The 72,089-nt window shown below is 36.1% G+C and overlaps 1 protein-coding gene and 1 pseudogene across 2 annotated transcripts; one reads left to right on the forward strand and one right to left on the reverse strand.

The window, feature by feature from the left end:
- Window positions 12,023-12,895, forward strand: Vmn2r-ps74 (vomeronasal 2, receptor, pseudogene 74; annotated as a pseudogene).
- Window positions 37,543-54,740, reverse strand: Vmn2r72 (vomeronasal 2, receptor 72). Of its 2 annotated transcripts, none has more exons than NM_001105185.1 (6): window positions 54,563-54,740; window positions 51,477-51,790; window positions 50,300-51,106; window positions 49,376-49,603; window positions 48,879-49,002; window positions 37,543-38,462 (listed from the first exon to the last, which is right to left on the reverse strand). In NM_001105185.1, the coding sequence occupies exons 1-6, from the start codon at window positions 54,738-54,740 to the stop codon at window positions 37,543-37,545; spliced, it is 2,571 nt and encodes an 856-aa protein (NP_001098655.1). The 2 variants fall into 2 exon arrangements, with proteins under 2 accessions (NP_001098655.1, XP_006507878.1); XM_006507815.1 differs by having other exon boundaries at window positions 51,477-51,756; window positions 54,544-54,740.
- Window positions 54,741-72,089: the final 17,349 nt, after the last annotated feature.

Here is a 72,089-nt window from a genome sequence, read left to right on the forward strand (position 1 = left end):
TGATTGGGGCAACTTCTGAGTATATTACCAGGAGGGATATAGCTTGGTAATAAAATAGCCACATTCCTAGTTTTCTGAGAAAATATCAAATTGATTACCAAAATGTTTGTACAATTGTGCACTGCCACCAAAATGGAGGAGCTTTTTCTCTTTCTACATGGTCTTGACATCATGTGCCAGAACCTGAGATAAATTTTTATTATACCCATTTTCTCAGGTGTAAAATGGTATCCCAGGATTCTTTGATTTGCATTTCACTGATGGCAGGTTAGCGTTAACATGAGATCTAAGTATGTCATAACCTGAAGAATACATGATCATGGCAAAGAGACTATAATATGGGTGAGTGCTATATTCTACTCCACAGCAGTTAAACCTCCTCACGTTCAATAACCTAACAGGAAACTGTCCTCAGCAATAGGGTGGCAGGGGACACTCTCAAATTTCAAATGATGAAATTCTGTTCTACCATCAGTCTGCCTTGTTTATGTGTGTTCATGGGAACAACTCCACCAAAACGACAGCCAAAATTTATATATTCATACCAATTGCCTAGTTTCCAAAGATGGTCAGTTCAGTCTCTATATTCTTTGCTAAGTGTAGTCCTCAATAGGATCATCCTTATATATCCAGGAAAGTTCCACTGAACTATATTTCCACACTGCCCAACAAATACTTTCCAAACCCAGCCCTTTTTCTCCATCCACTGTCTCTACATAACCTATCAAAGACCACTTCCTATCCTGTCTTTTTTGATCTCCAATAACAATAATGACTTATTTCCTCTTCCCAGAGAGATGCATCTTTCTCTGTTCAGACTTCTTTACATAGCTCACTGGGCTTGTGCATTTTAGCGTCTTACCATTTATTGAACAGTGATTATCCAATTTTTGAGGCAATATATACTATATTTGCTTTCTGAAAATGGGTTATTTTATTCAGGTTGATATCTTTCTTGTTCCATTCATTAGACAATAAATTTCATGATGTCATTTATATTAAGCAAGTGAGTCATCCTGTGTTGTGTAGATGTAGTATATTTTCTTTATCCTTTCTTGAGTTGAAGTACATCTAAGTTGTCTTCATTTTCTGGTTCTTTTAAATAAAACTAAAAAGAACTTAATAAAACAAATGTCATTGTGGTAATTAGAATATATTTTTGGTGCATATGTAAAAGTGTTAAAGCTGGGTTTGATGTTAAATCTAATCCCAATTTTCTTATTAATTTCCATATTGATTTCCATAGTTTTTCTATAAGTTCACACTCACATCATTAAAAGGAGGTATATATCTCTTGGCCCAAATTGTTACCAATATGAGTAATGGCTATTAATATAAATTGTTATTATGTTTATTATTAATTATTTTTGATATTATTATTAAAATAGAAATTTATATTTAAATGTTGTTATAACATGTTTTAATTTTCATTATATATTTTCTTTATTTACATTTTAATGTTAGCCCCTTTCCTGTTTTCCCCCAGAAAGCCTCTATTTCATCTCCCACACCTGCTTCTATACGGATGTTTACCTTTTCACCCACCCACACCCAACTTCCTACCCTGGCATTTCTCTACACTGAGAAAATGAGCCTTCACAGGATTAAGGGCCTTTCCTCCCATTGATGCCCAATAAGGCCATCCTCTGCTACATGTACTGCTGGAACCATGGGTCCCTCCATGTTTACTCAAGCTCTGTGTGGTATGATTGGTTGGTAATATTGCTCTTCCTATGGTTTTGAAAACCCCTCCAGATCCTTCAGTCCTTTCTCTAACTCCTCCACCGGGGAGCCTGTGCTAAGTCCAATGGTTGCCTGTGAACCTCTCTGTCTCTGTATTTGTCACATTCTGGCAGAGCTTCTCACTAGATAGGTATATCAGACTCCTGTCAGCACACACTCTCAGCATCCAAGATAGCCTCTGGGTTTTGTGTCTGTATATGAGATGGGTCCCCACAGGGGGTAGTCTCTGTTTGGCCTTTCCTTCAGTTTCTGTTTCACACCTTGCCTCTGTATTTGATCCCAAGTATATTATGTTCTGCTTTCTAAGAAGGACTGAGGGATCCACACTTGGCTGCCTACAACCTTGCTATAAATTGTCTATAGAAACTTTAGGTGTTTTTCATATATTAGGAATGATGCCAATATTTATCTTGGCTTTAAACTTGCTGTAAATTGCCTTTAGAATCTTTAGGTATGATTATTGCATTAAGAATTATGCAAGTAATTATCATGATGAGCTGGATAATATTTCTGATGTGTTCTTGAGTTTGGTTTGCAAGTATTTTATTGAATAATTTTTTTGATTTCTATGTTTTGTTTTATTCAATTTTAGGTTTTTTTTCTTTTTTAATTAGGTATTTTCCTCGTTTACATTTTCAATGCTATCCCAAAAGTCCCCCATACCCACCCCCCACAATCCCCTACCCACCCACTTCACCTTTTTGGCCCTAACGTTCCCCTGTACTGGGGCATATAAAGTTTGCAAGTCCAATGGGCCTCTCTTTGCAGTGATGGCTGACTAGGCCATCTTTTGATACATATGCAGCTAGAGACAAGAGCTCTGGGGTACTGGTTAGTTCATATTGTTGTTCCACCTATAGGGTTGCAGTTCCCTTTATCTCCTTGGGTAATTTCTCTAGCTCCTCCATTGGGGGCCATGTGACCCATCCAATAGCTGACTGTGATCATCTACTTCTGTGTTTGCTAGGCCCTGGCATAGTCTCACAAGAGACAGCTATATCTGGGTCCTTTCAGCAAAATCTTGCTAGTGTATGCAATGGTATCAGCGTTTGGAAGCTGATTATGGGATGGATCCCTAATAATTTAACATTTATTTTTTAGAGAAATTAATCTATAATTCCCTCTCTCCAATGGAATTCTGTGTAGCTTGTGTGTTAAGGTAACTATAGATTCAAAAATTGAGCTGGGAAATAATCCTTCTGTATCTATTTTGTAGAATAATTTAGGAGGTTCTGGTGTTATGTCTTTGAAATTCTGGTTGAATTTTTACTTAAAAGCAATTTAAACATTAGGTTCTGTTGAGTTTGGGAGAATTTAAATGTGTGGTTCTATTTCAATGGGGGACATTGGTCTATGTAAATTGCATGTCTGGCCATGATTTCACTTTGGTAAGTGTTACATATCAGAAAAATAATCATTTTTGTTAGATTTTATTAGATTTTATGGAATGCTAATTTTAAAGTGTGTCTTAATAATTCCCATCAGTGTCTGCTATTTTCTCTTTTCATTATTTACTTATTTATTTATATATTCATTTACTCTTTTTGATTTTTTTCTATGACTTTTTTATTCATTGGATAATGGTCAGTCTATCTGGTTGAATATTCTAAAATTGTATATTTTCTAAATCTTTCTGTTATTATCCTTTTATATTATTGATTTCATGCCTCATGTTCATAATTTATTGCCATCTAATTTCCTTAGGTATATTTAAACATTTTCATGTTGTTGCTGAACTTTTAGATGGGCTGTTAACTTGCCAGTATGTGATCACACTAATTTCTTGAGTAAATACTTAGTGCTATTAACTTTTTTTTAATAGCTCTTTCATTGTGTCCCATATATTTGAGATTGTTGTGTACAAATGTTCGCTAAATCTAGAAATTCTACATTTTTTAAAATTTTTGTCTTGATCCATCATTTCATTAAACTAAGAGTTGTTTATCCCCTATGAGTTTGTAAGTTTTCTATTGTTCCCTTTGTATATGATACCCATCATTACTACATGGTGATCTGGTAGAGTGTAATGAGTTTTTTAAATTTTCCTGGATATTTTGAGATTTGCCTTGTTTCTGAGCAGGTAGATTTTTGAGAAAACTGTGTGAGTAGTTTAAAAAGACGTTTATTCTTTAATGTTTAGCATAATGATCTGTATATATTTGCTATATTAATTTGATTCATAAGATTATTTAATTCCAGTATTTTTCATTTTAAACTTTTCTCTAGATAAATTGTCTACTCCTTTGAATATGTAGAAGAAGCTGTGTGTATCTGCATCTGTATTTGTAAGGCTCTAGCTGAAATTCTCTGTTACAGCTCTGTCAGGCTACTATCAGCAAGTGCTTCTTTGCATCAGCAATAGTGTCTGGATTTGGTGTCTACAGAAGGGATAGACGCATAGGTGGGGCAGTCTCTGGATAGCATTTCTTTGAATCTCTGCTCCACTCTTGGCCACTGCACCTCCTTTTATCAAGCGGGATTCGGGAGTAATATTTTTCAGGTGGGTTTGTGGACCCATTGTTCAATTGTGGTCATTACTATCCACTATCTATCTACTATGTTGTCTCTATAGGATCAATCTCCAATTTGTTAGGTATTTCAGATAATGTCCTCCCTATTGAGTCCAGGGAACCTCTTGGGTCCCTGGCATCTGGAACTTTCTAGTGGCTAAACCCAGTTACTCTTCCTCAACTGCTACTCTCCTTACAAATTTATGAACCTCTGTACTCCTCTATCTCAGTACTTATATGTCCTGCCACTCTTTTCCCCTACCCCTCCTCCCTCCCTTCCAGATCCCTCTCTCCCTCTACTTCCAAAGATTATTTCCCCCTTTGAGTAGGACTGAAGCATCCACACTTTGGTGTGTTCTTCTTTCTTCTTGGGTTTCATGTGGTATAAGAGTTGTATAGTGGGAATTTCCCAGGCTCTTTTTGGATAATATCCAAATATAATAGATTATATGGTGTGTGTGTGTGTGTGTGTGTGTGTGTGTGTGATATGTCACAAATGATGATAATTTTACATTCCATCTGTTGGCCTCTGCATTTTGTGAAGTGATTATTTTTAATAGCTAAGTAGTATTCCATTGTGTAAATATACAACATTTACTGAACCCATTCCTCTGTTGAGAGTACCTCTAGGTTGTTTTCAGATTCTGCTTATTATGAATATTATTGTTATGAACTTAGTGGAACATGTATCCTTGCTATATGTTGGAGCGTCATTTGTGTATATACCCTGAAGCTGTATAACTGGAGCCTCAGTTAAAATTATTTGCAATTTTCTGAGGAACCACCAGACTTATTTTCAGAATGGTTGTATCATTTTGCAATCCCAGCAGCAATTGAAGAGTGTTCCAGTTTTTCCATAATATTGTCAGCATTTGCTGTAACTTGAGTTTTTGATCTTAGCCATTCTGATGGGTGTGAAGCAGAATTTCAGATTTGTTTGATTTGCATTTTCCTGATGAGTAAGGATATTGAACATTTTTTTTTAATTTTACATGATATTTTATGTATTTAAATTTCAAATGTTATCACCTTTCCTTGTTTCTCCTACAAAACCCCCTATCCAATTCTCTCTTCCCCTGCTTCTATGAAGATGCTCCCCCATTCATCCACTCCTGCACTCCCTTCCAGGAAGGGCTTTGAGCCTTTTCAGGACCAGGGGCATCTCCTCTTATTGAATGTACAACAAGGCCATCCTCTCCTACATATGTGGCTGGAGCCATGGTCCCTACCATGTGTACCCTTTGGTTGATGTTTTAGATCCTGGGATCTCTGGGGTATCTGGTTGGGTGGTATTATTCTATATATGGGTTGCAAATCCTTCAGCTCCATTAGTCCGTTCTCTGAGTCCCATACTCTGGACCATCTCCTCTGTCCAATGTTTAGCTGCATACATCCACTTCTGTATTTGCTAGCCTTTGTCAGAACCTCTCAGAAAACTGCATCAGATGCATAACAGCAAGCTCTTCTTTAAGTGCTTCTCAGCCATTTGAGATACCTAATTTGAGATTTGTCTGTTTATCTCTGTTTCCCATTTTCATAGAGTAATTTGGTTCTCCGGAGTCTAAAGTATTAAGATCTTTGTAAATTTTGGATATTAGCCCATTTTAGATGTTGGGCAATTAAAGGTCTTTTCCTAATCAGTTGGTTACCATTTTCTTATATTGACAATGTCCTTTGCCTTATAGAAGCTTTTCAATTTTATGAGGTCCCATTTCTCAAATCTTGATCTTAGAGCATAAGCTTGGGTTTTCTGTTCAGGAAATTTCCTCCCTTCCAATGTATTTGCGGTTCTTTCCCACTTCCTCTTCAATTAGATTCACTTTATCTGGTTATGAAGAGATTCTTGATCCACGTGAACATGACCTTTGTAGTCAATTGCATTCTTCAACACTTATGTGCAGTATCATATCACCTACAAATACTGTTGTCTTGATTCCCTCTTTTCCAATTTGTATTATGCTAATATAATTTTGTTGTCTAATTGCTATGGCTAGAATTCCAAGTACTATATTTAATAGATGGGGGAGAGTGTACAGCATTGACTTGTCCCTGATTTTAGTGGGGTTGCTTCAAGTTTCTCATCATTTAGTTGGATGTTGGCCATTGGCTTGTTCTATATTGCATTTATTATATTTAGGTATGACCCTTGATTTCCAGGTTTATCCAATAGTTAAAGCAAGAAATGCTCTTGTATTTTGTCAAAGACTTTTTCAGAATCAAATGAGATGACCACATTGTGGATTTTTTTTTAAAGTTTGTTTATATACTGTATTATGTAGACGGATATCCATTCATATGTCGAGCCATTCCTGCATCAATGGGATGAAGTTTTCTTGATCATAGTGAATGATCATTTTGATATGTTCTTGTATTCAGTTTGCATGAATTTTATTGTGTATTTTACATCAATACTCATGAAGAAAAATGTTTTTATACTCTCTTTCTTCTTTTTTGGTCTTTGTGTGATAAAGATATCAGTTTAACTGTAGATTAATTGAATCTATTGGGTAGTGCTTCTCCTGCATCTTTTCTATGAAAGAGTGTGAGAAGTAATGGTATTAGGTGTTTTTGTGAAAGTCTGAATTAATCCTGCACAAAGACACGCTGTTCCTGGGGATTTTATTCTTTGTACACTATTACAAACTGATTCAATTTCCTTGAGAGTTGTTGATTCTTTAATAGTTTCTCTGATCCTGATTTAACTTTGCCACCTGGTATCTGTCTAGAACATAATCCATTTCATCTAAATTTTCCAGTTTTATTGAGTATAGGCTTTTGTAGTAGGGTTTGGTAAGTTTTTTATTTCTTCAGTTTCTGTTGTTATGTCTCTATAGTCATTTCTGATTTTGTTAAATTGAATATGGTCTCTGTGCTTTTTGATTATTTTGGCTAAGGGTTTATCTATCTTATTGATTTTCTCAATTTATCACCTCCTGGTTTTGTTGATTCTTTGAGTACATCTCTTTGTTTTTATTTGGATAGCTTCAGCCTTGAGTTTGATTATTTCCTATTGTCTACTCCTCTTATATGTATTTTCTTTGATTTGTATTTGAGCTTCCTGTTGTGTTGTTAAGCTGCTAGGATATGCTCTCGCCAAATTCTTTTTGGAGGCTCTCAGAGCTATGAAGTTTTGCTTATCCATGCTTTCATTGTGGCCAATAAGATTGGGTACGTTTTACTTCCATTTTCATTAAATTCTAAATATCCTTTAATTTCTTTCTTTATTTCTTCCTTGGCCAAGTTATTATTGAGTGGATAGTTGTTCACCTTCCATGTATATGTGGGCGTCCTGTTGTATTGTTGTTGTTGAAGTGCAGAATTGGTCTATGCTGATCTGATAGAATGCATGTGATTACTTCAATTGGCTTTATTGGTTGAGGCTTGTTTTGTGTCTGATTATATGGTCTATTTTTTGAGACATTACTCTGAGGTTCTGAGAAGAAGGTATATTATTTTTTTTAGGGTGAAATAATCTGTAGACACATATTAAGTCCATTGGGTTTATATCTTCTCTTTGTTTCACTGAGTATCTGTTTTGTTTCTGTTTCCATGATTGGTTATTGGTGGAAGTAGAGTGTTCAATGTCTCCAACTATTATTGTGTAAGGTATGTTCAATGTGTGCTTTGGCTTCCTTATATTTTTTTTACCAATGTGGGTGCCATCGCTTTTGGGGCACAGATATTCCAGATGTTCAAGTGCTCCTCCTGCTGGGTTTTTGCTTTAATCAATATGTAGAATTTGTCCACATCTTTTTTTGATAACTTTCGATTGAAAATCTATTTTATTGGATACTAGAATTTCTATCCCAGCTTTTTTCTTATGGCCATTTGCCTGGGAAATATATTCCAATCTTTCCCTTTGAAGTAGTATGTGTCTTTGTCATTGAGGTATATGTTTCCTTCATGAAGCAAAATGCTGGTCCTGTTTAAATGTCCAGTCTGTTAGTCTATGTCTTTTTCTTGGGTAATTAAGTCCATTAATTTTGAGAGATATTAAGGACCAACAGTTGTTGCTTCTTGTTATTTTCCTTTTTAGAGGTAGATATGTGCATATGTGGCTCTCTTCTTTTGGTGTTGTTGAGAGATTAGTTTCTTCCATTTTCCTGGGTGTTGTTTCTCTACATGTGTTGGTCTTTTTCTTCTATTATCTTCTGTAAGACCTGACTGTGGAAATGTATTGTTTAAATTTGGTTTTGTTTTGGAATACCTTGATTTATTCTTCTTTGGTATTTGATAGTTTTCCTGAGTATATTAGCATAGGCTAGCATTTTTCCTTTCTTAGGGTCTGTGTGACACCTTTCCAAGATCTTTGACTTTTAGAATCTGTGTTAAGAACTCTGGTGTAATTCTAATGAGTAAACATTGATTTGTTACTTGATGTTTCCCCTTACCATTTTCAATATTTTTTTTATTTGTCCAGTGAATTTTACATTTTAATTACTATGTGATGGGAGGAATTGCTTTTCTGGTCCCATCTGTTTGGTGTTCTGTAGACATCTTGTACTTTTCTGGGCATCACATTTTATAGGTTAGGGAAGATTGTTCTATATTTTTGATGAAGATTTTTGCTGGGCCTTTTATTTCAGAAACGTCACTCTCTTCTATAACTCTAATTTGTTCTTTTAATTTTATCTGTTTTATTTTTTTCTTCTATCAGTGCATTGATTATTATGTGTCAATGTTAATTTCTTTTCTGATCTGATATATTTGTTGTTCTGCAGGTTTCTTGTGTCTTTATATTTGTCTTCCTTTCAGGTAAGGAATAGTCAATTCTATGGTTTTGTTAAAAATGTTTTCTTGGCATTTGAGCTGGTATGCTACATACTTTATGCCTAATATTTTTAATCTGGATGTTCATAGTCCTATATATCTTGAATGTTGTCTCTCATGGAGTTTTATATTTAATGTTTTCTTTGACTGTTATATCAATTTCTTCTATAATGACTTCAATGCCTGAAATTCTCTCTTCCATCATTTGTATTTTATTGGGAAAAGGTGTCTTGCTTGCATTCCTCAGTTTTTTTTATTCCAGATATTTCCTAAGATTGTGTTTCCTTTACTGTTTCTCGTTCCTTTTTCAGGTCTGAAAAACATTCATTTGTTTCCTTCAACAACAGAGTAATCGTTTATTCTATTGTCTTGTATAGGAATTTTAATTTCTTAATATCATTGTTTCTGTTGACCAAATTTCCTTTATTATTATTATTATTATTATTATTATTATTAGGTATTTATTTCATTTACATTTGCAATGCTATCTCAAAAGTCCCCCACACCCACTCCCCCACCCACACACTCCCACCTCTTGGCCCTGGCATTCCCCTGTACTGAGGCATATAAAGTCTGCACGACCAATGGGCCTCTCTTTCCACTGATGGCCGACCAGGCCATCTTCTGGTACATATGCAGCTAAAGACATGAACTCTGGGGGTGTGCTGGTTAGTTCATATTGTTGTTCGACCTATAGGGTTGCAGATCCCAACAGATCCCTGGGTACTTTCTCCAGTTCCCTATTGGGGGCCTTGTGATCCATCCAATAGCTGACTGTGAGCATCCACTTCTGTGTTTGCTAGGCCCCGGCATAGTCTCACACGAGACAGCTATATCAGGGCCCTTTCAGCAAAATCTTGCTAGTGTGTGCAATGGTGTCAACACTTGGAGGTTGATTATGGAATGGATCTCCGGGTTTGGCAGCCTCTAGAGGGTCAGCCTTATTTGTAATAGCCAGAAGCTGGAAAAAACCCAGATGCCCCTCAACAGAGGAATGAATACAGAAAATGTGGTACATTAACACAATGGAGTACTTCTCAGCTATTAAAAAGAATGAATTTATGAAATCCATAGGCAAATGGATGGACCTGGAGGGCATCATCCTGAGTGAGGTAACTCAATCACAAAAGAACTCACATGATATGTACTTACTGATAAGTGGATATTAGCCCTCAAACTTAGAATACCCAAGATATAAGATACAAATTGTGAAATACATGAAGCTCAGGAAGAACAAAGACCAAGATGTGGATACTTTACCCATTCTTGGAATTGGGATCAAGGCACCCATGGAAAGAGCTACAGAGACAGAATTTGGAGCTGAGACGAAAGGATGGACCAAATTTCTTCAAGCAACTTTTTTTTACCCAAAGACCATACTAATCATCAAATTTATACGTACTTCTATAGCCTTTTGGTTATACTTAACTTTGCTAGAAGATCAGGACCCGCCATGGTAGGAGGCACATTGCCCTGTATTTTATTTATTTATTTATTTATTTATTTATTTATTTATATCTACGTATTTAAATTTTTGCTGATTATAGGTCTACCAGCTGACTCCTGCATTTATCGTGGTTGTGTGGGTTATTACTCCCTGGCTTCTGGTATATGTGCATATTTTCAGAGTGTGGGTTGGCTGATTTTTGTCTGCTCTTCTAGTGTGTTCATGGGTAAAGCTTGCTAGTATTTATTGCCGGTTAATGGAAGGCTACGGTGATGGATTGATAGATCCACAGGAAGCATGGACTGTTTTGAAATAAAGCTACTATAGTTATTTTATTACAATCCTAGGTGAGATCTGAGAATTATACATGAGGTAATAGATAGGGTGGCTAAAATCTACAGACAACTACATGTACTTTTTGTAGGCATGGCCTATGGTTGACCAGGGGATTTTACTTCTTTGTATTATTTATAAAGACTTGAATATTTGTGTATTTAATTTTCCCTATCCTTCCTACAAAATTAACCCTCTTTACTGCCTTTAAATTTATGACTGATTTTTAATTGCTGTTGCATACAAAGATTTTCTGTATATAAAATATTTTAAAGTACAATAAATTAGTCTGTATAGTATTATTTTTGTGATTTGGGGGAATACTATTTTATTATTTTAGGACAATTCGTGGGTATCCTCCATCTAGGAAAGTATCTCCACATTCCCTGGTTGTAATTAGTTCCCTATGTAAGATTATTGCCTGATAATCTTGTACTACTCTACTTTGTTATGCTTATTGCTTTGGTTCTCAACCAGATTATGTTTAAGATTCTCTTTTGTTGTGATTTTATGTTGTGTATTAGTGATCTTCTTTGAAAATACAAAATATAAGGTCACATCAAATTTTTATCTACTAACTGTTACAATCTGTAATGTTTTAAGTGAGAAATCAACTTTATAACTATATTCATTAGACAAGATCCAACACTCTTAATTTTACTTTAATTATCTCTAGTTGTGTCTGTTGCTTTCATACAGTAAGGACTATTCTTATTTTTATGTGTAAGGAAATTATTGGGAACATAGTTAAGGATAAAAATGTTTTAGTAAAATGTTGACCATATATTATTTTCCAAGATATGGAGTGGATATTATTTATTGGTCCAACAATAAACGTGAGACCACATGTAGAACAAAAGAGTTACTGATCAATAAAATTAAGATATATGGACACAGCCCATTATTACTTATTTTTACATAATATTGAGCATAATTATATTACAAAAGTTTGTTTCCATAATGATCAAGCTAATATATGTAATTATGGAAACATGAAAATTACATGATGGTATGAGTTTTTGAAATATACTATAAATATCTTGAATATTTATGATAATTATAAACAAATTTTGCATAAAGATGATAAGCATTAGAATTTGTACGAAATGCTATAGTTTCCAAACCTAAATTTAAATATAGCATAAGATGCAAGTCTAATTTAAATATTTTTCCAATGTATTAATTCAGTATTTCTTGTAAATGATAATGAATAAATATATCTGATAACACTTTCCTTTCTATAGTAGATATGGATCAGTGTTTGAAGTGTCCAGAAGATCAATATGCCAATGAAGACCATACTCTCTGTCTCCAAAAATTTGTGGCTATTTTAGATTATAGAGACCCATTGGGAAAGGCTCTGGCTGGCTTTGCTCTATGCTTCTCTGTCCTTACATCTGTTGTACTCTGCATCTTCCTGAAACACTGAGAAACTCCCATAGTCAAAGCCAATAACCAAACTCTCAGTTATGTCCTACTCATCTCCCTCATATTTTGTTTTATCTATTCCTTGCTTTACATTGGTCATCCCACTACAGTCATCTGTATCCTGCAGCAGACCACTTTTGCCATTGCTTTCACTGTGGCTGCCTCTACTATCTTGGCCAAGACAATTACTCTAGTACTGTCCTTCAAGGTCACTGTCCCAGGAAGAATGAGATGACTGCTTGTGGCTGGGGCACTCAAATACATCATTCTTATATGCACCATGATTTAGCTGATTCTCTGTTGAGTCTGGCTGGGAACTTCCCCTCCATTTGTTGATGCTGATCTACACATGGTACATGGCCACATCATCATTGTTTGCAACAAAGGTTCAGTGATTGCCTTCTACTTTGTCCTTAGTTACATGGGCTCTATTGCTCTAGCAAGTTTCACTGTAGCTTTCTTGGCCAGTAATCTGCCTGATACATTCAATGAAGCCAAGCTCCTGATATTCAGCTTGCTGGTGTTCTGCAGTGTCTGGATCACTTTCATCCCTGTCTACCATAGCACCAAAGGTAAGACTATGGTTGCTGTGGAAGTTTTCTGTATCTTGTCTTCAAGTGCAGGGCTTCTTCTTTGCATCTTTGCCCCAAAATGTTATATTATTTTTTATGACCACGGAAAAATTCTTCTCACATGTTCAAGAAACCACATGCTAAAACTGAAAATATAATATAAATTTAACCACTTATATAATATACCAAACTTATCTACATAATTATAATCTGCTTTCAACTCATCAAGTGTTATGTTGAAATATGAAGTTTCTATTGTGTAAACAATGTAGAACATATACTGTATAATACAAACCAAACACATGACCTGCACCTCAGTTTATTGGGTCAATCTGTATAATCCAACACTTTTATACTTATAACGACAGTTTTTTGTTTTTGTTTTATAATTATAAAACTGTCAGGTATCTGAAAATTGGTACTCGGCTTTGCAAATTATTTCATGTATTATCGACCTACCTGTATTAATTTTGTGTAATTGTAACTTTCTATAAAAATATTACCATATTAATAGTACATACATATAGAAATTAAAAATCAATCCCTTTTTATTTTTCTAGTTCTGCAAAAATTTTATAAAGAACAAATAACTATATTTCTTTGTAATATGATATTCCAGGACATGGGATGATAAAAAAGTATGGTGGTACCACTGTTTCTGTTTTAATTTGATTACTGAGCATAATAAAGATGATCCATGATTTATATTATAATTCTGTGAAAGTGGAATGAGGATTTTAATGAGTCCATTAAAATCTGTTGTTATTTTGCCTAGTGTTCATTCCCAAAAATGCATAACTCTGTACTCATATTTATATTTTACGACATAGACTTCTCTCAATTTTAGCCATAGATAATTATTGTTATAAGACATAGCAATTAGTTAAGAAATGCATAATGGTTTAAACTACAAAGAATAACAAACCGGGTTCTCCACCTTAAGTAAAACATCTTCACCATCAAGACATGGAAAATATCTTGGCATAGGAGGCAGACAAACTAATGGCCAATCACTTAGAAGTGTTGCTAATTTCGATCTTTACAATAGGATGCTGTTCTTAAAATTCTAATTACTAAACAAAATCTCCCAATTACCAACAATTCAAAACACTGGCATATATTCTGGAGATCTTCTTTAGGTCTTCTCAAACATACTTTATACTATAAGAAGTAGAGAGGGCATGTGGAAGAAAACTCATTCTTTTCTGACGACATGATTTATGCTAGAATATACACTGTCTAGTAATGGCCCTAAATCTTTGCACAGTCTAGCATCATTAATCATACATCATGAATTATCAGAAACCAAAGCCAAATTTTGGGAGAAGTTTGTATTGAAAAGTGGTAGAAGCTATACAGAGAAAGGAGGAATAAATATTATTATGTTACAATGAAATTTCATAATTACTTATAATGTATTAGTTTATATAATAATTGAAATAATTTGAATTATTCACTAGATATTATTCACATGTCATTTATAGTTTTAAGCTGATTCTTAATACTATTTTCATGAATTATGTTCTAAAACTTTCACCTGCTATATGAATTATTAGGTGAAATTTCATGTGAATAAAAGGAGAGATCCCCTCTTTTGAATGTGCATAAAAGCTAACAATACAGATTAATATGGGGTAGAGAATAACTGAATAAAACAATAAAAATGTATACTAATTAGTATTTTAGTTATATTTATAAATTAAGTGTAAGATTAAGAACTACAGTGTAACTGGAAAAATAGTATCATTTACATCTGTTTAGTCCTCAAATACTTTATATGATTATCATGTTATTTTCATAGATGGAATGCATGTTTGCCATGGATTGCTCCATGTGTGTAGTTCTGAGTAATCTATAATTTAGTAAGCTATTGAAAATCTCTTCTAAATTCATAATTATAAAAAGCCTATATATTTAAAGTAAATCATTGGTTTCCATAAAGATATTATAACAAAAATAATGATCAGTGAAATTCATACTTGGTAATAACATTTTAGAAAAACTTGGCAGGAAATGTATGTCCATATTGCATGTTATAAGAAAGAACTCTCTGTATAATTCTGCTACTTTACAAAATAGAAAGTATAATGTTAAGATTGTGATAGGGTCTCAATTTTAAAAATGTTTACATATTTTCTTGAATTTTGTTGTATTAAAATACACTACTTGGGTAAATGCAATATACATAACTCTTAACCCCAGATACAATATACACATGTGTACCCACTTGCACACACACACACACACACACACACACACACACACACTAAAAAGTACTATTTTGTGAACCATAAATTGTATTAGGATTTTATACCAGAAATCCTAGGTGAGGATTTATTTATATGAACAAATATGAATAAATCACTAAAGCACCACACAGTATAGGTAAAAACCACACATCGGTAGGAATGTGGAGTATATGTCACAACCTTCAGGACATTCAAAATTTTCAAAGTTTCTTCCAGGATGCTTTGTATTTTTATCATTCTTCTAGGCAGCTGGTATGATCTTAGGAGTGTTCTTTGCAAAAGAAAAAAAAAAAAAGAAGAAAAAAAATTCACTGTGATGATTCTTCTACTATTCTAAGGATTCTTTTCTCTAAGGAAAACTGACAGCTCAAAAAAATAGTATTTTATTTATTTACATTTCGGTCATTTCCTTCCCTATGAAGTCCCTTGATCAACACTTGCTTATCTTACACATCCTTCCCCTTGCCACCTAGAGGGTGCTCCTCATGTCCAGGAGTTCCCCTTCCCTATATAACTCAATTCTCTTGAGGATTAGGCACATATTCAGCCACTGAGGACACATCAGGCAGTGCTCTGCTCTACAAGTGCCAGGGACCTGATACCTGTCCATGTATCCTGCCTGATAGATGGCTCAGTTTCAGAGAGTTTCCTGAGGTCCAGGTTAGTTGAAACTTCTGGTCTCCTTATGGAGTTCCACACCCATTCAGCCTCTTCAGTCCTTTGCCTAATTCAACCATAAGGTGCTGGACTTCAATCCAATAGTTGGGTGTAAAGATGTACAAATGTTTCAGTCACCTTCTTGTAGAGCCTCTCAGAGGGAAAACATACTATGTTCATGTCTTCAGTCTTTTCTCCATTTTTGTCCCTGCAGTTCTTTAGAAAGTCAGAGTTCTGTTTCACAAGTGTTGACTGTGGGTTAGCAACCCTTTCTCAGAACTTAAGGCTCTCTCTACCTACTGGAGATGGATTCTTCCCAATTGTTAGGCATTTTGGCTTAGGTAATTCGATTGAGTCATGTGAGACTCCAAGGAGGCTGCACATTTTCATTATTTCTCCTGGCCCTCTGGCTGTGGGGTTCTCTCCTGTCTCCCAAATCCCAAACCTGATCCTGTTCCCCCACACACACATACACACAATCCATTCTCCCATTCTGGTCTCTCCCTCTCTCTGTAAGTCATGATTATTTCATTTCCCCTTCTAAGTGGGATTAAAGCATCCTTACTTGGGCATTCATTATTGTTAAACTATATTCAATCTGTGAGTTTTGCATAAGGGAATTTTGTGCTTTTTGACTTATATACACTTACTGGTAAGTAGAGACCATGGTTCGAATTTTCAGTCTTGGTTACCTCCCACAGGACAATATGTTTTAGTTACTTCCATTTGCCTGGAACAATAATAATGTCCTCATGTTTAATACCTGAATAGTATTCTATTGTGTAAATGAACCATATTTTCTATATCTTCTTCAGTTGAAAGACATCTACTTTTTTTTTAAGCTTCTAACTATTACAAATAAGGCTACGATGAACAAAGTGGAGCACATGTTTTTGGGTATGGTGAATCATCTTTGGGTAAGTGTCCAGGATTGTGATAGCTAGGTCTTCAAGTATAACTATTTTCAACTTTCTAAAGAGATGGCAAATTTAACTCTAGTGTGGTTGTAGCAGTATACAATTCCAGCAGCAATCGAAGAGTATTACATTGTCTCCACATCCTTGCCAGCATGTGCAGTGACTTGAAGTTTTTATCTTAGCCACTCTTATTGGTGTGAGACAGAATCACAGGGTTGTTTTGATTTGCATTTAAATAATGACTAAGGAATTTGAACACTTGTTTAATTGCTTCTCTGCCATTCAAGATTCTTTTTTTTTTTTATGTTTTAATATATTTTTATTTTTTTTTCCATTTTTTATTAGGTATTTAACTCATTTACATTTCCAATGCTATACCAAAAGTCCCCCATATCCACCCACCCCCACTCCCCTGCCCACCCACTCCCCCTTTTTGGCCCTGGTATTCCCCTGTACTGGGGCATATAAAGTTTGCAAGTCCAATGGGCCTCTCTTTCCAGTGATGGCCGACTAGGCCATCTTTTGATATATATGCAGCTAGAGTCAAGAGCTCCGGGGTACTGGTTAGCTCATAATGTTGTTCCACCTATAGGGTTGCAGATCCCTTTAGCTCCTTGGCTACTTTCTCTAGCTCCTCCATTGGGAGCCCTATGATCCATCCATTAGCTGACTGTGAGCATCCACTTCTGTGTTTGCTGGGCCCCCGCATAGTCTCACAAGAGACAGCTACATCTGCGTCCTTTCAATAAAATCTTGCTAGTGTATGCAATGGTGTCAGCGTTTGGATGCTGATTATGGGGTGGATCCCTGGCTATGGCAGTCTCTACATGGTCCATCCTTTCATCTCAGCTCCAAACTCCGTCTCTGTAACTCCTTCCATGGGTGTTTTGTTCCCAAATCTAAGGAGGGGCATAGTGTCCACACTTCAGTCTTCATTCTCCTTGAGTTTCATGTGTTTAGCAAATTATATCTTATATCTTGGGTATCCTAGGTTTGGGGCTAATATCCACTTATCAGTGAATACATATTGTGTGAGTTTCTTTGTGAATGTGTTACCTCACTCAGGATGATGCCCTCCAGGTCCATCCATTTGGCTAGGAATTTCATAAATTCATTCTTTTTAATAGCTGAGTAGTACTCCATTGTGTAGATGTACCACATTTTCTGTATCCATTCCTCTGTTGAGGGGCATCTAGGTTCTTTCCAGCTTCTGGCTATTATAAATAAGGCTGCTATGAACATAGTGGAGCATGTGTCCTTCTTACCTGTTGGGGCATCTTCTGGATATATGCCCAGGAGAGGTATTGCTGGATCCTCCGGTAGTACTATGTCCAGTTTTCTGAGGATCGCCAGACTGATTTCCAGAGTGGTTGTACAAGCCTGCACTCCCACCAACAATGGAGGAGTGTTCCTCTTTCTCCACATCCTCACCAGCATCTGCTGTCACCTGAATTTTTGATCTTAGCCATTCTGACTGGTGTGAGGTGGAATCTCAGGGTTGTTTTGATTTGCATTTCCCTGATGATTAAGGATGTTGAACATTTTTTCAAGTGCTTCTCTGCCATTCGGTATTCCTCAGGTGAGAATTCTTTGTTCAGTTCTGAGCCCCATTTTTTAATGGGGTTATTTGATTTTCTGAAGTCCACCTTCTTGAGTTCTTTATATATGTTGGATATTAGTCCCCTATCTGATTTAGGATAGGTAAAGATCCTTTCCCAATCTGTTGGTGGTCTTTTTGTCTTATTGACGGTGTCTTTTGCCTTGCAGAAACTTTGGAGTTTCATTAGGTCCCATTTGTCGATTCTCGATCTTACAGCACAAGCCATTGCTGTTCTGTTCAGGAATTTTTCCCCTGTGCCCATATCTTCAAGGCTTTTCCCCACTTTCTCCTCTATAAGTTTCAGTGTCTCTGGTTTTATGTGAAGTTCCTTGATCCACTTAGATTTGACCTTAGTACAAGGAGATAAGTATGGATCAATTCGCATTCTTCTACACGATAACAACCAGTTGTGCCAGCACCAATTGTTGAAAATGCTGTCTTTCTTCCACTGGATGGTTTTAGCTCCCTTGTCGAAGATCAAGTGACCATAGGTGTGTGGGTTCATTTCTGGATCTTCAATTCTATTCCATTGGTCTACTTGTCTGTCTCTATACCAGTACCATGCAGTTTTTATCACAATTGCTCTGTAGTAAAGCTTTAGGTCTGGCATGGTGATTCCGCCAGAAGTTCTTTTATCCTTGAGAAGACTTTTTGCTATCCTAGGTTTTTTGTTATTTCAGACAAATTTGCAAATTGCTCCTTCCAATTCGTTGAAGAATTGAGTTGGAATTTTGATGGGGATTGCATTGAATCTGTAGATTGCTTTTGGCAAGATAGCCATTTTTACAATGTTGATCCTGCCAATCCATGAGCATGGGAGATCTTTCCATCTTCTGAGATCTTCTTTAATTTCTTTCTTCAGAGATTTGAAGTTTTTATCATACAGATCTTTCACCTCCTTAGTTAGAGTCACGCCAAGATATTTTATATTATTTGTGACTATTGAGAAGGGTGTTGTTTCCCTAATTTCTTTCTCAGCCTGTTTATTCTTTGTATAGAGAAAGGCCATTGACTTGTTTGAGTTTATTTTATATCCAGCTACTTCACCGAAGCTGTTTATCAGGTTTAGGAGTTCTCTGGTAGAATTTTTAGGGTCACTTATATATACTATCATATCATCTGCAAAAAGTGATATTTTGACTTCCTCTTTTCCAATTTGTATCCCCTTGATCTCCTTTTGTTGTCGAATTGCTCTGGCTAATACTTCAAGTACTATGTTGAAAAGGTAGGGAGAAAGTGGGCAGCCTTGTCTAGTCCCTGATTTTAGTGGGATTGCTTCCAGCTTCTCTCCATTTACTTTGATGTTGGCTACTGGTTTGCTGTAGATTGCTTTTATCATGTTTAGGTATGGGCCTTGAATTCCTGATCTTTCCAAAACTTTTATCATGAATGGGTGTTGGATCTTGTCAAATGCTTTTTCTGCATCTAACGAGATGATCATGTGGTTTTTGTCTTTGAGTTTGTTTATATAATGGATTACATTGATGGATTTTCGTATATTAAACCATCCCTGCATCCCTGGAATAAAACCTACTTGGTCAGGATGGATGATTGCTTTAATGTGTTCTTGGATTCGGTTAGCGAGAATTTTATTGAGGATTTTTGCATCGATATTCATAAGAGAAATTGGTCTGAAGTTCTCTATCTTTGTTGGATCTTTCTGTGGTTTAGGTATCAGAGTAATAGTGGCTTCATAAAATGAGTTGGGTAGAGTACCTTCTACTTCTATTTTGTGAAATAGTTTGTGCAGAATTGGAATTAGATCTTCTTTGAAGATCTGATAGAATTCTGCACTAAACCCATCTGGTCCTGGGCTTTTTTTGGTTGGGAGACTATTAATAACTGCTTCTATTTCTTTAGGTGATATGGGACTGTTTAGATGGTCAACTTGATCCTGATTCAACTTTGGTACCTGGTATCTGTCCAGAAATTTGTCCATTTCGTCCAGGTTTTCCAGTTTTGTTGAGTATAGCCTTTTGTAGAAGGATCTGATGGTGTTTTGGATTTCTTCAGGATCTGTTGTTATGTCTCCCTTTTCATTTCTGATTTTGTTAATTAGGATTTTGTCCCTGTGCCCTTTAGTGAGTCTAGCTAAGGGTTTATCTATCTTGTTGATTTTCTCAAAGAACCAACTCCTCGTTTGGTTAATTCTTTGAATAGTTCTTCTTGTTTCCACTTGGTTGATTTCGCCCCTGAGTTTGATTATTTCCTGCCGTCTACTCCTCTTGGGTGAATTTTCTTCCTTTTTTTCTAGGGCTTTTAGATGTGTTGTCAAGCTGCTAGTATGTGCTGTCTCCCGTTTCTTCTTGGAGGCACTCAGCGCTATGAGTTTCCCTCTTAGAAATGCTTTCATTGTGTCCCATAGGTTTGGGTACGTTGTGGCTTCATTTTCATTAAACTCTAAAAAGTCTTTAATTTCTTTCTTTATTCCTTCCTTGACCAAGGTATCATTGAGAAGAGTGTTATTCATTTTCCACGTGAATGTTGGCTTTCCATTATTTATGTTGTTATTGAAGATCAGTCTTAGGCCATGGTGGTCTGATAGGATACATGGGACAATTTCAATATTTTTGTATCTATTGAGGCCTGTTTTGTGACCAATTATATGGTCAATTTTGGAGAAGGTCCCGTGAGGTGCTGAGAAGAAGGTATATCCTTTTGTTTTAGGATAAAATGTTCTGTAGATATCTGTCAGGTCCATTTGTTTCATAACTTCTGTTAGTTTCACTGTGTCCCTGTTTAGTTTCTGTTTCCACGATCTGTCCTTTGAAGAAAGTGGTGTGTTGAAGTCTCCCACTATTATTGTGTGAGGTGCAATGTATGCTGTGAGCTTTACTAAAGTGTCTCTAATGAATGTGGCTGCCCTTGCATTTGGTGCGTAGATATTCAGAATTGAGAGTTCCTCTTGGAGGATTTTACCTTTGATGAGTATGAAGTGTCCCTCCTTGTCTTTTTTGATAACTTTGGGTTGGAAGTCGATTTTATCCGATATTAAAATGGCTACTCCAGCTTGTTTCTTCAGTCCATTTGCTTGGAAAATTGTTTTCCAGCCTTTCACTCTGAGGTAGTGTCTGTCTTTTTCCCTGAGATGGGTTTCCTGTAAGCAGCAGAATGTTGGGTCCTGTTTGTGTAGCCAGTCTGTTAGTCTATGTCTTTTTATTGGGGAATTGAGTCCATTGATATTAAGAGATATTAAGGAAAAGTAATTGTTGCTCCCTTTTATTTTTGTTGTTAGAGTTGGCATTCTGTTCTTGTGGCTGTCTTCTTTTTGGTTTGTTGAATGATTACTTTCTTGGTTGTTCTAGGGCGTGATTTCCGTCCTTGTATTGCTTCTTTCCTGTTATTATCCTTTGAAGGGCTGGATTCGTGGAAAGATATTGTGTGAACTTGGTTTTGTCGTGGAATACTTTGGTTTCTCCATCTATGGTAATTGAGAGTTTGGCCGGGTATAGTAGCCTGGGCTGGCATTTGTGTTCTCTTAGTGTCTGTATAACATCTGTCCAGGCTCTTCTGGCTTTCATAGTCTCTGGTGAAAAGTCTGGTGTAATTCTGATAGGCCTTCCTTTATATGTTACTTGACCTTTCTCCCTTACTGCTTTTAATATTCTATCTTTATTTAGTGCATTTGTTGTTCTGATTATTATGTGTCGGGAGGAATTTCTTTTCTGGTCCAGTCTATTTGGAGTTCTGTATGCTTCTTGTATGATCATGGGCATCTCTTTTTTTATGTTTGGGAAGTTTTCTTCTATTATTTTGTTGAAGATATTAGCTGGCCCTTTAAGTTGAAAATCTTCATTCTCATCAATTCCTATTATCCGTAGGTTTGGTCTTCTCATTGTGTCCTGGATTACCTGGATGTTTTGAGTTAGGATCCTTTTGCATTTTGTATTTTCTTTGACTGTTGTGTCGATGTTCTCTATGGAATCTTCTGCACCTGAGATTCTCTCTTCCATTTCTTGTATTCTGTTGCTGATGCTTGCATCTATGGTTCCAGATCTCTTTCCTAGGGTTTCTATCTCCAGCGTTGCCTCGCTTTGGGTTTTCTTTATTGTGTCTACTTCCCCTTTTAGTTCTAGTATGGTTTTGTTCATTTCCATCACCTGTTTGGCTGTGTTTTCCTGCTTTTCTTTAAGAGCCTGTAACTCTTTAGCAGTGCTCTCCTGTAAATCTTTAAGTGACTTATGAAAGTCCTTCTTGATGTCCTCTATCATCATCATGAGAAATGTTTTTAAATCTGTGTCTAGATTTTCGGTTGTGTTGGGGTGCCCAGGACTAGGTGGGGTGGGAGTGCTGCGTTCTGATGATGGTGAGTGGTCTTGATTTCTGTTAGTAGGATTCTTACCTTTGCCTTTCGCCATCTGGTAATCTCTGAAGCTAGCTGTTTTAGTTGTCACTGTTAAGAGCTTGTTCTTCAGGTGACTCTGTTAGCCTCTATGAGCAGACCTGGAGGGTAGCACTCTCCTTAGTTTCAGTGGGCAGAGTATTCTCTGCAGGCAAGCTCTCTTCTTGCAAGGCAGGTACCCAGATATCTGGTGTTCGAACCAGACTCCTGGCAGAAGTTGTGTTCCACTCACTAGAGGTCTTAGGATCTCGTGTGGAATCCTGTGTGGGCCCTTGCGGGTGTCAGGCGACTCAGCTGGCAAGGTAGCCGGGGCTCGAGTGGAGTGGAAGGGGTTTGTGCCCCAGATCAAGCCCGGGTAGCCTGCTTCCCTATGTACCGCAGTCTCAAGTTCCACGCGATTGGATTGGGGTAGGCGCTGTGTTCCACTCACCAGAGGTCTTAGGGTCCCGTGGGGAGTCCCGTGTGGACCCTTGCGGGTGTTGGGCAAGACTCTGCTGGCAAGGTAGCCCGGGGCTCGAGTCTCGAGTCGAGCGGAAGGGACTTGTGCCCCAGATCAGGCCCGGGTAGCCTGCTTCCCTATGTACCGCAGTCTCAAGTTCCACGCGATTGGATTGGGGCAGGCACTGTGGTCCACTCACCAGAGGTCTTAGGGTCCCGTGGGGAGTCCCGTGTGGGCCCTTGCGGGTGTTGGGCAAGACTCTGCTGGCAAGGTAGCCCGGGGCTCGAGTCTCAAGATTCTTCTGTTGTGAATTCTCTGCTTAGCTCTGAACTCCATTTTTAAAAATGGATTATTTATTTTTGAAGGTCAAATTTTTGAGTTCTTTATATATTTTGGATGTTAGCTCTCTATCAGTTATAGGGTTATTGAAGATATTTTACCAATCTGTAGGTTGCTAATTTGTTCTATGGACTGTGTCTTTTGCCTTACAGAATCTTTTCAGCCTCATGAATTCCCATTTATCAATTGTTGATATTAGGGCCTAAGCCATTGCAAGTCTGCTTAGAAAATTTTAATTTCTCCTTGTGTTAATGAGTTTGAGGCTATTTCTTCTTCCATATTTATTAGGTTAAATATAACAGGTTTTATGTGGAGGTACTAGGTCTTGGATTTGAGCTTTGTGTAAGTTGATGAAGAAGAATCTTTTCTCATTATTCTACATACAGACCAACAAGGAGTCCATCAAAATATATTGAAGATACTTATTTTTTTTTTTCCACTCTGTGTTTTTGGCCTCTTTGTCAAACTTCAAGTGTCTTTGGATGAGTAGGTTTATTTCTGGGTCATCTATTCTATTCAATTGATTGAAAAGTCTTTCACTGTACCAATCCCATGTGATCTTTATTATCTTTACTTTTTAGTACAGTCAAAGGTCAGGGATAGTGATTCTAATAAAGGATATTTTATAGTTGAGAAGTTTTTTGGCCATCATAAATTTTTTGTTTATTCAGATGAAGTTGAGAATTGCTCTTTCCATGTCTTTGAAGAACTGTGTTGGAATTTTGATGGGGATTCCATTGAATCTGTAGGTTCTTTTTTGCAAGATGACTACTTTTAGTATGTAATCATACCAATCCAATTGCTAGGTAGATCTTTCCATTTTCTGATGTCTTCTCCAATTTGTTTCATCAAAGTTTTGAAGTTTTCATACTGATCCTTTACTTTCTGAGTAAGAATTACAACATGATATCAGTGGTTATTGTACAGGTTGTTGTTTCAGTAATTGCTTTCTCAGCCTGATTGCCATTTTAATAAAGGAAGGCTGTTGATTTTTTTGAGTTAACATTATTGTCTGCCACTTTGCTGAGGTGTTTCCCCAGCTACAGAAGTTTCCTTTGTGGAATTTTGTTTTTTGCTTTGGTATACTATCATAGTATCTCTATATAGGAATACCGTGATTCTCTTCCTGTTCACAATTGGTAACCCATTTATATCTTTTTGTTTTCTAGTTGTTTTGCTAGAACTTTAAATACTATAAATAATAGATTCAAAAGTGTGTGCAACTTTGTCTTGTCCCTGACTTTAGTGTGACTGATATTTGTTTCTCCACACTTAATTTGATATTGGATATTGTTTTTTTTATATATTTCTTTTATTATGCCTTGAATTCCTGATCACTCAGAACATTTAACATGAAGGGGTGTTGCATGTACTCAAAGGCTCTTTCAGAATCTAATCAGTTGATCATGTTATTTTTTCCTTTAGTTTGTTTACAAAGTTTATTATTTTGATATATTTTCTTATATTGAATAGTCATTGAATCACTGGGAATAAACCAACATTATAATTGTGAGTGATTATTTGATGTATACTTAATTGGTTTGTGAGAATTTTATTGAGTATTTTTGCATAGAAATTCATAAACAAGAACATTCTAAAGTTCTCTTTCTTTCTCGGGTCTTTGTGTAGTTTATGTATCAGAGTAACTGTGGCCTAATAAAGGGAATTAGAGTACTTTCTGTTTCTTTTTCATGGAATAGTTTGATGTATTGATATTAGGTCTTCTTTGAAGGTCTGAAAGTATTGTGCATTGAAATCATCTGTCCCTGTGCTGTATTTGCTTAGGCAATTTTTAATTACTACTAATTCCTTAGTTGTTACGGGATTGTTTCAATATTTTGCCTAATCCTGATATAAGAATGCCAGGACATGATATCTGTCTATAAAATCATCAATTTCAAATACATTTTCCAGTTATGTTGAGAATAGTCATGTGTAGTAATGTATGGTGATTTTTTAATTCCTTTGGTTTCTATTGTTATGTCTTCATTTTCATTTCATATTGTGTTTAATTTAAACTTTCTTTATGCCCTTCATTTAGAGTGTCTAATAGTATATTTTCTCAAAGAACCAACTCTTAGTTTTAATAATTCTTTGTATTTTTGTCTTTGGTTCTAATTATCTGATTTCAGCCATTAAATTGATTCCCTGCCCTCTACTGCTTTGGATATGTTTGAATCTTTTGTTTTTAGAGCTTTCAGAAGAGTTGTAAAGTGGCTATATTAGTATCCTTCAAATTTCTTTATAAAGGAACTTAGTGCTTTGAATTTTCCTCTTAATACTGCGTTCATTATGTCTCATAATTTGCGGGATGCCGTGTCTTCATTTTCATTCTAGAAAGTCTTTAATTTCTACTTTTATTTAGTCCCTGATGAAGTGGTAACATGAAGTGCTAATAACAAGGTATATTATTCAGTAGTGGCTGAAGAATAATTTAGGAAGTACAGATGCCACTCAGGGAGCCATGGATCTGGAATTTTGTGTTTGAAGCACAGTTCACTGCTTAGTGTTAAACTGTGTTCAGAAAGGTGGTAAATAAAGGGATAATTCAGCAGGGACCATGAGACCAGTATGGGATTATAGTGGCTTTTCTAAGCCTTTTCATGCATCAATGTGTAGAAAAGACATTGGTTGATTTATGTGATCATAGAAAGCTGGGGAATATGTCTGTTTGGGTAAATGGAAGTCTAATGAGGGGATATTTTTGTGAATCTTGATTTTGTAAGGAAGAAATGATTTTACAAAGTCTAATTTTGTGTTTAGAAGCTTCTAAGAAATATTTTTCAATTCCAGGGGAAATAATTCCTTTATATATATATATATATATATATATATATATATATATATATATATATATATATGTGTGTGTGTGTGTGTGTGTGTGTGTGTGTGTGTATATATATATATATATATATATATATATATATATATATATATATATGACAGAACATCTAAGGTAAATGTAATAAAGTCTTTTCAGGATTTGGGCATTTGCTACTCTGCATAGTATACAATGGCTATATTTCCTTCCAAATATAGGTTATAATAATAGTGAATATATTTATCCAGCCAACCTGTAGTGAAAAGAGTGGCAATAGATTCAGGAACAATGATACCCAGTGCCAAACTGATCCAGGTAATAAGCAAGTACATCAGGATGGATCATAGCCATATTGATCACTGTTGTTCACTATGCCTGAACTGATTAATTGAGTATTCCTGAGCTAATTGGGGTGGTTATATATAGGAATGCTCTATGTAAGAAGCTAAAGATTACATTAAGTTTAATTTCTCAGGGAGGTCTGAAGATTAGAGAGAACTAGTTAAGTTATTACTGCATATCGTTGCTTTGTAACAAAACTTGTTCTTTGCAGCAAATAAATTGACAGAGGTTGTTCAAATACATTATCATTTTAGCTGTACATTTCTGGTATCATGTGACCTTTGCTGAAAATTGAGTAGAATACCTTTTCACAATGATAAACGAAGATTGCTTTTGTTACTGTAGTTTTTGTTATACAGAGATGGTTTGAGATGTTGCTTTGTCCTGCGTATCTTCTGGAAAGTGACTTCATTTTATAGAATGACAAAATGTTAACCACCTAGTAAGATTAGATTGGAAAAGCCTTTGAAAGACAACAAAGTATAACCATACTTCCAAATAAATTGTAACAATATTACTGCTCACTTCAAGAATAAAACCAACCTTAAAAGGTATGCTATATGATAAGGAAGGGATATTAATGAAGCCTGTGAGGTTATAACTTGAAAATATCTGTGCTTTGAATAGATTAGATTCCTGTGAATTATTTGCCAGGGATTTAACAGAAACAATACGAATTATAATAGTAGGGGTATTTGTTTACTTGTTTGTTTTGTCTTTTTCTTTGTTTTTGTTTGTTTTTTTGTTTTTTGTTTGTTTGGCCAGGACTAGATGGTCAAAACCCATGGATAAAAGTAATGCACTTGTAGACTATAACTGAAGGACACAAAGAAATTAACTTTGCTCTAGACTGAAAATGTCTATTAGGCTGGGTTACATTTACATTGTCAATGAAGGGATATGAAGGCTTTTGGTGATTTACCAACATTACTGCTTGTCTTTTGACAGTGTATGTTAACTAAATTACCTCCATAACAGACATGCATTTCCTTCGTGTGAACTAGTGGTTCAGATATCAAGGATAAAACCAACTCTCTTCCAGTCGGATTTATTGTGAACTCAATCAGAAGGAGTTTACGTCAGATGCTATAATCTAGATCAGAAACCTGAGGCTGAGTAAATTCATTTTGTGCCTTTTCTCAGTTGATGTGATATGCCTATGAAACTCTTGTTTAAATATGTGTGTATACACTTATACTTGTTATTGCCAGCCTCAAGTTATGATGATGAAGATTATGAAAACTAGTGTTTGTTATTATGACATTTTGACCAATTTTTGTAGCCATTTTCGACATGTATAATCATTTCTTGTCCCAGGTCTGCTGATAGAGGCTACCAGAATCACTGGAGTAACAAGATCTAACCAGAGACAAATATACCAGCTAACTCCATAGATTACCAGACATTGAAAGGCAAACATAAGAATCTTACTAACAGAAACCAAGACCACCGACCATCATCAGAACCCATTACTCCCACCTCAGCCAGTCCTGGATACACCAACACACCCGAAAAGCTAGACCCGAATTTAAAAGCATATCTCATGATGATGGTAGAAGACATCAAGACGGACTTTAATAACTCACTTAAAGAAATACAGGACAACACTGCTAAACAGGTAAAAGTCATTAAAGAGGAAGCACAAAAATCCCTTAAAGTATTGAAAGAAAACACGACCAAACAGGTGATGGAATTGAATAAAACCATCCAAGACCTAAAAATGGAAGTAGACACTATAAAGAAAATCCAAAGTGAGGCAATGCTGGAGATAGAAAACCTAGAAAAGAAATCTGGAATCATTGATGTGAGCATCAGCAACAGAATACAAGAGATAGAAGAAAGAATCTCAAGTACAGAAGATTCCATAGAGAACATGGGCTCAATAATTAAAGAAAATGCAAAATGCAAAAAAAAAAAATCCTAAGTCAAAACCAGGACACAATGAGAAGACCAAACCTACAGATAATAGGAGTAGATGAGAATGAAGATTTTCAACTTAAAGGGCCAGCAAATATCTTCAACAAAATTATAGAAGAAAATTCCCCAAACCAAAAGAAAGAGATGCCCATGAACATACAAGAAGCCTACAGAACTCAAAATAGGCAGGACCAGAAAAGAAATTCCTCCCGACACATAATAATCAGAACAAAAAATGCATTAAATAAAGATAGAGTAGTAAAAGCAGTAAGGGAAAAAGGTCAAGTAACATATAAAGCCAGGACTATTAGAATTACACCAGACTTTTCACCAGAGACTATGAAAGTCAGAAGATCCTGGGCAAATGTTATACAGACATTAAGAGAACATAATTGCCAGCCCAGGCTAGTATACCCAGCCAAATTTTCAATTACCGTAGATGGAGAAACCAAAGTATTCCATGACAAAACCAAATTCACACAATATCTTTCCACAAATCCAGCCCTTCAATGGATAATCACAGGAAGAAAAAATCGGAGGATGGAAACTACACCCTAGAAAAAGAAAGAAAGTAATCCTTCAAGAAACCTAAAAGAAGATAGCCACAGAACAGAATGCCAACTCTAACAAAAACAATAGGAAGCAACAATTACTTCTCCTTAATATCTCTTAATATCAATGGACTCAATTCCCCAGTAAAAAGACAGAGAATAACAGACTGGCTACACAAACAGGACCCAATATTTTGCTGGTTACAGGAAACCTATCTCAGGGAAAAGGAAAGACACTACCTCAGAGTGAAAGGCTGGAAAACAAATTTCCCAGCAAATGCCTGAACAACAATGCTGGAGTATCCATTCTAATATAAAATAAAATCAACTTCCAACACAAAGTTATCAAAAAAGACAAGGAGGGACATTTCATACTAATCAAAGTTAAAATCCTCCAAGAGGAACTCTCAATTCTAAATATCTTTGCTCGAAATTCAAGGGCAGCCACATTCAGTAAAGAAACTTTAGTAAGGCTCAACGCACACATTGCACCTCACACAATAATAGTAGGAGTCTTCAATACCCCACTTTCATCAATGGACAGATCGTGGAAACAGAAACTAAACAGGGACACATCGAAAGTAACAGAAGTTGTGAAACAAATGGATTTAACAGATATCTACAGAACATTTTATCCTAAAACAAAAGGATACACCTTCTTCTCAGCACCTCATGGTACCTTCTCCAAAATTGACCATATAATTGGTCACAAGACAGGCCTCAACAGATAAAATATATTGAAATCAACCCAAGCATCCTATCAGATCACCTAGGACTAAGGCTGATCTTCAATAACAACATAAATAATAGAAAGTCAACATTCAAGTGGAAACTGAACAACACTCTTCTCAATGATACCTTGGTCAAGGAAGGAATAAAGAAAGAAATTAAAGACCTTTTAGAGTTAATTAAAATGAAGCCACAACATACCCAAATATGGGACACAATGGAAAAATTTCTAAGAGGAAAACCCATAGCTCAGAGTGCCTCCAAAAAGAAAATAAAGAAAGTACACACTAGCAGCTTGACAACACACCTAAAAACTCTAGAACAAAAGGAAGCAAATTCACCCAAGAGGTGTAGAGGACAGGAAATAATCAAACTTGGGTGTAATCAACCAAGTAGAAACAAGAAAAACTATTAAAAGAATCAACCAAACAAGAAACTGGATCTTTGAGAAAATTAACAAGATAGATAAACTCTTAGCCAGACTCACTAGAGGACACAGGGAGAGCATCCTAATTAACAAAATCAGAAATGAAAAGGGAGACATAACAACAGATCATGAAGAAATCCAAAACACCTTCAGGTCCTTCGAGAAAAGGCTATACTCAACAAAACTGGAAAACCTGGATGAAATGAAATGAATGAATTACTAGACAGATACCAGGTACCAAAGTTAAATCAGGAACAGAGTATTGATCTAAACAGTCTTATATTCCCTAAGGATATAGAAGCAGTCATTAATAGTTTCCCAACCAAATAAAGCCAAGGATCAGATGGGTTAAGTGCAGAGTTCTATCAGACCTTCAATGAATATTTAATTCCATTTCTTCACAAACTATTCCACAAAATAAAAGCAGAAGGTACTCTACCCAATTCATTCTACGAAGCCACAATTACTCTGATATCTAAACCACAGAAAGACCCGACAAAGATAGAGAACTTCAGAACAATTTCCCTTATGAATATCGATGAAAAGTACTCAATAAAATTCTTGCTAACCAAATCCAAGAACACATCAAAACAGTCATCCATGCTGACAAAGTGGGTTACATTCCAGGGATGCATGAATGATTTAATATATGGAAATCCATCAATGTAATCTACTATATAAACAAACTCAAAGATAAAAACCAAATGGTCATCTTGTTAGATGGGGAGAAAGCATTTGACAAAATCCAACACCCGTTCACGATAAAAGTCTTGGAAAGATCAGGAATTTGAGGCCCATACCTAAACATGATAAAAGCAAAACAATACCCAACATCAAAGTAAATGGTGAGAACCTGGAAGCAATCCCACTAAAATCAGGGACTAGACAAAAGCTGCCCACTTTCTCCCTATTTATTCAGCATAGTACTTGAAGTCCTAGCCAGAGCAATTCAGCAACAAAAGGAGATCAAGGGGATAAAAATTGGAAAGGAAGAAATCAAAATATCACTATTTGCAGATGATAGGATAGTATATATAAGTGACCCTAAAAATTCCACCAGAGAACTCCTAAACCTGATAAATAGGTTAAGTGAGGTAGCTGGATATAAAATTAACTTAAACAAGTAAAAGTTCTTTCTCTACACAAAGGATAAACCCACTGAGAAAGAAATTAGGGAAACAACACCCTTCACAATAGTCACAAATAATGTAAAATACCTTGGCATGATACTAACAAAGGAAGTGAAAGATCTGTATGACAAGAACTTCAAGTCTCTGAAGAAAGAAATTAAAGAAGATCACAAAATATGGAAAGATCTCCCATGCTCATGGATTGGCAGGATCAATATAGTAAAAATGGCTATGTTGCCAAAAGCAATCTACCGATTCAAAGCATTACCCATCAAAATTCCAACTCAATTTTGCAAGTAATTAGAAAGGGCAATTTGCAAATTCATCTGGAATAACAAAAAACCTAGGATACCAAAAACTCTTCTCAAGGATAAAAGAACCTCTGGTGGAATCACTATGCCTGACCTAAAGGTGTACTACAAAGCAATTGTGATAAAAACTGAATGGTACTGGTATAGAGACAGACAAGTAGACCAATGGAATAGAATTGAAGACCCAGAAATGAACCCACACACCTATGGTCACTTGATCTTTGACATTGGAGCTAAAACCATCCAGTGGGAAAAAAGACAGCATTTTCAACAAATGGTGCTGTCACAACTGGTGGTTATCAAGTAGAAGAATGTGAATTGATCCATTCCTATCTCCTTGTACTAAGATCAAATATATGTGGATCAAGGAGATCCACATAAAACCAGAGGCACTGAAACTTATAGAGGAGAAAGTGGGGAAAAGCCTTGAAGATATGGGCACAGGGGAAGAATTCCTTACTAGAACAGCAATGGCTTGTGCTGGAAGATCTAGAATCAACAAATGGGACCTCATAAAATTGTAAAGTTTCTGTAAGGCAAAAGATACCTTCAATAAGACAAAAAGGCCACCAACAGATTGGCAAATTGACCTTTCTAACTTGTTGAAGAATTGAATTAGAAATTTGATGGTGATTGCATGGAATCTGTGGATTTCTTTCAGCAAGATAGGCATTGTTACTAGATTAATCCTGCCAATCCATGAGCATGGGAGATCTTTGAATCTTTTGATATTCTCCTGGATTTATTTCTTCAGAGACTTGAAGTTCTTCACATACAGATATCTCACTTCCTTAGTTAGAGTCACACCAAGCTATTTTATATTATTTGTGACTATTTTGAAGGGTGTTGTTTCCCTAATTTGTTTTTCAGCTTGTTTATCCTTTGTGTAGAGAAAGACTACTGATTTGTTTGAGTTAATTTTATATCCATCTACTTCACTGAAGCTGTTTATCAGGTTTAGGGGTTTCCTGGTAGAATTTTTAGTGTCACTTATATATACTATCGTAATCTGCAAATAGTAATATTTTGACTTCTTCCTTTCCAAATTATCCACTTGATCTCTTTTTGTTGTCTAAATGATATGGCTAGGAATTCAAGAATATTGAATTGGTAGGGAGAAGAGCGCAGCCTTGTCTAATTATTATTTTAGTGGGATTGTTTCAATTTTGTATCCATTTAGTTTGATATTGGCTACTGGTTTGCTGTATATTGATTTTATTATGTTTAGGTCTGGGACTTGAATTCCTGATCTTTCCAAGACTTTTATTGTAAATGAATGGAGGGTTTTATCAAATGATTTCTGTACATCTAAAGACATGATCATGTTGTTTTTGTCTTTGTGTTTATTTTTATAGTGGATTATTTGATGGTTTTCCATATATTAAACCATCACTGCATACCTGAAGCCTACTTGATCATGATGGATAATTGTTTTGATGTACGTACCAAAATTTATGGTACACAATGAAAGCAGTCCTATGAGGAATACACCTAGCTCTGAGTGATGCCAAAAAGAAACTAGAGAGAACAGACAGTAGTAGCTTTAAAGCACACTTAAAAACTCTATAACAAAAGGAACCAAATTTCCCAAAGAGGAGTAAACAGCACAAAATAATCAAATTCATGATTGAAGTCAACCAAGTGGGAACAAAAAGGACTAGTCAAAGAATCAACCAAACCAGGAGCTGGTTCTTTGAGAAAATCAGCAAGAAAGATAAACCCTTAGCCAGACTTACTAGAGGCCTCAGGAACAGTATCCTAATTAACAAATTCAGAAATGAAAAGGAGACATCACAACAGAACCAGAGGAAATCCAAAACATCATCATATCATAGTACAAAAGGCTATACTGAATAAAACTGGAAAACCTGGATGAAATGGACAACTTCTGAGACAGACACCAGATAACAAAATTAAATTAGGATCAGATTAATGATCTAAACTGTCCCAATTCCCCTAAAGAAATAGAAGCAATCATCAATAGTCTCCCAACCAAAAAAAAAAAAAAAAAAAAAAAAAAAGCCAGGACCAGATGGGTATAGTGCAGAGTTATATCAGGCCTTCAAAGAAGACATAATTCCAACTCTCCTCAAACTATTCCACAAAATAGAAACAGAAGGTACTCCACCCTATTCATTCTATGAAGCCACACTTACTCTGATACCTAAACCACACAAAGATTCAACAAAGAATTAGAACTTCAAACCAATTTTCATTATAAATATTGGTGCAAAAATACTTAATAAAATCCTCACAAACTGAATACAAGAACACATCAAAATGATAATCCACCATGACCAAGTAGTATTGATCCCAGGGATGCAAGGGTGGATTAATATAATGAAATCTATCAACATAATTTACTATATAAACAAACTCAAAGACAAAAACACATTATCATCCCATTAGAAGCTTAGAAAGCATTTGACAAAATCCAACACCCTTATATGATAAAAGTCTTTGAATTACCAGGAATTCAGGGCCCATACCTAAACATAATAAAAGCAATCTACAGCAAACCAAAAGGCAACAACAAACTAAATGGAGAAAAACTTGAAGCAATCCCACTAAAATCAGGGACTAGACAAGGCTGCCCATTTTCTCCCTACCTATTCAATATAGTACTTGAAATCCTAGCCAGAGCAATTTGACAACAAAAGGAGATCAAGAGAGTCCAAACTGGAAAAGTAGAAGTAAAAATATTACTATTTGCAGATGATATGATAGTATATATAAGTGACCCTAAAAATTCCACCAGAGAACTCCTAAACCTGTTAAACAGCTTCAGTGAAGTAGCTGGATATAAAATGGACTCAAACAAATCAATTGTTTTCTCTACACAATGAATAAATGGGCTGAGAACAAAACTAGGGAAACAAAACACTTCACAATTTTCCCAAATATTATAAAATACCTTGGTGTGACTCTAACTAAGCATTATTAGTATATATAATCAGTATTATAAGAACTTCAAGTCTCTGAAGAAAGAAATTGAAAAAGATCTCAGAAGATGGAAAATTTTCCATGTGCATGGATTTGCAGGATTGATATAGTCAAAATGGCTATTCTGCCGAAAGCAATCTACAGATTCAATGCAATCCCCATCAAAATTCCAGCTCAATTCTTCACTGCATTAGAAAGGGCAATTTACAAAATCATCTGGAAAAATAAAATTCTAGGATAACAAAAACTATTCTCAACAATAAAAGAACCTCTGGTTCAATCACCATGCCTGACCTCAAGCTGTACTACAGAGCAATTGTGATAAAACTGCATGGTACTGGTACAGCAAAAGACAGGTAGATCAATAGAATAGAATTGAAGATGCAGAAATGAACCCACACACCTATGGTCACTTGATCTTTGACAAAGGAGCTAAAATTATCCAGTGGAAAATGATAGCATCTTCAACAAATAGTGCTGGGTCAAGTGGCGGTTAGCATGTAGAAAAAAGCAAATTGAACCATTCTTATGGTCTTGTATGAAGCTCAAGTCTAAGTGGATCAAGGAACTCAACATAAAAACAGAGACACTGAAACTTATAGAGGAGAAAGTGGGGAAATGCCTTGAATACATGGGCACAGGAGAAAAATTTCTGAACAGAACACCAATGGCTTCTGCTATAAGAGCAAGAATCGCTAAATGGGACCTCATAAAATTGCAAAGCTTCTGTTAGGCAAAGTCACTATCAAATAGACAAAAAGGCCATCAACAGATTGGGAAAGGATCTTTCCCAATCCTAAATCAGAGAGGAGGCATATATCCAATATATACAAAGAGCTCAAGAAGATGGACTCCAGAAAATCAAATAACCCTATTAAAAATGGGGTACAGAGCTAAACAAAGAATTTTCAACTGTTTTAATATCTTTATGGAAACCAACAATATACTTTAAATGCACATGCATTTAGAATTATGAATGTAGAAGAGATTTTCAATAACTTAATAAAAGGTAGATTATTCAGATCTATACTCATGGAACAATTAATGGCCACCATGTACTCAGTTCATGAGAGTGACACAATAATCATATAGAGTATTTGAGGACTAGGCAGATGTAAATGATATTGCTTTTTCGGTTACACTGTAGTACTTAATCTTATACTTCGTTTATAAATATAACTAAAATACTAATTATTTTAAATTTTTATTCTTTATTCATGGTGCCTTTGCCCCATGTCAAACTTTACTCTTAGCTTTTATGCACATTCAAATAACAGGATTTTTTCTTTCTCTTCACATAAAATCCATTTAAGATATTCCATCTAAAAATTCTTGTAAAAGATGAAAGATTTAGGGCAAAATTCATGAAAAGTAATATTGGGAATTCTGCTTCAAATTATAGATGACATGTGATGTGGAGAGCCGTGAGCAATCACCATTACAAGATGGCACTGGCCTCCGCTGTGCCTAACTGGTAAACAAGTAATGTGTGCAGGTGTAAGAGTAAATTTGTGCCAAGTCACTGCCCACCCCGGGGCGTAGTAGTGGGGTGATGAGTGAGCAGCTAATCAGGAGCTGACACGTCACACAGAGGGGTATATAAGCAGCACCATTTTCCGGGTTCAGAGTCTTCCTTCAGAAGAAGCAATAAAGCTTTGTCTTAGAAGAATCTGGTTGTCTGAGTGAATTCTTGCCGGCGAGATACTAGCTCGGGATAATGTGAATAATAGTCTAGTGAATAATTCAAATTACTTTAATTATTACATAAACTAATAAATTATAAGTAATTATGTAATTTCACAATAATTTCATTGTAGCATAATAATATTCATTCCTCCTTTCCCTATATTGCTTCTGCCACTTTTCAATACAAACTTCTCCTAAATTTTGGCTTTGTTTTTTGTTAATTCACTATGTATAGTTAGTTATGCTAGACTGCAAAGATTTAGGGCCATTTACTAGATAGTATATATTCTAGCATAAACCATGTCCTCAAAAAATAATGAGTTTTCCTTCAAAATTCCCTCTCTACTTATAGTTTAAAGAACGTTGGAGGAGACCTAAATAAGGACTCCTGAATTTATGCCAGTGTTTTCAATTTTTGACATTTTGGAGATTTTGTTTAGTAATTAGAATTTCAAGAACAGCATCCTATTATAAAAATAGAACATCACAACACTTCTAAGTGATTGGCCCTTTGTTTGTCTGCCACCTATGCCTTGAAATTTTCCAAGCCTTGATTATGAAGCTGGTTTACTTAAAGTGGAGCACCTGATCTGTTATTCTTTGTAGTTAAAACCATTGTGCATTTCTTAACTAATTGCTATATGTTATATGATTAATTACCTATGACTACGTTTAAGAGAAGTCTATGTCCTAAAATAGAAACATCAATACAAAGATAAGAATTTTAAAGAATGGACACTTAGCAAAATAACAACAGATTTTTATGGACTTGTATATATCTCATTCATGAGGCTTTCAGCAGAATTAAAGTATAAATTATGGAGTATCATCATTATGGTCTGTATTCAAATTGAGACAGAAGGCAGTGATAACATCATAATTTTTTATCATTCCATATCCTGGAATATCATGTTACACAGAAAATTTTTAATTGTTTTTTATAAAATTCTTTGCAAAACTAGAAAAATATGAGGATTCCTTCATAATGTCTACATGTATGTACTATCAACATGGCAATATTTTTCTTGAAAGTAAAAACTACACAAAATTAATACAGGTAGGTTGACAATACATGAAATAGTTTGCAAACCCAAATACCACTTTTAGATACCTGATAGTTTGATAATAAAAACAAACTGGAATTAGAGGTATAAAAGTGTCTGATTACAAAGTTTATTCAACAAACTAAGGTCCAGGTCATGTTTTTGAATTTTATTATACAGCATATGTTCTACATTGTTTACACAATAGAAACTTCATATTTCAACATAATACTTGAGGAGTAAAAGCAGCTTTGTAAAAATGTAGATAATTTTGGTATAGTATATAAGTGGTTAATTTAACTTATATTTTCAGTTTTTGCATGTGGCTTCCTGAAATTTCGAAAAGAATTTATGTGTGGTCTTAATAAAATAATGTAGCATTTAGGGGCAAAAATGCAAAGAAGAAGCCCTGCACTTGATGCCAAGATACAGAACACTTCCACAGCAACCATAGTCTTGCCTTTGGTGCTTTGGTAGACAGGGATGAAAGTGATCCAGACACTGCAGAACACCAGCATGCTGAATGTCAAGAGCTTGGCTTCATTGAATGTATCAGGCAGGTTCCTGGCCAAGAAAGCTACAGTGAAACTTGTTAAAGCAAAAGAGCCCATGTATCCAAGGACACAGTAGAAGGCAATCACTGAACCTTTGTTGCAAACAATGATGATGTGGCCATGTACCATGTGTACATCAGCATCAACATATGGAGGAGAAGTTCCCAGCCAAATTCCACAAAGAATCAGCTGAATCATGGTGCATATGAGAATGATATACTTGGGTGCCCCTGACACAAGCAGCCACCTCATTCTTCTTCCTGGAATAGTTATCTTGAATGCTAGTAGAACAGTAATCGTCTTAGCCAAAATAGTAGAGGTAGCCACAGTGAAAGCAATGGCAAAAGTGGTCTGCTGCAGGATACAGATGACCGTAGTGGGATGACCAATGTAAAGCAAGGAACAGATAAAACAAAATATGAGGGAGATGAGTAGTACATAGCTGAGAGTTTGGTTATTGGCTTTGACTATGGGAGTTTCTCTGTGTTTCAGGAAGACGCAGAATATACCAGACGTAAGGACAGAGAAGCATAGAGCAAAGCCAGCTAGAGCTTTTCCCAAAGGTTCTCTATAATCTAAAATAGACACAACTTTTTGGAGGAAGAGAGTATGGTCTTCATTTGCATATTGATCTTCTCGACACTTCACACACTGATCCATGTCTAGTATAGGAAGGAAAGGGTTATCAGAAATATTTATTTTCATTTACAAGATATACTGAGTTAGTGCATAGGAAAAGTAATAGCTAAATTAGACTTCCATCTTGTGGTATAGGTTAATTTAAATGTGGAAAATTCATGGCATTTGATACAAATTTTAATGCTTGTCATCTTTATTCAAGATTTGCTTATAATTATCTTATATATTCAAAATATTTATAGCATATTTCAAAAACTCATATCAACACATAATTTTGATGTTTCCACAATCACATAGATTGACCATTCATCAACCTAAAAAGCAAACTTTTATAATTAAATTATGCTCTAAATTATGCAAAAATAACTAATAGTGGGCTGTGTCCATACATCTTACTGTTTAAAGATCAGCAATTCTTTTGTTCTACATTATAATTTTGCAATCCTAATATCAAGTAAAATAGATTTTCAAACAAAATTATCAAAAAAGAAAGAAAGAAAGAGAGAAAGAAAGAAAGAAAGAAAGAAAGAAAGAAAAGGATAATACCAGATACTGATTAAAGGAAAAATCCAGATGGAGGAGAACTTGAACATCTTGAATATCTCTGCCCCAAAAGCAAGGGCACCCACATTTGTAAACGAAACATAAGGAAGCTCAATGTACACATTGAACCTATCTTACACAATAATAGGAGACTTTGACACTCTACTCATACCAGTGGACAGATCATGGAAACAGAATCTAAACAGAGACAACAGTGAAAGTAAGAGAAGGTATAAACCTAATGGAATTAATACGTATCTTCAGAACATTTCACCCTGAAAGAAAGAATATACCTTCTCAGAACCTCATGGTAGCTTCTCAAATAAAGACCATATAATTGGACACAAAACAAGTGTCAACCAATAAAAGAAAATTGAAATAATCACATGCATTCTATCATATCAGCACAGACCAATGCTGCACTTCTATGACAACAGAACAACAGGAAGCCCCTATATACATGGAAGCTAAACAACTAGCTACACAATGATAACTTAGTCAAGGAATAAATTTAAAGAAAAAAAAGAAATTAAAGAGGATTTAGAATTTAATGAAAATGAAAACAAAACCATACCCAAACTTATGGGCCACAATGAAAGCCGTGGTAAGCAGAAAATTCATAGCTCTGAGTGCTTCCAAAAAGAATTTGTCAAGAACATATTCTAGCAGCTTAACAACATGTCATAAAGCTCAAGAACGAATCTAAGCAAATATATATAAGAGTAGTAGACAATAGATAATAATCAAACTCAGGGATGAAGTTATTCAAATATAAACAAAGAGATCTACTCAAAGAATCAACAAAACCATGAGATGGGGCATTGAGAAAATCAATAAGATAGATAAACCCTTAGCCAGAATAATCAGAGGGCACAGAGACCATATTCAAATTAACAAAATCAGAAATGAAAATGGAGGCATAACAATAGAAACTGAAGAAATTAAAATATTACCAAATATTACTACAAAAGCCTATACTCATAAAATTAGAAAATCTAGATGAAATGGATAATGTTTTAGGTACCAGATGCCAAAGTTAAATCAGTATCAGAGAAACCATTAAACAGTAAAACAACCCCCACGGAAATTGAATCAGTTAATCAAAGTATACAAAGAATAAAATCCCCAGGACCAATTGGTCTTTGTGTAGAATTCATTCAGACCTTAAGAAAAGACCTAAAATCATTACTTCTCATATTATTTCATAAAAAAAGATACAGGGGAAACACTACCTAGTAAATTCTATGAGTCTACAACTAAACTGATACCTTTATCACACAAAGACCCAAAAAAGAAAGAGAACTTAAATCTATTTTTCTTCATGAACATTGATGTAAAAATACTCTATAAAATTCATGCAATCTGAATGCAAGAACATATCAAAATGATCATTCACTCTGATCAAGAAGACTTCATCCCTGTGATGCAGGGTTGGTTCAACATATGGATATCCATCAACACAATATAATATAATATATAAAAAACTGCAATAAAAATAAAAACCCACAATGTGATCATCTCATTAGATTCTGAAAAAGCCTTTGACAAAATAAAAGAGCCCTTCTTGACAAAAGTATTGGAGAAACCTAGAAATCAAAGGCCATGCCTAAATATAATAAATGCAATATAGAGTAATCCTATGGCCAGCATCCCACTAAATATAGAGAAATGTGAAGCAATCCCACTAAAATCAGGGACAAGACAAGGCTGTCCACTCTCCCCCATCTATTCAATGTAGGACTTGAAGTTCCAGCCATAGCAATTGAAATAAAATGAGATAAAATGAAATAAAAATATTACAAATTCAAAAGGAGGGAGTAGAGATATCAGTACTTTCAGATGATATGATAATGCACACAAGTGATGGCAAAAAAAGAAAAAAGAAAAGGAAAAATCCATGAAAGAAGTCCTATACCTGATAAACAACTCCAGGAAAAGTGACTGGATGCAAATCTAACTCAAACGGATAAAGAGCCTTCCTCTTCTAAAAGAATAAGTGTGCTGAGAAAGAAATTAAGTAAACCACATCATTAACATTAGTGACAATATAAAATGCCTTTGTGTGACTGTAACCAAGCAAGTGAAAAATCTGTACATCAAGAACTTCATGTCTCTGAAGAAAGAAATTGAAGAAGACTTCAAGATGGAAAGATCTCTCATGATCACGGGTAGACCGAGTTAAAATATTAAAAATGGCCATGTTACAAAAGCAGTCGACAGATTCATTGCAATCCCTATCAAAATTCCAACTCAATTCTTCAAAGAGATAAAAAGAACTATTCTCAAATTCAGTTCGAATATCAAAAACCCAGGATAGGAAAAAGTATTCTCAACAATAAGAGAACTTCTTGGGGAATCACCATCCCTAAACTTAACCTCTACTCCAGAGCAACACTGATAAAACATGCACGTTATTGGCACAGAGTCAGACAGGTACATAACTGAAGCCCAATTGAAGACCCAGCAATAAACCGAAATACCAAGAAAATTAACACAATCCAGTGGAAAAAGACAGTACTTGTAAGAAATGGTGCTTGTTCAACTGGTGATCAGCATGTTGAAGAATGCAATTGATCAAATCTTATCTCCTTGTACAAAGCTAAAGTCCAAGTGGATCAAGAATTTCCACATAACCAGATAAAATGAATCTAATAGAAGAGGAAGCAGGAAAGAACCTCAAGTACATTGGCAAGGAGAAAATTTCCTGAATATAACACCCAGGCTTATGCTCTAAGGTCAAGATTGAATGAATGGGACCTCATAAAATTGAAAAGCTTCTGTAAGGCAAAGGACATTGTCAATAGAAGAAAATTGGAACCCACTGATTAGGAAAAGACCTTTAACTGCCTTACATCTAAAATCGGCTAACGTCCAAAATATGCGAAGAACTCAAGATGTTGGTCTCCAGAGAACCAAATAACCCTATTAAAATGGGGTACAGAACTGAACATCAAATTCTCAACAGAGGATTCTTGAATGGATGAGAAGCACTTAAAGAAGAGCTTGCTGTCAGGCACCCGGTATAGACTCCTGAGAGGCTTTGTCAGAGCCTGGCAAATGCAGAGGTGGATCCTTGCAGCCAATTATTGGACTGAGGAGGTGGTCTCCAGTGTGGTAGTTAGAGAAAGGACTGATCTTGCTGAATGGGTATGCAACCCATATACAGAACAATATCAACCAACCAGATAACCCAGAGGTCCCAGGAACTAAACATATCAACCGAAGAGTAAACATGGCAGGACCTATGGCTCCAGGCACATATGTAGCAGAGGATTGCCTTGTTGGACATCGATAGGAGGAGATTCCCTTTGTACTGAGAAGGTTTGAAGCCATTAAAGGAAGAGGATTCCGTATTGGGAGGATGGGGGAGCACTGCATAGAAGCAGGAGTAGAAAGAATGGGATGGGGGGGGGGTTGTAGAAGAAACCAGGAAAGGGAATACTATTTGAAATGTAAGTAAATAAAATATTGTATAAAATTTAAAAAAATGTTTAATATCCTTAGTCAGCAGGAAAATGCAAATCAACAACCCTGAAATTCAACCTCACACCCATCACAATGGCTAAGATCAAAAACTCAGGTTACAAGAGATGCTTACAAGGTTGTGGAGAAAGAGGTACACTCTTCCATTGCTGCTGGGATTGTGAGATGGTCCAACCACCGGAAATAAGCTTGGTGGTTTCCCATAAAATTGGAAATAATGTTTCCTGAGGCCCCAGTTTTATAGCTCCAGGGCAAATGATGCTCTAACATATAGCAAGGACACATGCTCCACGAAATGCACAGCAGCCTTATTTATAATAGATAGAAGCTGGAAACAAACTAGAGGTACTCTCAACAGAGGAATGAGTACAGTAAATGTGCTATATTTACACAATGGAATACTACTTAACTATTAAAAACAAAGACTTCACAAAATTCACAGGTCAATGGATGGAATGTGAAAATATCACCTTTGTTAGGTAACCCTGCCAAAAATAACACAAACACACACACACACACACACACACACACACACACACACACACACACACACAGACACACACACACACACAAGGCATGGAATCTATAAGTGGATATTATCAAAAAAGAACCTAGAGAATTCCCACTATACACCTCTTATACCATATGAAACCCAAGAAGAAAGAAGACCACACTAATGTGTGGAAGCTACTGTTCTACTCAGAAGGGGGAATGAAATACATTTTGGAAGCAGAGGGAGATGGTAATAATGGAGGGAGTGAGGGGTAGGGGAAAAAGTGGGCAGGTCATATAAGTACTGAGATAGAGGAAAAGTACAAAAGTTCATGAATTTTAAAGGAGAGTAACAACTGAGGAGGGTAACTGGGTGTAGCCACTAGTAACTTCCAGATGCCAGGGACTCAAAAGATTCCCAGGACACAAGAGGGAGGACATTATCTGAAATACCCAACAAATTTGGAGATAGAACCTATAGAGACCACATCTAGTGGATAGGCATGGCCTCTGGTTGAGCAATGGTGCCACACACCCACATCCAAAATTTTAATCCTGAATTCTGCTTATTAAAACAAAGTGCAGGGACAAATAGTGGAGTAGAGATTCAAAGAAAAGCCATCCAGAGACTGCACCACCTATGCAAATATCCCTTCTACAGACACCAAACCCAGATATTATTGCTGATACAAATAAGCACTTGCTGACAGGAGCCTGATTTAGCTGTCATAAAGAAGTTCTGCTAGAGCCTGACCATCACAGATGCAGATGCACACAGCTTCAACTACATACACAAATCAGTGGACAATTCATCTAGACAAAAGTATAAAATGAAGATATTTGAGCTAACTAATCTTATAAACCAAATTAATGTAACAAATATATACAGATCATTATGCTAAACATTAAAGAATAGATTTCTTTTTTCAGGAACACACACAGTTTTCTCAAAAAATATACCTACTCAGAAACAAGACAAGTCTCAAAAGATCCATGAAAATTTAAATAACTCACTACATCCTAGCAAATCACCAAATATTGTTGATGAGCAATATATTCAAATGGAATCACAGAAGGCTTACAAACTCATAAGAAATTTACAACACCTAGTTTAAAGAAATAATGGATGAAACAAAAAATAAAAAAATGAAGACTTTCTAGAATTCAATGAACATTTGTACACAACAATCTCAAATACATGGCACACAATGAGAGAGCTGCTAAATGAAATGTTAGTAGCACTAAGTAATTGCTTAAGAAATTAAAGAGAATTCAAACTGGCAAGTTAACAGCACATCTAAAGGCTCAACTACAAAAACAACAACAAAAGGTTTAAATATACCTTAGGAAATTAGATGGCAATAAATTATGAAAATGAGGGGTGAAATTGATAATATAAACATAAAAAAATAATGACTGCCAGGCAGTGGTGGCACATGCCTTTAAACCCAAGTTTGGGAGGCAGAGGCAGAGATATTTCTGAGTTCAAGTTCAGCCAGTTCTACAGAGTAAGTTCTAGGACAGCCAGGGCTATACAGAGAAACCTGGTAAAAAAATAAATAAAAAATAAAAAATAGATAATAACAGAAGAACTTAGAAAATATAAATTTTTAATGAATTCAACAAAATAGGATGACCTTTATCCAAATAAAAGGTCATAGAAGAAAAAAATAACAAAATATGAAAGAAAGAAAGAGAGAGAGAGAGAGAGAGAGAGAGAGAGAGAGAGAGAGAAAGAAAGAAAGAAAGAAAGAAAGAAAGAAAGAAAGAAAGGAAGAAAGAAAGAAAAAGAAAAAATAGCAGACACTGAAGGGAATTATTAGGACTAGCACTCCACAAAATCTAATAAAATTGATTATTTTTCTGATATAGAATACTTACCAAAGTGAGGTCATAGCCAGACAAATAATTTACATAGACCAATACCACCCATTGAATAGAACCACTCATTTAAATACTCCCAAACACAACAAAGCCTATGTCTTAGGTAAAAATTCAACCAGAAATTCAAAGACATAACACCAGTACATTCCAAATAATTCCAAAAAATAAATACAAAAGGAACATTTTCCAGCTTGTTTTCTGAATCTCTAGTTATGCTAACACACAAGCTACATAAAATTTCAATAGAGAAAGGGAATTATAGATTAATTTCTCTAACAAATAAACATGTAAAATTATTCAGGAATACAGCAAATATATTATCCACCTCATCATGCTAAATAGTTGTGCAATTTCTAATGCAAGAAACATACCTAAAGATGCTAAAGACAATTTATATCAAGGTTATAGCCAACCAAGTGTGGAATATTCTTGGAAGCAAATACAGAGACCAAAGGATGGCCATACAAAGACTACTCTACATGGGGACCCATCTCATATATAGACACAAAACCTAGAGACTATCTTGGATGCTCAGAAGTGCATGCTGACATGAGTCTGATATTCCTGTCTAGTGAGAAGCTCTGCCAGAATCTGACAAATACAGAGACAGAGAGGTTCACAGACAACCATTGGACTGAGCACAGGCTCCCTAATGGAGGAGTTAGAGAAAGGACTAAAGGAGATGGAGTGGTTTGCAGCACCATAGGAAGAGCAATATTATCAACCAACCAGACCACAAAGAGCTCACGTACACATGGAGGGGACAATGGCTCTAGCCATATGTGTAGCAGAGGGTGGTTTTGTCGGGCACCAATGGGAGGAAAAACCCTTGGTCCTGTGAAGGCTCGTTGCTCCAGTGTAGAGAAATGCCATGGCAGGAAGACAGGAGTGGTTGTGTGGAAAGGGAAACATCCCAATAGAAGCAGGTTTGGGAGATGGAATAGAAGCATTCTGGGGGGAAAACAGGAAAGGGGATAAAATTTGAAATGGAAAAAAAGAAAAAAATCCAATAAAAATATTAACATGTTATAACCAAATTTAAATATAAATTTATATTTATTATTATTATTAATGTTAATAATAATACAAGCCATTACTCATATTGGGCCAACAGGAATGTACCTTCATTGTTGATGTGAGTATAAATCAATATGGAAATTACTAAGAAAATTGGGATTAGATTTACTACCAAAACCAGCTTTAACACTCTTAAATACGTACCCAAAATATGTTCACCTAACCATAACATCACTTGCTTTATTATGATCTTTTTAGTTTTATTGAAAAGAATCAGAAAATGAAAACAACCTAAATGTACTTCAACTCAATAAAGGATAAGGAAAATATACTACATCTGCACAATGCAGGATAACTCAACTGTTTAGAACAAAATGACTTGATGAAATTTTGTTCGAAATGGATGGAACAAAAAAGAAGTCAACCTGAATAAAATAACCCAGTGACAGAAAGCAAATATTGTATATATTGGTTCAAAATTGGACAATTGCTGTTAAATAAATGATAAGAAGCTATAATGCACAAGCCCAGAGAGGTATGTACAGAAGAAGTCTGAACAGTAAAAGGTGTATCTCTCTGACAAGAAAAATATATCATATTTGTTATTGGAGATCAAGAAGAAAGGAAAGGAAGTGATCTTTTGTAGGTTATGGAGAGAGAGCAGATGGAGACAAAAAGCTGGACTTGGAAGGTATTTCATGGGCACTGTGGAAATACAGTTCAGTGAAAATCACCTGGATGTATAAAGATGATCCTATTGAGAACTTCTCTTAACAAGTATACAGAGACTGAACATGCCATCTTTGGTCACTAGGCCATTGGTATGAAGTAATAAATTTGGCTGTCTTGTTGGCTGAGTACTTCCCATGAAAGTCCCTAAACAAGACAGACTGATGCTAGAACAGAAGTTCATCATTTGAAACTTAAGTGTGTCCCTCCATTGCTGAGGACAGTTTCCTCGCAGGTTACTGAACATAAGGAGGTGTAGCTCCTGTGGGGTAGAATCTAGCATTCACCCATATTACAGTCTCTTTGCCATGATTATGACTATTTCAGGCTATGACAAAAACTAGACCTCATGTTACCACTAAATTGTCATCTGTGAAATGCAAATCAAAGAATCCTGAGATATCACTTTACACCTGAAAGAATGGATATAATAATAAAAAAAATTATCTCAAGTGGTGCCACAAAGTACTAAGATCATGTGCAAACAGAAAAAGCTCCTTCATTGCTGGTGGCAATATAAATTTGTACAAGCACTTTGGAAATCAATTTGATATTTTCTCAGAAAACTAAGAATACTTGTACTTCATGACCAAGCTATACCACTTCAGCTATATACAAAAAAGATGCCCCACTCTACCACAGAGACTTGTTCTACTATGTTAATCTCAGCTTTATTCATAATACCACAAAAAAAGAAACAAGCAAGATTTCCCTCAACTGAAGAAAGCATAAAAAATGGGACACACGTACACAAAAGAATACTATTCATCTAGGAAAACCCCCATATCTTGAAATATGAATGAAGTTTTAGTATATCATCCTGAGTGAGACAGGACAGAGCAAAAAACTATACATGGATCTTACATATTCATTTACATGTAGACATTAGCCATAAATTTCAGCATAAACATACTACAATCCACTGGCCCCCAAAAATGGGGTAATAAAGTGTTTCCAAATGAGAATATGCAAATATTACACAGAAGATGCAACTAAATAGTCTTAGGAAGTCAATTAAGATAGAAAAAGTTTTGAAGGGGGGGTTAGGGGGCAAACGGATGGTGAAAAACTATGATGTGAAGGTGTCAGAGAAATGGGAATGAGATTAGAAATTGAGATGGGCTGCTCTGTGATGAGCTGGAGGCCTGGAAAAGGTCAGGATACAGGGAATACACAATGATGACTCTAAAGATCTAAGCAGAAAGGGATATAGAAACGTAATTGGCTACCTACTATAGATAGGCACAACTTCAAGAGAAATGAAAGAGACATCATCAATCCATCCAGGGAACCGTCAATCAAATATATGTGATGACTATTTACAGGGGTAAAGATGGAGCTGTGGGAACCAATGATTTTCCCGAATTTTATGATGGAGCCAAAGACTGCCACTATTAATAGTACTGTTATGCTTGTAAACAGGAATGTAGCAGAACTGTCTCCTGAGGGGCTTCATGTAAGAGCAGGTGTAAATAGATAAAAAACAAAACAAACAAAAAAACAAAAAAAACCCAGCAACTATCAGGATGACTTTATCGAATATTCTATAAAATGTGAAATAGACACAGGTGAGCTAGAAAAGTCAAGAACACTACAAGAACTTCTACAGCGTCAAATAACCTGGGCCTCTAGGAATTCATAATGACTAGACCACCAACTGGGGAGCATGCCATGACTGGAACTAGGCTCCCTAATCATAAAAGCAAATGTACAGCTAGTTCTTCATCTGGGTCTTGTCAAAAGTAGAGCAAAATTTATCTCCATCTTAGTGACCTGCCATAGGATTTAATTCCCCTACTTTAGCTGCCTCATTGGGCTTCAGCACTAGTCCTGCTTTGAATATATAGCATAGTGGAAGAGAATCCAAGATGAAGCTGTCCTTGTCTAATTGGAAGGATACAGTATATGAGAGGGATGAATTTGTAAGAATGGGACTGGCAGAAGAGGAGAGACGGGGGACATGAGTAGACTGTAAAGTGAATAAAGGTAAAGTATTGTTAATGCATAATATTTCTATTTTATAAATTGAAAAGCAAAAACATATCATAACACAGTCAGTAATCTTTAGTATTCTGCAGAAATATTTAGGAAAAATATTGTTTTCCAGAGATCTAGAATAATGAGACAAAAATACAGTTCAAGAGAGAGTTTATTATTTTAAAAAAACAGTATATGTGAAGATTTTTAATTTTTAATGTGATATACACTTTACTTTCCAAAATGGACATTGAGAACTATGTTAATATGGGAGAAAAGTTCAATCTGAATATTTTGATAAATTATAACCTTACTTGTCATGTTGGAAATTTCATTTTCAGGGCAGGGGTTACAAACAAAACAGCAGATATCCATTTCTTCCTCAGGGGATTTTCTGAATCCTGGTTTGCAAGGGATATTACATGCTGAGGGAAGAATCTGTGAAAAATTATATACATTATAAAAATAAGTACAATATCACTATGGACAATCATCCAGTGATTCATACAACAGAGATACAATGAAAGACCTGGTTTAACACACATATATTAAATTTTAATATTTTGTATTTTTACGGATTATATCTGCATAATGATTTATTTATTAAGAAATACCAAAAAGCTGGATGTGGTGGCGTACTCCTTTATACCCAGCTCTTGGGAGGCAGAAGCAGGCAGATTTCTGAGTGTGAAGCCAGACTGGTCTACAAAGTGAGTTCCAGGACAGCCAGAGCTATACATGGCAAAGCAAAATAGGTGGATATTTTAGGTAATTTTGCTACGGGTTAAGCATTAAAGTTATGAATAAATACCTGATCCACATCTGTAGCCCACTCCATCATTTCTTTAGACATATATAGCTGTTGACGACTTGGCAGATGACCTGAAAATCTTCCTATTTTCATTTTAAATCCATAATGTTTTTGAAAATCCATGATATAGAAAATGTCATACTCTGTATCCTGTTTCAAATTCTGGTTCATGTTGACTAGGTCTCCAGCAGGATTTACAAATTGTAATGTCTTCAGAATAGAGAACATCTAAAACACATTTGTCATTTTGGATTCAACTAGGCTTCCACATTAGAGCAGAAAGTATTACATTTAGAACATACCCAATTATTAATATCCTTTCCAAAAATCTAACTTCATGAGAAGTATTCAGCACTAAATGCAAGAATAAATTTCACGTGGATGTAAAGGTAGTTCCACATTGTTTACTAATAAAATTTTCTTGCTGGATTTGGAGCCTTAAAACCTACAGTCCTGATTGTTATGCTTGGATAGTAATGACATGTCCTCTACGTTTTTTTCTGCCACTTGAGTCATTTGATCACAGTCAATGAAATAGAAATTATTAATAAGTGAAATTAATGGAAAAGTACTTGATAGTATCTGGGGTCTATTTAGTAACTTGAATAGCAACATTTGAATAACATGAAAGACAAGTAATTTTCTTATTTCTATTTAAGAATTTCATAAGAAAAATAATACATAAGACTCATATGTGGAGTAAATATCTGGAAATTATTTTATGACCTAATGAATGCTGATTTGCATACTAATGTCGACTGTGTCATATTACATGACAGTAACATGATCTGTCAAGTATTCAGTAATGGAGTACAGAACTATGTACTTTTATGTGTGAAATTTCTTTTTGACATGGCTTTAGACCATGTAATTCTATTAAAGAACCCAAACCATATAAATGTCATTTCGTGTAATACTCATTACCTTCCAGGTGTCAAATTCAAGATCCTTCCCATCATTATTTGACCACGTGTCTACTTGTTGCAGAAGCATCTCATGGAGTGAATGGGCCACAGCATGTATAGCATTGTATGAGTTATAGCATGTATCACTCATGGCCATTCCAAGTGGTGTCCTGAATAACCATTTAAATACAGTTTTGGTGGGACAATTCTTCAGCGTTTTACAATTAGATGGTGGCAAAGAACATCTAAAATATGTCCACCATAGTTTGGCAAAAGAAAATTCACTACTGTAATTTGAAGGGTATACTGTTTTGATAAATTTTTGGAAACCAGATATTTCGGGTTTCTGGTGTGAAAAAATGAATGTCCCAGAGGAGGAATATAGCATGAAATCTCCTAGATTTGTGATTATATCAAATTGTGACACACTAACCCAGATTCTAAAAAGGCCTTTTGATTTAAACCAATGGAGGACAAGATCTATGGGAGAGGCATAGTCTCCATAAACTATCACAACTTTTGCTGATGACCTTACAATTAAATTAAAATTCTTATGAAACTCTTTACGGACCATGCTATGCTCAGTTAGGATAGCAAACACAAATGATAAACAGACCATGTGTTTTTGCATTTCTCCTCTCAATTTAGAAAGGAATTGAATTCCATGGTCATCATTTGTAATCATCGCTCCTATCCAGTTCCATTTGAAATGAACCATTAGGGACACCATGGCTAGTGGTAGAGATGTGTCCTTTGGAGATATCTGGTAAAGGTGAGGAAATTGCTCATTATCACTCAAAGAAAGATGAAAATGACCGCAGTAAAGCTGAAAAAATACAGAACATAGGCAAAAATATGAACATGATGTAGAGTGTGCTTTAGCAGAGTGTATTCATTCTAGAAAGTGTTTATTCTTCATCTCATTATTACAATTGTATCCAATCCCTTTTGATTCTCTAAACAATAAAAGTATACTGAGTCTTCTGATATAACATTTCACAATGTTGCTGACTCCCATGCCCATTTATGATAAAGTTGTGGGTTTTGTTTTTTGCCACAGAATGTATCTATGTATTTATGCTTGGTAGATCATAATAAACATAAGCCCTTTCTCTCCCTTTTTAACTGCCTTCATACTGAGAAAGAATCTTTGTTGTGAGAAAGTATTTCCTTAAAATTGATCTACCTTTACTTACCTCAGGAATGCTATACATGAACATGAGTGGTCCTAGTCTTGTAGTTACTGCCCATATAGGAGCTGTAAATATAATTAAATATCTTCTTTCATTTGTGCAGGAGTAATTAGGGATAAATTCCTTAGATTGCAAAGCCAAACCTGTTTTTTCATCATATTTTTGTCGGAGACATTCAACATTTACTACCAGAGAAATGTTAGGTAAAATATGGAAGTTCATATTTATTTCTTCCAAGGCAAGATAAACAGAGAAAATCAAATGGTTGGTCTTGGGTGTCACCCTGAAAACAGAAGTAGAGAATATAATTTCTAAAACTGTACAAGCAAGAGCCAGAAAAATTCTAGCAAAGAGAGAGGAAATCAACAGAAAAATCTGACAATTATGTACTGGTTTTAACTGACAGAAAAGGGAATGTAGCATAGGTTTACATTAAATTCTCTAAATTCCTAAAAATATAAATTTTTGTTGTTTTATACAGCCTATGACCACAAATCATAAGGCTATCATCAGCCATCTTCTCCATGTTCATAATGATGGCATAGGATATGTTTAGATATGATCTGAAGAAAAATGATCAACATGAACTTTTCCCTACAATCCATGTTTCTCTAACTTTTATGATGTTTCTCAGAAATATCTAAACACAACATTAAAATTTTTACTAGTAGGTATTTAGGCAGAATATGTCTTCATACTTCTAATTGTATATCCATGCAAGATTCCTATTTGAGATTTAAATTTGTGTTAAGTTTTATTTTATCTCCGTCATCATGGTCATATTTTGGAAAATCCTAATTTATTCACATTGGTCTAATATATTGTTTTGCAAGTAGATCACAAACAACATAGGCAAAACAGTACTCCAATATATTACTTCTAAAAATAGCTGGCTTATGTAACTGTGCAGTCATGATCATATTAATGATATAAATGTCCAAGTATTGGTTACAAATTAACAGTGAATAGCTGTACAATAATCTCTTTTGTGTATGTACAATATAGCATAAGAAACATATATTGTTTTGGAACCATATCTTCTATGTAATATAAAATGCCTTATAGGAAATTTTATATAATCATTCTTCTCTATTACACACACACACACACACACACACATTTGTAAATGATCATGACAATATTAAAACTTAAAAACTGAGTCATTTATGCATCCAAAATTTATGTTCTACATAAAACATAACATTTTGTTGTTAAAGTCTAGACAGGAAATTATTGCCTTGATATTTTTCTTATTAATAGTAAGTAAAAAGAAATCAAAACACTTCTTTAGATCTCCCTCCTTCTGAACCACCTGAACATACATACATTGCATCTTCATGGAGTCCAAATTGTTAGAGTTCTGGACATAAATCTTCACATATTTATAAAAGAGAACATTCAGACATATTGAATCTGCTAAAAGAATTTGAATTTAAATGTATTAAAAAACCATTTACTTACATAAGACCAGGCTTATCTGAAATAGTATCTAGCTTATCAGAGGTTTATTGGAGATGTGCAAACGTGTTTCTGAAGATGTTCTTGTTCACACAACTCTCCTACATTCTTTCTCATCTATATCTGAGCATTTGGATATCTCGTTCATCTCCTCAATGCTACATTTTACCGTGAATATTGATTTTTTTATTATTAAATACTCAATTTCTCTATTATATAAACACATGGCTTCAACCATTTTTTCTAAATACTTTTTTGATATAATCCAAAGACAAAAATATGTTTTCTTCCATTTTATCTTATTCTTATATATTCTATTTAAAAGTGAGTAAAATCTTTGCCTAAATGTGTCAATCAATGTCACTGTACTAATCTCTCTCTCTCCTTTTCTCTGACTCATAAACACACACACGCACACACACATACACACACGTATATTTTCTATGTATATATCTATGTATATACATATTATATCATTTTAAGTGTGGTATTATTAAAATATTTGAATCTTTTAAAAAATAAATGTCCTACAACATTGTGGAGAAATTATCACAATTTCTTCAATTAAAATCTCAAATACAGAAACTCCATTTAAAAAAGATATCACATAAAATATATATCAATTTTAATAAAGTGCATTCAATTCCCGTAAATCCAAACACATTGAATGTTATTAGGAAAACAGAAATAAACTTAAATGTTGAGTGAGTATAGTAGATGTAAATAAACAGTGATAACGAGAAATAAAATTTTGAAATATGTAAATGACAGTCTTGGTAATAGAAATGTCTGTACCCATAGTAATCCTCTGTCAAAATTTTTCAGGTATCACAGACAACATATTTTATTCTAGCAATTAAAAATCGAAATACCAAGTCATAGCTTCTATGGACATCTTTTTTTTGTAAAAAATTAAAAATTATCTGCTGGAATAGGTAGATGATTTTAATTTTTTAATGGATAAATTTTCATAATCTTCTGACATTAATACAAAAATATATATGGCAATGCCTTTAAAACATTATGTCAAAGAAATGAAACAGAAATTATTCCTTGTGAAAAAATAGTTCTCTCAGTCCTGACCTCTGCTGCAGGATTCATAGACCACAAAAATTTGAAGGTATGCTAGAGAGATTATTTGAATAAAATTTGTACATATTAATACATGTAACTAATGATAAGTGCAGATTCCCAAATGGCTGATGTACAAGAATTGGGCATCCATGATGACAGATGAAACATTAGCAGACCAATATATTTTAGTGTCTATGAAATCAGCCAAAAACTATGTTTGTTCCAAATTCTCAGGTAAATCTCAAGAAAAAATAATTTGGAAATTGGCAATTATGGGAGTCTCTCTGCTAGCAAGGTCAATACCGTGTTTCATTCATTCAGCATTTACTTAGAAATTGTAACTCAAAAATTAAAAACAATAAGGTACTCATAAAACAACCAGAATTGAAAAAATTACCAGCATTGAAACATAAAATAAATTTTGGATATCTCCTAGAAAAGGAGAGCCAGAAGACACATGGTATCATGATCTATATCTCAGTATCTCTGTCTTGTCTCTTATAATAAAGTAAAATATGGAAATGAAGTATGCACTTACTTCTTGTCTAGATTCCAACTGAAATAGTCATTCTTCACATAACCAGGCTTTGTGGAAATAGAAAAGGAACAATAAGTTTCTATATCTCCTATTTTATTTTCAGTATCTTTTATTCTCCAAAAGCATTTGGGGTCACTCAAATGACAAAAAATAAAGGAAATCTTTAGAAACCAGAAGACAGAGATCAAAGAAAACATCTTTATCCTGCCAGCAAGATATCTGCCTGAGCAAAATACAGCTTATACATTCAGATAGAAAGAGTCACATGTATTAATATTTTGTGAACCCATCCAGGTGACACTATTTATTACTGTACCTACTGCTAAAGGACAAATGTACTTCTCTTAGCAATTTACTTTTCAGTTCCTTGTTTGCCTCTAGAGGATTCTTAAATAATCTATATCCTTAGGCTCGGCATCTGAGATCATATGTTCACATAAAAAATAATGTGTAATCAACTTTCTTCATTATTATCCTTTACATCCATATCACTTATTGTTACATCCATGTCAGTAGAAATGAACATCATTTATGATTCCTCTTTTGCAAATTTTCTAACAAGCCTGGTTCATCAAACCAGTTTTTTTTTTTTTGGATAATTTGAAACAGTTAACTCAGATTACATCAGGTATTCCAAATGAGCTTTGCTTCAAATTATGCCAATGACTCCAACTGAACCAAACTAAACTCAGTAATAAACAAATTAACAATATCATCAATCCCTCCCTGTGTCCCTAGTACTTGCATTGATTAATTTTATAAGGTGTCTTATAGGGTGTTTTCCTCTATCTTTAATTCGTAACTATAAATTGAATTACTTTTGTGTCAGTGTTATGGAAGAATGAGTAATTTGAATTTAACGTTTTCATAAATTTATTTTGTAAAAGCTGATTTTGCAGGAATTTTAAGGCTAGTAAAATTTACTTTCATTTTTCTGAAGGGAACTTTAAACAACAAGTTGAGTGCACAGAATATCATTCTTAAGCTCAACTTTTATTAACCTTAATTTTTATACTGATTAAGAATTCCAGTTTATTATAATGTAAGAGTTTTGCATAATGATCCATCCTTACAATGAACATAAGCCCTAGATTATATTCAGTTTCTATTACTACTATTTAAAGTTATTTATAATCATATTTATTTATTACTCTTCTGTTGCAGTTTACTTTATGGAAGATTTTGTGAGTGATATATATATATGTATATGTATATATATGCAATAGGAAGCAAAAATTATCCATTAAAGAATTGAAAAAGTCTCACTACAAAAGACAGCTAAAAGACTCAGTGTATGTGGTTGGGCATCTAACCTACTAATCATTTTTTTATTATTATTATCATTTGTTAGAATAAATTTTCTAAAATATATGAGTTCTGACATTCATTAGCTTTTGTATTTTGCTTTTTCCTAGTTGCTATATTATATTGCATTGGTCTGACTGTGATATTTTTTTAAAAATTAATATTTTTTTAGTTCTTTGATTGTCTTTATTTTTGCACTATTTTTGATTTTAATAATATACTTCCCTAATTCTTTCTATTCACATATTTATCATACAAAGAACTTTGGTACATAATTTTTTACATTTATAAAGCCTACATTTTGCAGAAAATTGCTTAGGATAAGTGGTTGTTCAAAGAAAGACAGTCACGTTATTTGGGTGTGGATTATATTAAAATATACAAAATCTGTCTTTCTTTTCTAGGAACTAAAATTTCCTTTCATTAATACCAATGATGGAATTGTTAATGCAGCTCTCTTCTTTACATTTGGATATGATCTTTCTTAGATTTACAAGGCTTTGTGTTTACTCTTAAAGTCCCTGAGAATTTGCACCTGCCCTGGCATTTCTAATATTATGTTTTCTTCTAGTCATCTACAAACTCTGTAACTTACATTCATTCTGCTCAGATTACTTCAGTAATTCCTGTGCCCTGAAGAACATGGATTAACTATGATATCCTCAGATTAGAATATTGTGTTGTTTTTCATTATTATCTTTCAGTTCAGTCATTTTTCTCTGATAATTATCATATACAAAGAAATAGAAACTTTTAAGATATGTGTTGAGAGCTCTCCTGGAATACACAATTAATTTAAGAATTCTGATATCCTATACGCACTGTTCACATATGTAGCAATAGTTCAGTTTGGTCTTAGTGGAGGTCCTTCAACAACTGGAACTGGGACTATCCTGTGTTGTCTACCTGTGGTTCCTGTTCCCCTAAACTGTCTTGAGTTTTCTGACCTCAGTTGGAGGAGATGTGCCTAGTCCTGCAGTGACTTGATATTCCAAAATGGAATGGTACCAAGTGTGGTGAACCTCCTCTATTCAGAGGAGAAAGTTTTTTTCCATTTTTAATTAGGTATTTAGCTCATTTACATTTCCAATGCTATACCAAAAGTCCCCCATACCCACCCACCCCCACTCCCCTACCCACCCACTCCCCCTTTTTGGCCCTGGCGTTCCCCTGTACTGGGACATATAAAGTTTGCGTGTCCAATGGGCCTCTCTTTCCAGTGATGGCCGACTAGGCCATCTTTTGATACATATGCAGCTAGAGTCAAGAGCTCCGGGGTACTGGTTAGTTCATAATGTTGTTCCACCTATAGGGTTGCAGATCCCTTTAGCTCCTTGGGTACTTTCTCTAGCTCCTCCATTGGGAGCCCTGTGATCCATCCATTAGCTGACTATGAGCATACACTTTTGTGTTTGCTAGGCCCCGGCATAGTCTCACAAGAGAGCTACATCTAGGTCCTTTCAATAAAATCTTGCTAGTGTATGCAATGGGGTCAGCGTTTGGATGCTGATTATGGGGTGGATCCCTGGATATGGCAGTCTCTACATGGTCCATCCTTTCATCTCAGCTCGAAACTTTGTCTCTGTAACTCCTTTTCATGGGTGTTTTGTTCCCACTTCTAAGGAGGGGCATAGTGTTCACACTTCAGTCTTCATTTTTCTTGAGTTTCGTGTGTTTAGGAAATTGTATCTTATATCTTGGGTATCCTAGGTTTTGGGCTAATATCCACTTATCAGTGAGTACATATTGTGTGAGTTCCTTTGTGAATGTGTTAACTCACTCAGGATTATGCCCTCCAGGTCCATCCATTTGGCTAGGAATTTCATAAATTCATTCTTTTTAATAGCTGAGTAGTACTCCATTGTGTAGATGTACCACATTTTCTGTATCCATTCCTCTGTTGAGGGGCATCTGGGTTCTTTCCAGCTTCTGGCTATTATAAATAAGGCTGCTATGAACATAGTGGGGCATGTGTCCTTCTTACCAGTTGGGGCATCTTCTGGATATATGCCCAGGAGAGGAATTGCTGGATCCTACGGTAGTACTATGTCCAATTTTCTGAGGAACCGCCAGACTGATTTCCAGAGTGGTTGTTCAAGCCTGCAATCCCACCAACAATGGAGGAGTGTTCCTCTTTCTCCACATCCACACCAGTATCTGCTGTCACCTGAATTTTTGATCTTAGCCATTATGACTGGTGTGAGGTGGAATCTCTGGGTTGTTTTGATTTGCATTTCCCTGATGATTAAGGATGTTGAACATTTTTTCAGGTGCTTCTCTGCCATTCGGTATTCCTCAGGTGAGAATTCTTTGTTCAGTTCTGAGCCCCATTTTTTAATGGGGTTATTAGATTTTCTAAAGTCCACCTTCTTGAGTTCTTTATATATGTTGGATATTAGTCCCCTATCTGATTTAGGATAGGTAAAGATCCTTTCCCAATCTGTTGGTGGTCTTTTTGTCTTATTGACGGTGTCTTTTGCCTTGCAGAAACTTTGGAGTTTCATTAGGTCCCATTTGTCAATTCTCGATCTTACAGCACAAGCCATTGCTGTTCTGTTCAGGAATTTTTCCCCTGTGCCCATATCTTCAAGGCTTTTCCCCACTTTCTCCTCTACAAGTTTCAGTGTCTCTGGTTTTATGTGGAGTTCGTTGATCCACTTAGATTTGACCTTAGTACAAGGAGATAAGTATGGATCGATTCGCATTCTTCTACATGATAACAACCAGTTGTGCCAGCACCAATTGTTGAAAATGCTGTCTTTCTTCCACTGGATGGTTTTAGGTCCCTTGTCGAAGATCAAGTGACCATAGGTGTGTGGGTTCATTTCTGGGTTTTCAATTCTATTCCATTGGTCTACTTGTCTGTCTCTATACCAGTACCATGCAGTTTTTATCACAATTGCTCTGTAGTAAAGATTTAGGTCAGGCATGGTGATTCCACCAGAGGTTCTTTTATCCTTGAGAAGAGTTTTTGCTATCCTAGGTTTTTTGTTATTCCAGATGAATTTGCAAAATTCTCCTTCTAATTCGTTGAAGAATTGCGTTGGAATTTTGATGGGGATTGCATTGATTCTGTAGATTGCTTTTGGCAAGATAGCCATTTTTACAATGTTGATCCTGCCAATCCATGAGCATGGGAGATCTTTCCATCTTCTGAGATCTTCTTTAATTTCTTTCTTCAGAGACTTGAAGTTTTTATTATACAGATCATTCACTTCCTTAGTTAGAATCACGCCGAGATATTTTATATTATTTGTGACTATTGAGAAGGGTGTTGTTTCCCTAATTTCTTTCTCAGCCTGTTTATTCTTTGTATAGAGAAAGGCCATTGACTTGTTCGAGTTTATTTTATATCCAGCTACTTCACCGAAGCTGTTTATCAGGTTTAGGAGTTCTCTGGTGGAATTTTTAGGGTCACTTATATATACTATCATATCATCTGCAAAAAGTGATATTTTGACTTCCTCTTTTCCAATTTGTATCCCCTTGATCTCTTTTTGTTGTCGAATTGCTCTGGCTAATACTTCAAGTACTATGTTGAAAAGGTAGGGAGAAAGTGGGCAGCCTTGTCTAGTCCCTGATTTTAATGGGATTGCTTCCAGCTTCTCTCCATTTACTTTGATGTTGGATACTGGTTTGCTGTAGATTGCTTTTATCATGTTTAGGTATGGGCCTTGAATATCTGATCTTTCCAAAACTTTTATCATGAATGGGTGTTGGATCTTGTCAAATGCTTTTTCTGCATCTAACGAGATGATCATGTGGTTTTTGTCTTTGAGTTTGTTTATATAATGGATTACATTGATGGATTTTCGTCTATTAAACAATCCCTGCGAGACTCGAGCCCCGGGCTACCTTGCCAGAAGAGTCTTGCCCAACACCCGCAAGGGTCCACACGGGACTCCCCACGGGACCCTAAGACCTCTGGTGAGTGGATCACAGTGCCTGCCCCAATCCAATCGCGCGGAACTTGAGACTGCGGTACATAGGGAAGCAGGCTACCCGGGCCTGATCTGGGGCACAAGTCCCTTCCGCTCGACTCGTGACTCGAGCCCCGGGCTACCTTGCCAGCAGAGTCTTGCCCAACACCCGCAAGGGTCCACACAGGACTCCCCACGGGACCCTAAGACCTCTGGTGAGTGGATCACAGTGCCTGCCCCAATCCAATCGCGCGGAACTTGAGACTGCGGTACATAGGGAAGCAGGCTACCCGGGCCTGATCTGGGGCACAAGTCCCTTCCACTCGACTCGAGACTCGAGCCCCGGGCTACCTTGCCAGCAGAGTCTTGCCCAACCCCCGCAAGGGTCCACACGGGACTCCCCACGGGACCCTAAGACCTCTGGTGAGTGGATCACAGTGCCTGCCCCAATCCAATCGCATGGAACTTGAGACTGCGGTACATAGGGAAGCAGGCTACCCGGGCTTGATCTGGGGCACAAACCCCTTCCACTCCACTCGAGCCCCGGCTACCTTGCCAGCTGAGTCGCCTGACACCCGCAAGGGCCCACACAGGATTCCACACGTGATCCTAAGACCTCTAGTGAGTGGAACACAACTTCTGCCAGGAGTCTGGTTCGAACACCAGATATCTGGGTACCTGCCTTGCAAGAAGAGAGCTTGCCTGCAGAGAATACTCTGCCCACTGAAACTAAGGAGAGTGCTACCCTCCAGGTCTGCTCATAGAGGCTAACAGAGTCACCTGAAGAACAAGCTCTTAACAGTGACAACTAAAACAGCTAGCTTCAGAGATTACCAGATGGCGAAAGGCAAATGTAAGAATCCTACTAACAGAAATCAAGACCACTCACCATCATCAGAACGCAGCACTCCCACCCCACCTAGTCCTGGGCACCCCAACAAAACCGAAAATCTAGACACAGATTTAAAAACATTTCTCATGATGATGATAGAGGACATCAAGAAGGACTTTCATAAGTCACTTAAAGATTTACAGGAGAGCACTGCTAAAGAGTTACAGGCTCTTAAAGAAAAGCAGGAAAACACAGCCAAACAGGTGATGGAAATGAACAAAACCATACTAGAACTAAAGGGGAAGTAGACACAATAAAGAAAACCCAAAGCGAGGCAACGCTGGAGATAGAAACCCTAGGAAAGAGATCTGGAACCATAGATGCGAGCATCAGCAACAGAATACAAGAAATGGAAGAGAGAATCTCAGGTGCAGAAGATTCCATAGAGAACATCGACACAACAGTCAAAGAAAATACAAAATGCAAAAGGATCCTAACTCAAAACATCCAGGTAATCCAGGACACAATGAGAAGACCAAACCTACGGATAATAGGAATTGATGAGAATGAAGATTTTCAACTTAAAGGGCCAGCTAATATCTTCAACAAAATAATAGAAGAAAACTTCCCAAACATAAAAAAAGAGATGCCCATGATCATACAAGAAGCATACAGAACTCCAAATAGACTGGACCAGAAAAGAAATTCCTCCCGACACATAATAATCAGAACAACAAATGCACTAAATAAAGATAGAATATTAAAAGCAGTAAGGGAGAAAGGTCAAGTAACATATAAAGGAAGGCCTATCAGAATTACACCAGACTTTTCACCAGAGACTATGAAAGCCAGAAGACCCTGGACAGATGTTATACAGACACTAAGAGAACACAAATGCCAGCCCAGGCTACTATACCCGGCCAAACTCTCAATTACCATAGATGGAGAAACCAAAGTATTCCATGACAAAACCAAGTTCACACAATATCTTTCCACGAATCCAGCCCTTCAAAGGATAATAACAGAAAAGAAGCAATACAAGGACGGAAATCACGCCCTAGAACAACCAAGAAAGTAATCATTCAACAAACCAAAAAGAAGACAGCCACAAGAACAGAATGCCAACTCTAACAACAAAAATAAAAGGGAGCAACAATTACTTTTCCTTAATATCTCTTAATATCAATGGACTCAATTCCCCAATAAAAAGACATAGACTAACAGACTGGCTACACAAACAGGACCCAACATTCTGCTGCTTACAGGAAACCCATCTCAGGGAAAAAGACAGACACTACCTCAGAGTGAAAGGCTGGAAAACAATTTTCCAAGCAAATGGACTGAAGAAACAAGCTGGAGTAGCCATTTTAATATCGGATAAAATCGACTTCCAACCCAAAGTTATCAAAAAAGACAAGGAGGGACACTTCATACTCATCAAAGGTAAAATCCTCCAAGAGGAACTCTCAATTCTGAATATCTACGCACCAAATGCAAGGGCAGCCACATTCATTAGAGACACTTTAGTAAAGCTCAAAGCATACATTGCACCTCACACAATAATAGTGGGAGACTTCAACACACCACTTTCTTCAAAGGACAGATCGTGGAAACAGAAACTAAACAGGGACACAGTGAAACTAACAGAAGTTATGAAACAAATGGACCTGACAGATATCTACAGAACATTTTATCCTAAAACAAAAGGATATACCTTCTTCTCAGCACCTCACGGGACCTTCTCCAAAATTGACCATATAATTGGTCACAAAACAGGCCTCAATAGATACAAAAATATTGAAATTGTCCCATGTATCCTATCAGACCACCATGGCCTAAGACTGATCTTCAATAACAACATAAATAATGGAAAGCCAACATTCACGTGGAAAATGAATAACACTCTTCTCAATGATACCTTGGTCAAGGAAGGAATAAAGAAAGAAATTAAAGACTTTTTAGAGTTTAATGAAAATGAAGCCACAACGTACCCAAACCTATGGGACACAATGAAAGCATTTCTAAGAGGGAAACTCATAGCGCTGAGTGCCTCCAAGAAGAAACGGGAGACAGCACATACTAGCAGCTTGACAACACATCTAAAAGCCCTAGAAAAAAAGGAAGCAAATTCACCCAAGAGGAGTAGACGGCAGGAAATAATCAAACTCAGGGGTGAAATCAACCAAGTGGAAACAAGAAGAACTATTCAAAGAATTAACCAAACGAGGAGTTGGTTCTTTGAGAAAATCAACAAGATAGATAAACCCTTAGCTAGACTCAATAAAGGGCACAGGGACAAAATCCTAATTAACAAAATCAGAAATGAAAAGGGAGACATAACAACAGATCCTGAAGAAATCCAAAACACCATCAGATCCTTCTACAAAAGGCTATACTCAACAAAACTGGAAAACCTGGACGAAATGGACAAATTTCTGGACAGATACCAGGTACCAAAGTTGAATCAGGATCACGTTGACCATCTAAACAGTCCCATATCACCTAAAGAAATAGAAGCAGTTATTAATAGTCTCCCAACCAAAAAAAGCCCAGGACCAGATGGGTTTAGTGCAGAGTTCTATCAGACCTTCAAAGAAGATCTAATTCCAATTCTGCACAAACTATTTCACAAAATAGAAGTAGAAGGTACTCTACCCAACTCATTTTATGAAGCCACTATTACTCTGATACCTAAACCACAGAAAGATCCAACAAAGATAGAGAACTTCAGACCAATTTCTCTTATGAATATCGATGCAAAAATCCTCAATAAAATTCTCGCTAACCGAATCCAAGAACACATTAAAGCAATCATCCATCCTGACCAAGTAGGTTTTATTCCAGGGATGCAGGGATGGTTTAATATACGAAAATCCATCAATGTAATCCATTATATAAACAAACTCAAAGACAAAAACCACATGATCATCTCGTTAGATGCAGAAAAAGCATTTGACAAGATCCAACACCCATTCATGATAAAAGTTTTGGAAAGATCAGGAATTCAAGGCCCATACCTAAACATGATAAAAGCAATCTACAGCAAACCAGTAGCCAACATCAAAGTAAATGGAGAGAAGCTGGAAGCAATCCCACTAAAATCAGGGACTAGACAAGGCTGCCCACTTTCTCCCTACCTTTTCAACATAGTACTTGAAGTATTAGCCAGAGCAATTCGACAACAAAAGGAGATCAAGGGGATACAAATTGGAAAAGAGGAAGTCAAAATATCACTTTTTGCAGATGATAGGATAGTATATATAAGTGACCCTAAAAATTCTACCAGAGAACTCCTAAACCTGATAAACAGCTTCGGTGAAGTAGCTGGATATAAAATAAACTCGAACAAGTCAATGGCCTTTCTCTATACAAAGAATAAACAGGCTGAGAAAGAAATTAGGGAAACAACACCCTTCTCAATAGTCACAAATAATATAAAATATCTTGGCGTGACTCTAACAAAGGAGGTGAAAGATCTGTATGATAAAAACTTCAAATCTCTGAAGAAAGAAATTAAAGAAGATCTCAGAAGATGGAAAGATCTCCCATGCTCATGGATTGGCAGGATCAACATTGTAAAAATGGCTATCTTGCCAAAAGCAATCTACAGATTCAATGCAATCCCCATCAAAATTCCAACTCAATTCTTCAACGAATTGGAAGGAGCAATTTGCAAATTTGTCTGAAATAACAAAAAACCTAGGATAGCAAAAAGTCTTCTCAAGGATAAAAGAACTTCTGGCGGATTCACCATGCCAGACCTAAAGCTTTACTACAGAGCAATTGTGATAAAAACTGCATGGTACTGGTATAGAGACAGACAAGTAGACCAATGGAATAGAATTGAAGATCCAGAAATGAACCCACACACCTATGGTCACTTGATCTTCGACAAGGGAGCTAAAACCATCCAGTGGAAGAAAGACAGCATTTTCAACAATTGGTGCTGGCACAACTGGTTGTTATCGTGTAGAAGAATGCGAATCGATCCATACTTATCTCCTTGTACTAAGGTCAAATCTAAGTGGATCAGGGAACTTCACATAAAACCAGAGACACTGAAACTTATAGAGGAGAAAGTGGGGAAAAGCCTTGAAGATATGGGCACAGGGGAAAAATTCCTGAACAGAACAGCAATGGCTTGTGCTGTAAGATCGAGAATCGACAAATGGGACCTAATGAAACTCCAAAGTTTCTGCAAGGCAAAAGACACCGTCAATAAGACAAAAAGACCACCAACAGATTGGGAAAGGATCTTTACCTATCCTAAATCAGATAGGGGACTAATATCCAACATATATAAAGAACTCAAGAAGGTGGACTTCAGAAAATCAAATAACCCCATTAAAAAATGGGGCTCAGAACTGAACAAAGAATTCTCACCTGAGGAATACCGAATGGCAGAGAAGCACTTGAAAAAATGTTCAACATCCTTAATCATCAGGGAAATGCAAATCAAAACAACCCTGAGATTCCACCTCACACCAGTCAGAATGGCTAAGATCAAAAATTCAGGTGACAGCAGATGCTGGCGAGGATGTGGAGAAAGAGGAACACTCCTCCATTGTTGGTGGGAGTGCAGGCTTGTACAACCACTCTGGAAATCAGTCTGGCGATCCTCAGAAAACTGGACATAGTACTACCGGAGGATCCAGCAATACCTCTCCTGGGCATATATCCAGAAGATGCCCCAACAGGTAAGAAGGACACATGCTCCACTATGTTCATAGCATCCTTATTTATAATAGCCAGAAGCTGGAAAGAACCTAGATGCCCCTCAACAGAGGAATGGATACAGAAAATGTGGTACATCTACACAATGGAGTACTACTCAGCTATTAAAAAGAATGAATTTATGAAATTCCTAGCCAAATGGATGGACCTGGAGGGCATCATCCTGAGTGAGGTAACACATTCACAAAGAAACTCACACAATATGTATTCACTGATAAGTGGATATTAGCCCCAAACCTAGGATACCCAAGATATAAGATATAATTTGCTAAACACATGAAACTCAAGGAGAATGAAGACTGAAGTGTGGACACTATGCCCCTCCTTAGATTTGGGAACAAAACACCCATGGAAGGAGTTACAGAGACGGAGTTTGGAGCTGAGATGAAAGGATGGACCATGTAGAGACTGCCATAGCCAGGGATCCACCCCATAATCAGCATCCAAACGCTGACACCATTGCATACACTAGCAAGATTTTATTGAAAGGACGCAGATGTAGCTGTCTCTTGTGAGACTATGCCGGGGCCCAGCAAACACAGAAGTGGATGCTCACAGTCAGCTAATGGATGGATCATAGGGCTCCCAATGGAGGAGCTAGAGAAAGTAGCCAAGGAGCTAAAGGGATCTGCAACCCTATAGGTGGAACAACATTATGAGCTAACCAGTACCCCGGAGCTCTTGACTCTAGCTGCATATATATCAAAAGATGGCCTAGTCGGCCATCACTGGAAAGAGAGGCCCATTGGACTTGCAAACTTTATATGCCCCAGTACAGGGGAATACCAGGGCCAAAAAGGGGGAGTGGGTGGGTAGGGGAGTGGGGGTGGGTGGATATGGGGGACTTTTGGTATAGCATTGGAAATGTAAATGAGTTAAATACCTAATAAAAAATGGAAAAAAAAAAGAAAAAAAAAAAAAAAACAATCCCTGCATCCCTGGAATAAAACCTACTTGGTCAGGATGGATGATTGCTTTAATGTGTTCTTGGTTTCGGTTAGTGAGAATTTTATTGAGGATTTTTGCATCGATATTCATAAGAGAAATTGGTCTGAAGTTCTCTATCTTTGTTGGATCTTTCTGTGGTTTAGGTATCAGAGTAATAGTGGCTTCATAAAATGAGTTGGGTAGAGTACCTTCTACTTGTATTTTGTGAAATAGTTTGTGTAGAACTGGAATTAGATCTTCTTTGAAGGTCTGATAGAACTCTGCACTAAACCTGTCTGGTCCTGGGCTTTTTTTGGCTGGGAGACTATTAATAACTGCTTCTATTTCTTTAGGGGATATGGGACTGTTTAGAAGGTCAACTTGATCCTGATTCAACTTTGGTACCTGGTATCTGTCCAGAAATTTGTCCATTTCGTCCAGGTTTTCCAGTTTTGTTGAGTATAGCCTTTTGTAGAAGGATCTGATGGTGTTTTGGATTTCTTCAGGATCTGTTGTTATGTCTCCCTTTTCATTTCTGATTTTGTTAATTAGGGTTTTGTCCCTGTGCCCTTTAGTGAGTCTAGCTAAGGGTTGATCTATCTTGTTGATTTTCTCAAAGAACCAACTCCTCGTTTGGTTAATTCTTTGAATAGTTCTTCTTGTTTCCACTTAGTTGATTTCACCCCTGAGTTTGATTATTTCCTGCAGTCTACTCCTCTTGGGTGAATTTGCTTCCTTTTTTCTAGAGCTTTTAGATGTGTTGTCAAGCTGCTAGTATGTGCTCTCTCCCATTTCTTCTTGGAGGCACTCAGAGCTATGAGTTTCCCTCTTAGAAATGCTTTCATTGTGTCCCATAGGTTTGGGTACGTTGTGGCTTCATTTTTATTAAACTCTAAAAAGTCTTTAATTTCTTTCTTTATTCCTTCCTTGACCAAGGTATCATTGAGAAGAGTGTTGTTCAGTTTCCACGTGAATGTTGGCTTTCCATTATTTATGTTGTTATTGAAGATCAGTCTTAGGCCATGGTGGTCTGATAGGATACATGGGACAATTTCAATGTTTTTGTATCTGTTGAGGCCTGTTTTGTGACCAATTATATGGTCAATTTTGGAGAAGGTCCCGTGAGGTGCTGAGAAGAAGGTATATCCTTTTGTTTTAGGATAAAATGTTCTGTAGATATCTGTCAGATCCATTTGTTTCATAACCTCTGTTAGTTTCACCTTGTCCCAGTTTAGTTTCTGTTTCCATTATCTGTCCATTGGTTTAAGTGGTGTGTTGAAGTCTCCCACTATTATTGTGTGAGGTGCAATGTGTGCTTTGAGCTTTACTAAAGTGTCTTTAATGAATGTGCCTGCCCTTGCATTTGGAGCATAGATATTCAGAATTGAGAGTTCCTCTTGGAGGATTTTAACTTTGATGAGTATGAAGTGTCCCTCCTTATCTTTTTTGATAACTTTGGGTTGGAAGTCGATTTTATCTGATATTAGAATGGCTACTCCAGCTTGTTTCTTAAGACCATTTGCTTGGAAAATTGTTTTCCAGCCTTTCACTCTGAGGTAGTGTCTATCTTTTTCCCTGAGATGGGTTTCCTGTAAGCAGCAGAATGTTGGGTCCTGTTTGTGTAGCCAGTTTGTTAGTCTATGTCTTTTTATTGGGGAATTGAGTCCATTGATATTAAGAGATATTAAGGAAAAGTAATTGTTGCTTCCTTTTATTTTTGTTGTTAGAGTTGGCATTCTGTTCTTGTGGCTGTCTTCTTTTTGGTTTGTTGAGGGATTACTTTCTTGCTTTTTCTAGGGCGTGATTTCCGTCCTTGTATTGCTTCTTTTCTGTTATTATCCTTTGAAGGGCTGGATTCGTGGAAAGATATTGTGTGAATTTGGGTTTGTCGTGGAATACTTTGGTTTCTCCATCTATGGTAATTGATAGTTTGGTCGGGTATAGTAGCCTAGGCTGGCATTTGTGTTCTCTTAGTGTCTGTATAACATCTGTCCAGGCTCTTCTGGCTTTCATAGTCTCTGGTGAAAAGTCTGGTGTAATTCTGATAGGCCTTCCTTCATATGTTACTTGACCTTTCTCCCTTACTGCTTTTAATATTCTATCTTTATTTAGTGCATTTGTTGTTCTGATTATTATGTGTCGGGAGGAATTTCTTTTCTGGTCCAGTCTATTTGGAGTTCTGTAGGCTTCTTGTATGATCATGGGCATCTCTTTCTTTATGTTTGGGAAGTTTTCTTCTATTATTTTGTTGAAGATATTAGCTGGCCCTTTAAGTTGAAAATCTTCATTCTCATCAATTCCTATTATCCGTAGGTTTGGTCTTCTCATTGTGTCCTGGATTTCCTGGATGTTTTGAGTTAGGATCCTTTTGCATTTTGTATTTTCTTTGACTGTTGTGTAGATGTTCTCTATGGAATCTTCTGCACCTGAGATTCTCTCTTCCATTTCTTGTATTCTGTTGCTGATGCTCGCATCTATGGTTCCACATCTCTTTCCTAGGGTTTCTATCTCCAGCGTTGCCTCGCTTTGGGTTTTCTTTATTGTGTCTACTTCCCTTTTTAGTTCTAGTATGGTTTTGTTCATTTCCATCACCTGTTTGGATGTGTTTTCCTGGTTTTCTTTAAGGGCCTGTAACTCTTTAGCAGTGCTCTTCTCTAATTCTTTAAGTGACTTATGAAAGTCCTTCTTGATGTCCTCTATCATCATCATGAGAAATGTTTTTAAATCTGTGTCTAGATTTTCGGTTGTGTTGGGGTGCCCAGGACTAGGTGGGGTGGGAGTGCTGCGTTCTGATGATGGTGAGTGGTCTTGATTTCTGTTAGTAGGATTCTTACCTTTGCCTTTCGCCATCTGGTAATCTCTGAAGCTAGCTGTTATAGTTGTCTCTGTTAAGAGCTTGTTCTTCAGGTGACTCTGTTAGTCTCTATAAGCAGACCTGGGAGGGTAGCACTCTCCTTAGTTTCAGTGGGCAGAGTATTCTCTGCAGGCAAGCTCTCTTCTTGCAGGGAAGGTACCCAGATATCTGGTGTTGGAACCGGACTCCTGGCAGAAGTTGTGTTCCACTCACTAGAGGTCTTAGGATCCCGTGTGGAATCCTGTGTGGGCCCTTGCGGGTGTCAGGCCACTCCACTGGCAAGGTACCCCTTGCTCAAGTGGAGTGGAAGGGACTTGTGCCCCAGGTCAGGCCCGTGTATTCTGCTTCCCTATTACCGCAGTCTCAGGTTCAGCGCGATTGGATTGGGGCAGGCGCTGTGTTCCACTCACCAGAGGTCTTAGGTTCCCGTGGGGAATCCTGTATGGGCCCTTGCGAGTGTCGGTTGACTCTGCTGGCAAGGTAGCCTGGGGCTGGAGTGGAGCGGGAGGGGCTTGTGTTGAGAAAATTTTTTAGTTAGGGTTTTAATTTTGTGAGCAGATACCATGACCAAAGAAACTCTTTTATGGAGAACATTCAAATAGGGCTGGCTTACATGTTTAGAGGCTCATCAAGGTAGGAGTATGAGAGTTTCCAGATGGTGCAGGGAGCTGAGCTTTTCAAAGGCAAACTAGAAAGATTGTACAGTGACCTTAAATACCATGCCCACATTGACAAATTTCATATAACAACACTATCGTTGTTTTGTCTGTCCATATGAAATTTGTCTAATGATTTCTGTCTCCACCTCGGAGTTAACGCTGTGTTATAGTTCTCTGAAACACTATCCTGCACAGAGACAACTTGTGTCTGAGGAGCACTGACAAACCCAAGATTAGAGGCTCAACCGAGGTTCTAGTCAGAGCAAGTAAGACAAACTAACATCAGAGATAACCAGATGGTGTGAGGTATGACAAAGAATATAAGCGATAGAAACTAAGGCTATTTGGCATCATCAGAACCCAGTTCTCACATCACAACAAACCCTGAATACAACACACACCTGAAAATCAAGATTCTAAAATTCTCTTTTATTATTGAGTTCTTGTGTGATTTAGGTATCAGAGTAATTTTGGCTTCATAGAATGAATGAGGCAGTATTTCTTCTCTTTCTCTATTCTGGAATAGTTGAAGGAGTATTTTTATAATATCTTTGTTGAAGGTCTGGTAGAATTCTGCACTAAAGCCATATGACGCTGGGCCAGACTCTGTTTTTGTTTGTTTGTTTGTTTGTTTTTGGTTTTTTGTTTGTTTTTTCGTTTTGTTTTTTTATGTTTTTTTTGGTTGGGAGGTTTTTATTGAATTTATTTAGGCGATTTGGGCCTGTTTAGATAGTTTATCTGCTCTTGATTTAAGTTTAATATGTGGCATCTGTCTTGAAAATCATCAGTCTCATCTACATTTTAAAGTTATGTTGAGTATAGGCTTTGAAATTGATACTGATGATTTATTTATTTTTTTACTTTCTTCAGTTCCTGTTGTTATTTCTTTCTTTTCATTTCTGATTTTTTTTTTTAATTTGGATACTATCTCTGGGTCCATTAGTTTCTTTATCTAGTGGTACATCTATCTTATTGATATTTTCAATGAACCAGCATTTGGTTCCTTGATTTTTCTCTATTGTATACTTATTTTTTTTTCATTTGGTTGATTTTTGCCATGAGTTTGACTATTTCCTGCTTTCTACCCCACTTGGGTGTGTTTTTTGTTTTTTGGTTTTGTTTGTTTGTTTGTTTTTTTCTAGAGATCTCAGGTGTGTTGTTAAGTTGGTAGTGTAGGATTTCTCCAACTTCTTTATCAGGGCACTTAGTATCATGAATTTTCCTCTTAGCACTGCTTTTATTTTTCCCTATAAATTTGGAATGCTGTTTCATCATTTTCATGAATTCCAGAAATTCTTTACTTCTTTTTTCTTTCTTTCTTCTATGACTGAGTTATGACCAAGTAGAGAGTTGTTCAGTTTCCATGTTTATGTGCTTTTTTTATTGTTGTTGTTTTGTTTTTCTTGAAGACTAAACCTTAGTCCATGGTGATCTGATATAATGCCTGAGAGTATTTCAATCTTCTATCTGTTGAGGCGTGTTTTGTGACTGATTATATGGTCCATTTTAGAGAAGGTACCATTGGGTGCTGCAAAGATATATTATCTTGTTTTAGGATGATATAGGGTGTATCTATCTGTTACAACCATTTGGTTCATAACTTCTGTTCAGTCTCTATGTTTAGTTTCTCTTTCAATGATCTGTCCCATAGTGAGAGTGGCCATTGAAGCCTCCTAGTATTATTGTATGGGGTCAATGTGTGTTTTGTAGTCTGTTAGCTTAGATCATTTTATTGGGGATTTGAGACTGTTGATCTTGAGTGACATTAACGAGAGATGATTGTTAATTCTGGATATATCTGTTATTATAGGTATCATTATGTATATGTGATTCTCTCCTTTTGGCTTTGTTGTAGGATGATTAACATCTTGTTTTTTTTTCTTTGATGTAGATTTGCATCTTGTGTTGTGGCTTTTCTTCTGGAATTCTCTGTAGGTATGGATTAGTAAATACATACTGTTTGAATTTGTTTTTGTCTTGGAATATATTGTTTTTCCATTTTTGCTGATTGAAAATATTGTTAGGTATAGTAGCCTTGGCTTGCATTGTGTTCTCTTATGTTCTGCATGACCTCAGTTTAGGCTTTTCTGGATTTTTATTGTGTTATTTGTAAACTCTGGCATAATTCTTATAGGTTCTTTTACATGTTACTTGTCCATTTTCCCTTGGTGATTTTAATATTCTTTATTTGTTCTGTGACTTTTCTTTTTTTTGATTATTATGTGAATAGAGAATTATCTTTTATGTATTTGTTGTTTTATCAACTTCTTGTGCTTTTATGGCCATTTCTTGCTTTAGGTTGGGGAAATTTTTAT

The sequence above is a fragment of the Mus musculus genome, chromosome 7, assembly GCF_000001635.26.
Source record: "Mus musculus strain C57BL/6J chromosome 7, GRCm38.p6 C57BL/6J".
NCBI lineage: Eukaryota > Metazoa > Chordata > Mammalia > Rodentia > Muridae > Mus > Mus musculus.

Coding starts and splice junctions, on each gene's coding strand:
- Vmn2r72 (NM_001105185.1), bottom strand. CDS start 54,740: ATGTTTTCTTTGATCTCTGTCTTCTGGTTTCTAAAGATTTCCTTTATT. Junction 51,791..54,562: donor TGTGAAGAATGACTATTTCA/GTTGGAATCTAG, acceptor TTGCTTGTACAG/TTTTAGAAATTATATTCTCT. Junction 49,003..49,375: donor GGGCTACAGATGTGGATCAG/GTATTTATTCAT, acceptor AATTTTTCACAG/ATTCTTCCCTCAGCATGTAA.